The 72,089-nt window shown below is 32.3% G+C and overlaps 1 protein-coding gene across 1 annotated transcript; it reads right to left on the bottom strand.

The window, feature by feature from the left end:
- Nucleotides 1–24,533: 24,533 nt before the first annotated feature.
- LOC127731842 (NAD(+) hydrolase sarm1-like) lies at nt 24,534–62,925 on the bottom strand. Its single transcript, XM_052240691.1, has 10 exons — nt 62,814–62,925; nt 42,914–44,199; nt 42,040–42,216; nt 39,650–39,774; nt 39,088–39,323; nt 36,087–36,195; nt 34,897–35,086; nt 34,041–34,162; nt 32,774–32,834; nt 24,534–31,622 (listed from the first exon to the last, which is right to left on the bottom strand). Exons 2-10 carry the CDS (start codon nt 44,183–44,185, stop codon nt 31,557–31,559), a joined length of 2,358 nt encoding a protein of 785 aa, XP_052096651.1. The 5' UTR covers nt 44,186–44,199; nt 62,814–62,925; the 3' UTR covers nt 24,534–31,556.
- Nucleotides 62,926–72,089: the final 9,164 nt, after the last annotated feature.

Raw genomic sequence — 72,089 nt, 5'->3', positions numbered from 1 at the left:
TTAGGGCAGATAGATCTCAACCTGATGAACATTTTAACCCTGTGAGATTTGCTCTAAATGCTTTAGTTCCAGAGATATAAGTTAAAATCTACATTTTACCCCTATGTTCCATTTTTAGCCATAGCGGCCATCTTGGTTGGCAAGCCAGGTCATCGGACACATTTTTTAGATAAGATAGCCCAATGATGATTGTGGCCAAGTAGTTTCAGAGGAGAAGATTTTTGTAAATGTTAACAATGGACGACGGACGACGGACGCCAAGTGATGAAAAAAGCTCTCTTGCCCTTTGGGACAGGTGAGCTAAAAAGCAGAAATGAATCAAAGCATCACCAGCCCAGTAGTCAGCACTTCGGTGTTGACATGAATATCAATTATATGATCATTTTTATAAATTTTCTGTTTACAAAACTTTGAATTTTTCGAAAAACTAAGGATTTTCTTATCCCAGGAATAGATAACCTTAGCCGTATTTGGCACAACTTTTTGGAATTTTGGATCCTTAATGCTCTTCAACTTTGTACTTGTTTGGCTTTTTTTTGACTATTTTGATATGAGCGTCACTGATGAGTCTTATGTAGACGAAACGCGCGTCTGGCGTACCAAATTATAATCCTTGTACCTTTGATAACTTTCTATGTTGTGATCCAGCCATATTCATAGCTAGTCTGATATTCTTTCTGACCATACTTTTTTCAATATTTAGGTCTTTGCACTTCTTTGTGGAAAGACCTATTGATTTTGTTCTGATTATAAGGTATTTCCACTTTTCCGTGGAAAGACGTTTTGCTTTTGTTCTGATTATTTTTTTTTTCTTCCGCCTAATGTTTTTCTTCCGCCTAATGTTTTTCTTCCGCCGTATTGTTAATTAAAAATATGTCGCTTAGATTTTTGGTATATGATATCGAACAGTTTATACGTTTTTGAAACTGACACCGCTTAAACGAATATTTTATTTTGTAAGAGTTATCTCCCCGAACACTGTTATTCTTGTGTGTACTACTCCTTCGTTACCGTAAAAGATTAGGACACATTTATATTACCAAATTGCTCGTTATATCATCAGGATATTTTATTAATTTTGACTGAAGCGGTATAGAGATTCCATATGAGAGTTATTTCCCCTTATGCATTTGATATAAGTGATATGCATTTGTAATTGGTAAACCATGAGTAATAGAGACCTAGGGTATTTTGATTTGAGGTCCTTGGACCAACAAAAAAGAGTAAGGTCACGGTCAAAGGTCAAGGTCATATTCTAAATTTTGATTTTGGCTTATTTTCACTTTTTTTCAAAAACCGTATAAGATATCGGCAACATATTTTTACTAAATTGTTAGTTGCAACATGTCGTTACTAATAAATTTTGTTTAAAAGGACGCGTAGCGTCAAAAGGGAGTTTTTGACCCTCTTATTTTTAGAATTATGCGTAATGTGATAACTCATTTACCATACATATTAAAGACCTAGGGTCTTTTGAGTTGAGAACCTTAGTTTATGACCTTGAAAACGAGGTCAAGGTCATAGGTAAATTTGACGTTCTAGATTTTGACCTTTGCTTTAAATTCATATTGATACACAATTAAGCCATAGGACTTAGTGCACTAAGTTAAGACATTGAAAAAGCAAACCGGAATTAACCTTTTGTATACTGGAAGTGGCTATTTTTTATACTTATTTTATGTAAAAGTATATAGAACAATATATTTTTGGAAGCAGTGTCAAATAAACCATCAAATAATACGAGAATTGAAATTTTCAGACCGGAAGTGACAAATTACCTCCCTTATTTCAAACAAAATTGTATAGAAACCGTATATTTTTGGAATCAGCAAACAATCAGCTTTCATTTGGCACTGGAAATGATATTTTAAACCGAATTTTAATATTTTCATAACAAAATAAATCGTGAGAAGTGGAAAAACCTTCAAATGTTCTCTGAACAATTGGTTTTTAATTTTTATTTTTCTTCCGCCTAATTTTTTTTCTTCACTGTTTGGTTGTTTCGCAAGATGTCGATTTGATATTTGGTATATGATATCGAACAGTTTTTGCGCTTTCAAAACAGACACCGCTTAACCGAATACTTTTGTTTGTAAGAGTTAGCTCCCCGATCACTGTTTTTCTTGTGTTTGCTACTCCTTCGCAACAGTTAAAGCTAACGACAAAATTATTTCACCAATTTGCTTTTTATATCCTCAGGATGTTTAGATTGGTCTGGACCGAAGCGTTCCAGAGACTCCACACGAGAGTTATTTCCCCTTACGCTTTGGATATAAGTGATATTCATTTGTAACTGGTAAATCATAAGTGATAAAGACCTACGATCTATTGATTTGAGTTCCTTGGTAAAATAAAAAAAAATAGGTCAAGGTCAAAGGTCAAGGTCACATTCTAAATTTTGATTTTGACTTATTTTCTCTTCTTTTCAAAAACCGTATAAGATAACGACAACATATTTATACTAAATTATTAGTTCCGACATGTCGTAACACATCAATTTTAGTTGAAAGTGTACGTTGACATAAAATGGCAGCTTTCCTACATTTTATATGTATAATTATGTGTGTGGTGAGATAACTTGTTAACCATATCTAATCAAGATCTAATGTATTTTGATTTGAGGTCCTTGGTTTGTTGCCCTGAAATTGAGGTCAAGGTCAAAGTTGAATTTGATGTTTTAGATTTTGACCTTTGCCTTAAATTCATATTTATATATGCTAAAGCCATAGGACTTTTTGAATTAGGTTGCAAGCCATCTGACCTTGAAAAATCCAACCGGAAATGACCTTGTGTAATCCGGAAGTAGCAATTGTTTGTACTTATTTAATGTTAAAGTATATAGAACCATAAATTATCGGAATCAGTGTCAAGTAAACTATCAAAAAATACCGGAAGTGACATTTTTCAAACTGGAAGTAACAAATCATATCCCTTATTTCAAACAAAAATGTAAAGCAACCATATATTTTACAATAAGCTATCATTTGACACTGAAAATGGCATTTTAAACTGGATTTCAATATTTTCGTATCAAAATATATCGTTTCGGGTGGAAAGACCTATTTCTCTGAACAATTGTTTTTTAATCATTATTAGGTCTGTGGAAAGACCTATTGGTTTTCTTCTGATTATTATTATTATTTTTTTCTTCTTCTGCCACATACACATGTACCGTGCTTTGCGGTTTCGCAAGATGTCGCTTAGATGTTTTGCATATGATATCGAACAGTTATTGCAGTTTAGAAACTGACCGTGTCTAGCCGAACACTTTTTATTGTAAGAGTTATCTCCTCAAATACTGTTTTCTTGTGTACGCATCTCCTTCGCAATTGTTAAAGATTACGACAAAATTATTTCACCAATTTACTTGTTACTTGTTATTACCATAGGATCTTAAAAATAATTTTGACAGAGGCGGTCCGGAAACTCCATATCAGAGTTATTTCCCCTTCTGTTTTTTAAATAATTAAAATGTAATTGTAATAAGTGATAGAGACCTAGGGTCTTTTGATTTGAGGTCCTTGGTCCAAATAAAAAGAAAAAAGGATCAAAGTCAAAGGTCAAGCTCATTTCTTAATTTGGATTTAAGCTTATTTTCACCTCTTTTCAAACACCATATAAGATATCGACAATATATTTCTACTTAATTGATAGTTGCGACATGTCAGAACAAATACATATTGGTTTAAAGAGTATGCTAACATTAAATTAGAGTTTTCTCCCCTCTTGTATTTACAAAAACGCGTATGGTGATATAACTCATTTACCAAATATAATTATATAACGTAATGTCTTTTGATTTGAGATCCTTGGTTTATGACCTTGAAATTTAGCTCAAGGTCATAGGTTAATTTGTCGTTCTAGATTTTGACCTTTGCTTTTGCCTCATATGTATACATGATAAAGCCATGGGACTTTTTGCATTAGGTTTCAAGCAATTTAACCTTGGAAAAGCCAACCCGAAGTGACCTTGTGTAAACCGGAAGTAGCTACTTTTTATATATATTTTTGGAGTCAGTGTCAAGTAAATATTCAAGTAATACCGAAAGTAACATTTTTGAAATCTGAAGTAACAAATTGTCTCCCTTATTTAAATTTTTTTTTTATAGAAACCATATATATTTTGAATCAGCGTACAATAAGCTATCATTTGACGCTGGAATTGACATTTTAAACCGAATTTTGCTATTTTCATATCAAAATAGATCTTTACGAGTGGAAAGACCTTCAATTGTTCTCTAATCAATTGGTTTTTAATTATTATTATTTTTTTCTTCTTCCGCCACATTTTGTTCTTACTTGTTTTGTGGTTTCGCTTTTTGCGATTTTTTGCATATGATATCGAACAGTTATTGAGATTTTGAAACTGACCCTGTTTAGCCGAACACTTTTTATTTGTAAGAGTTATTTCCCCAAACACTGTTTTCTTGTGTGCGTATCTCCTTCACAACCGTTAAAGATTACGACAAAATTATTTCACCAATTCGCTCCTTATATCCTTAAGGATCTTAAGAATAATTTTGACTGAAGTGGTACGGACACTCTATATGAGAGTTATTTCCCCTTTTTGTATTTTAAATAAGAAAAATGTAATTGTAATAAGTGATAGAGACCTAGGGTCTTTTGAATTGAGGTCCTTGGTCCACCAAAAAGAAAATGGGGTCAAGGTCAGATTCTGAATTTATATTTTGGCTTAATATTGCTTCTTTTCAGAAGCCGTATAAGATTTCGACAATATTTTTACAAAACTAATATTTGCGACATGTCCTAACATACATATTTTAATTAAAAGGCTGCGTTGACATTTGATAGGAGTTTCTTCCCCTCTTCTACTCAAAATAAGCTGTATTGGTATAGAACTCATTTCCGTTACAGAGAAGAGACTAATGGTCATTTGATTTCAGATCCTTGCTTTATGACCTTGAAATTTAGTTCAAGGTCTAAGGTAAAATTAACGTTCTAGATTTTGACCTTTGCTGTAGATTCATATTTATACATGATAAAGCCTTGGGATCTTTTGCATTAGGTTAGAAGACATATAACCTTGAAAATGTCAACCAGAAGTGACCTTTTAAAACCGGGAGTAGCAATTTATCTCCCTTATTTTAAGCAAAAGTATATAGACACTATATATTTTTAGAACCAGAGTAAAGTAAGCTATCATTTGACCCCGGAAGTAACTTTGATTTAACCGGAAGTGGCTTATTATCTCCCTTAATTGATGAAAAAAATGTCCTCAAACATTGTATTTTCAAAATCAGTTTGTGATAAGCTATCATTAAAGCCTGGGCATATTGTTTTTATCAAAATTTTCTTATCTTAAGTTTATTTGAGTGGAAAGACCTCTTTTCATATCCAATATTACTGTACAATTTCTAGGTTATTGTCCAAATTTATGGAATTTCGCAATATTGATATTTCAATTTTAGACTGTGTCAGATTTTTTTTTTATAAACTTATAAATATTTGCAATTTAATGGTATTGACAAGAATGGAAAAGGAAATCGTCAAACAAGAAATATATTTTTGTATATGCCATTAATAATAACTGGCTTAATAATTTCCAGAAAGAGGCCTTAGAAATGTACTTTCTCAACAACAAAAATTAAAAAAAAATAATAACTATTTTTTATCTAAATTGGCGTTCATTCTTCATTAGGAAAATATACATTTCCTGTATTCAAATTTAAATGTACAAATGTCTTATCATGAGATATTTCCAATTACTGTTAAATAGCAATATAATTGGATATAAATGTAGAACAAACAAATTAACTTTATTGCAGAAAATGCTCAGGTGACAGTTATGCAAATTTATTTATTGTTTCAATCAAATTTCTGATAATTGTAACTTAATTAGAACTTGTTTATTGACTTGTGTCAGATGATAATGACACTGATTTTACAAGTGAAATAAAATTTGCTTGCATTTTTATACATATTTCTTTTCATTTTTTTGTCTTTTCTTTGAAAAAAAACCACATCTGATTAATCATTCAGCTAGCTAGCAAAATTAACAGAATATTTTAATGTAGTGTAGATCAAAATAAATAACACATTTGTAGGTTTACTATTGAGGTCAATAATGTGTGCATTCAGTTTGGTCAGGAACATATATATTAACCGTTAGATATACTGTTCCCAGGTTTGGTGTATAATAAATTTTGTCTATTTAATTATGTAACCAGGTCATGAGTGAATTAAGACTGATCCAATTAATACTTACACCTTTGAGTGTAATTATTTGAAAATCATGACAGTTGATAATCATACCGACTCTTACTTGCCTTTGGAAAGAATAGGAGTAATACCATTTCAAAAAAGTGTGGGAATCAACTTAAATATATCAAAACACATATTGACCCAAATTTCATTGAACAATAACTTACACAAGCATAAGATACTAATATAATACTTTCACAATTCTTACAAACTGATTCAATTGATGTACAAATACTTTTTCAAATTAATTCATTAATAGTAAATCATTATAAATTTTGATTTACAAAGGAACTATATGCAAGTGTATATCTAAAATGAAATGGTTGTTCGACCAATCTTTTCTTAATTTAAGGGGAAAAAACATGTAAAAAGTTTGCAGTTGATGATTCAAATGGTGTAGAAAGTTTCTGCAAGTCATAAAAACATAATTAGTTTCATGATATTTCTTCAATTTAGTATTCTTCACCATCTCCAAAACCAGCGTGATCACATAGATCCAGCATTGCTGAATCAAAAGTAAACAAGAGGCTCAAACGAACTTGTATCGCTCACGGATTGATTACTTAAATCAATGATTGATTGATTGTTGGTGTTTAACACTATTTCCAGTATTATTGGCCTTATTGTGGCAGTCAGTTTATATTGGTGGAGGAAACTTCAGTACCCTTTATAGAGAATCACGACCTTCAGCTGGTCAAATAAGATTGGAGTCGAATGCACCTCACAAGCTCAGTGTTGGGTGCTATGCAACAAGATTAATTGGTGCAAATCGGAGGTAGGTAGATCTTGACAATAAGAGCATTTTCGCTCCTGGCAGATTTTTTTCAATCTATTGTGGTTTTCAAGATACAAAACATTAATGCATTTTACCCTTATGATCTATTTTTAGCTATGGCAGCCATGTTTTGTCTTTAAAGGCTATAACTCCATTAGAAGTCATCCAGTTATTTAAGTTGTATCAGCAGTTTTAATGATCTTGCATTTCTGATTATTTTTACTGTTTACAGTTTATACTTCTCTATTATCATGATTATAGTTTTCAAGGTAATGGGCAAAAGCATTAAAATTAGTAAAAAAAATGTTATTCAAGGTTAACAACTACTATGGCCCAATATTGTTTTTGTCATACTGACATTTTGAAGATCATGTATTGTTGATCCTTTTTTGCTATAAACAATATATACATATCTCATAAAGTTCTCAAGTGCCTGGATCTCTCACCTGTAATTTGTTGCTTTAATATTTCATCAATGATTATTTTTGCTTTCAATATATATCAATGAGTGGCTTAAAAAATGCCATTTAAATGTTCTTTGTATATGTTATATTTTCTTCAAAAGCAAAAAAAGGCATTTTACCCCTATGCTCAATTTTAGCCATAATGGCTATGTTTCTTGACGTACAAGAAAATAAAATACAAAATTTATACTAGATACTCTAAAACTCATACAGTCCAAGTTTGGCTGAAATTGATTCAGCAGTTTCAAAGGAGAAGATTTTTTAAAGTAAGCAATCTAGATGAACAAATAGTGAAAAATTAAGGGGTCAATTGACAATTTGGTCATATAAACTTATTTGTAGATCTTACTTTGCTAAACATTTTTGCTGTTTCCAGTTTATCTTTATCTATAATAACATGAAAGATAATAACCGAAAACTGCAAAATTTCCTTAAAATCATCAATTCAGGGGCAATAACCTAAAAATCAGATACCTGATTTGACTGATAATTTCAGGGCAGTTAGAACTTGACCTAATGAATACTTTAACTTCTTGTCTAATTTGCTCTAAATGCTTTAGTTTTTAAGATAGACAAAAACTGCATTTTACCCTATGTTCTATTTTGAGCCATTGCGGTCATGTTTTCTGAGGAGACAGAAAATAAAACACAAACTTTATTCTAGACAACCTAAGAATCATTCAGTTTAAGTTTGGTTTAATTTGGTTCAGTAGTTTCAGAGGAGAAGATTTTTTCAAGTTAGAAAACATGATAAGCAAATTGTGTAAAATTGTCTTTAAAGGGTAATAACTCCTTAAAGGGTCAATTGACAATTTTGGTCAAATAAACTTATTTGTAGATCTAACTTTGCTGAATATTTTTGCAGTTTACAGTTTATCTTTATCTATAATAATATTCAAGATAATAACCGAAATCTGCAAAATTTCCTTAAAATTGCCAATTTAGTGGCAGCAACCCAACAATGGGTTGTTAAATTCATCTGAAAATTCAGGGCTGATAGAACTTGACCTAATAAACATTTTTACCCCATGTCAGATTTGCTCTAAATGCTTTATTTTTTGCAATATAAGCCAAAAACTGCATTTTACCCCTCTGTTCTATTTTTAGCCATGGTGGTCATGTTTTTTGACGAAACAGAAAATAAAACACAAACTTCACTAGATATCCTAAGGATCATTCAGCTTTTGTTTGGTTGGAATTGGTTCAGTAGTTTCAGAGAATAAGATCTTTGAAATAGTTTACACCGGACGTACGACGATGGACACCAAGTGATGGCAAAAGCTCACAGTTCCTTCGGAAATTTGAGAGAATTACATGGCAATACAGTCTCCTACCGGTTCAAAATTCATTGTACTGGTACAAAATGCTAACTTGAACTATAACTTGTCATGTTGTAAAATATCAAATCAATATCTTCAAATATGACAGAAAAAAGTGTGGAAAACTGATTATTACGTGAATTATTTTACGTCCAAGGACCATTACTCTGCAAACAAATCACCCGTAATAGACAAAATTCGATTTGATCTGTAACTTGTCATGGTAAAACTATATACCAAATATCAAATCAATATCTTCACAAGGAAGCTATTAAACCAAGAGTTCCAAATGGTGAAGTTGAAGTCATCCCTTCGTAAATTTTATGGACGCCATCACGAATTGGTTGACCGTTATGGAATAACCGTTTCACAGATGATATCGGATATGTTCCTTATGTCGTAACTACAATACCCTTCCCTTTTCACGAATGTGACTTACCGAATTAGACTATTTACCGGATTTGTAATAACATAAGCAATTCGACGGGTGCCACATGTGGAGCAGGATCTGCTTACCCTTCCGGAGCACCTGAGATCACCCCCAGTTTTTGGTGGGGTTCGTGTTGCTTAGTCTTTAGTTTTCTATGTTGTGTCATCTGTACTATTATTTGTCTGTTTGTCTTTTTATTTTTGGCCATGACGTTGTCAGTTTGTTTTCGATCTATGAGTTTGACTGTCCCTCTGGTGTCTTTCGTCCCTCTTTTTCAAGCATAATAAAAAAAAAGATTGGAAACACTGATTATTTGTGTGAATTTTGTAAGTCCAAGGACCAAAAGTAGAGCAAGGTTTAATATAGGCCAAGCTAACATTACAATACAGTTATCTACATTCTATACAAAATCAGCATTTTGAGAGTATTGCATAGCAATACATAGTCCCCTACCGGTTTAAAATCTATTGTACTTGAACAAAATGCTAACTTGACTATAACCTGTCATGGTGTAAACGTTATAACAAATATGAAATCAATATCTTCTACATGTTCAAGCATAACAAAAATAAACAGCTGCGCCAAGAGCGCTTGATACGCCCGTCGTCTTGTGTGTGAAGTTCTATGCAATAATCATAAATAGTTTCTGAGATACGGCGCGACATGTGAAAACCCCCCTTTTTTTACAAAAAACTCAATAACTCTAAAATAAAAGTTTGAATCATCACCAAAAAGTATACAGATCTTAACATTAATATAACTAAAAAGTGTGTAAAGTTTTAAGCAATAATTATAAATCGTTTTTGAGATACGGCGCGACATGTGAAAACATCCCCTTTTTTTTTTTTACAAAAAAACTCAATACCTCTTAAATAAAATTTTGAATCATCACCAAAAAAGTATACAGATCTTTACATTAATATAACTAAGAAGTGTGTAAAGTTTTAAGCAATAATTATAAATCGTTTTTGAGATACGGCGCGACATGTGAAAAAAACACACCCCTGTTTTAGTTATAAAGTCCCGTAACTCAAAACGTTTAAATCTTATTTTCACCAAAAAGTATACAGATCTTTTTACCATCATAAGAAACAACTATGTGAAGTTTCATGAAATTTGGATAAGCAGTTCTCAAGTTACGGTGCGACACGTGGACGCAGAACAGACAGACGGACATACGGACGAACAAACCGAAAAACGGACGCACAGACCGAAAAACATAGTGCCCTAAGTGGGGCATAAAATATGCCATTTTGATATTTTTATTGCAATCAGGTATCATGGTTATTTTTGACTATTTGTGGATCTTCTTATCAATCTTAAGTGGCATTTTGTAGGTCTTGTACTGATCATATTTTTTTCTCTCTATCTTCTAATTCATATAACACATCAATAACTCCCTTCATCATGTATGCTAAAAGCTCAGTGTCACACTGCACATCATTAATATCCTAGAATATTAATTTTGGATTCGTCAAAGTCAGTTATTAGGTCGGACAAGTTGATATTCTTAATAAACAAGTTAGAAAATATGATAATGGAGAGGCCTGTAATTTGATAAAAATGATCATTCATGGAAAATATTTCCTAAAAGTGGCCAGTTATCAATTTTGGCAAAATTATAAAATCTATATAAATTTATAATCATGATAATAGCTGTAAAAGGTTCCGAAATGAGAATTGTAAAACAATTCAAACGCGAAAACTAATGGCCTGATTTATGTACAAAACAATAAACGAAATACAAATATGATATACAGCAACAAACAACAACAACTGAATTACAAGCTCCTGACAAGGGACAGGCACATACAGAATGCGGCGGGGTTAAATATGTTTGTTGGCGCCTTTCAACTTGAGTTTCCTAAAAAAAAAAATGCAAAATTGGTAAAAACCATCATTTATAGAGTACAATTCCTGTAAGGGGTCATGTGACAATTCAGTCTAAGTTGATGATTTGTAGATCTTATTTTGGTCGTTTTTACTTATTAAAATTTCAAAAACTGCGAGATCAGCAAATTATTGGCATTCAGGGGCAATAACTCGAAAAAAGGATGAATGATTTTTCTAAAATTTCCACAGAAGATAAACCTAGACCTGCAAATTGTCAAATTTGCTTTAACTGCTTCAGTTTTTTTGAGATATAAACAAAAACACTTTTAAAAATTACTAAAACTTTTCATTTCAGGTGCAATAACTCCAAAATGTGTGTTGCAGGAGATCTATAGAAGATTTACTCTATCAGCTTTAGATTTTGAAATATAAGCCAAAAACTGCATATTATCCCCATGTTCTATTTTTAGCAACATCAGCCATGTTTGTTAATGAATCAAATCAACAGATACAATTTTTAAACCACAAATGTAGATGCCCTAATATCAGTCAGGGGTACTACTTGTACAAGTAATTTTTATTTAATCGAAGAAGTAAATATTGATATACTTATATAAGTAAATTTGTATGATACTTATATAAGTAAATTTGTATGATACTTATATAAGTAAATTTGTATGATACTTATACAAGTGTATTTTATTTACTTGTATAGGTAAATTATTTTTTGGCTTAGTTATATCCCTTAGACATTCAGATTTTTTTACTGAAACAAGTAAAAATCATCCTATCTTCTTTTCTTGAATTCTTAGGACTTCTTTGCTCTAATAGAATTTCTAATTGTCTGTCCTTTGCAGATGTATTTACTGATCATTTAAGTGTAATTTTATGGACAATGAAAATCTCATTTGTCTGTTATCTTCAGAACACTGCATTTACAAGCCCCCAATGGGCAATTTTTGAAGGCCTTGTGCAAATACTTAAGATCTTGGCGCAATCAGTTTCTTTGTTGAATTAATGAGGTGAAACATTGAACTTTAATAAAAAATTATGAGCTAACCTGAGAAAAATTGTTAAAGGAATGTTTTTACATCTCTGACAAAACTTTGAGGGATTGTAAAAAAAAAATATACTTATACCAATAAATTTTTGAGAAAATTAAGGGAAGATTATTCAAACATTATAATTAACTTATAAAAGTTAAATAAAGATTACTTGTACAAGTAGTATACCTGACTGAATATATAAATTAGAAATGTTAGAAACATTCAGGTAAATTTTGATAACAAATGGTCCAGTAGTTTTGGGGGAGAAGATTTTTTTTAAAGTTTTTTTACGACGGATGGACAGACAAGATGATGGCGGAGAACGACCCCAAATGAATGGCAAAATCGTTGGTGCAGTTCCTTTATCGGAAATCTTCGACAAACTTATGTTTGAAATATTGAATAAAATAGTTTCCCTTTTCGACACAAAATCAAAATATTACATAAAGGCAGATTTAGTGACAATTGATTCATAATTATCATGATTATGATTGGAACATCAAATGAAGTTAAATAATTTTTTTGTGTGGCAAGCAACTGTAACCCCTTATTGAATTTCACCTGAGTCCTCTAAAATCTCAAATAATAAAACATGTAAATGTACATTAATATACAACTTGAAAATTTTTATTTGTAAACTATTCAATGATACAATATTGCATACATATTATACAACATTCTGTGTTGAAGACATCACTGTGACAACAACAATAAAAGCACTGTTCCTTTGCTTTTCGTGTGTGATTTTTTGCTGTGCATGTACTGATTCTTGTCATAAATGATACCAAATACCCTTTGTTTTTCTTTTACATTATTCATTGTTTTTTCAATGGCAGCTTCGATTCAGCACATCCAGTATGTGCTTTCGGGTGAATGTTCATATGTTTTAGTCAGATAATTTTTTTGGTGGAACAATTAAAGACAGCCATCACAAACAAGTGATGCTGCAATGTGCAGTTAAATACATAGAAGTGAATACTTTTCTTCTAAACATCTAACCTTTGAACTACGTTCTTCGCCTTTGGTATTACGAAACTGTAGTATTATCTTGATATTATCATTTTATCGAGCATACATAAGAGAATTCAGCAACAAAACTAAAGTTGGTTTACATTTTAAAAATCTAACGTAACAGTAACGCAACTTAACCGTAGACACAAATATTATTGTTACATTTGTAACTAATCCTATACTTACCCAACCTAGCATTCTGAAAATTAATGTCCAACGTATCAATGTCAATAAATTTTTTTGTTATTGTTACGTTTCAACAAAGACATATTCAGTATTATACATGTACATGTATGTCGTTGGTTACAAGGTAATTGTAGCCAGTGACATTGATACTCTGTGCAATGTCTGGCGCATTTAATTATAATCCTGATACCTTTGATAACTATTGTGAACTGTCACGTTACATGTCTCTGTACCGACCGTCATGTGCGAGAGCCTATTGGGTAGTCAATGATATACTCATACCTGTCAACTGACCCGTATCCTCCGGGTCACACCCGAGAATTCACCTCTTACCCGGGTTTTTTTAAAATACCTGCCGGGTGGCTACAGCAACCTGGGATTTCAAAAATGACCCTTTTTCATCCGTATTTCTGATTGGTATTGTTTCCGGTATTAAGGAGGCAAATATACTTTCGATTTTCACGGCGTTTTTCCTTTGAAAAGGTAAACAATTGAAATTATAATTTGCTTATTTATCTAGGCTGGTCCTCTCATTTACCGTGCCAATGGCAGATGTCAAAACATTACATTTGACTGAAAAGTAACAATTCGAGGAATGATTGTTAATTGTACCACAGAAAGTTGAAGCCAGTCAAGATTGACATACAATTCTATGTCCTGATTAAAAGGTTCGTCGTTTGCAAATATCAAATTTCCTGTAGAAATCATTTTAAAACAATTTGAACCTTTTTAGGTGGCTCGGGTTATCATATTTACGGCTGTAATTTAAAAAAAAAAACACCATATTTGTTTTGATTCATTTTTTTTTTAACTTTGCTAAATAAGGGGAGACAACTCAAATAGTAGGGGAGATAACTCAGATATTGTAATTTTATAATAGAAAGTGTTGTGAATTTACCAATTTAATATGTAGCAAGAAAACAAGTTCGGTGACCCCATTTTTCTTTTTCTTATCTGAAAGCATGTTATTAGAGCTATCTTCTCACATTTTATCTTAAAATTCTATCAGTTAGTTTTCTTTTTATTACACAAAATTGGATTTTCCATGCATAATCTATATAAAATCTGACAATTTTGCACAACCTGTAGCGGGAAAATAAGTCCGGTGACCCAAACTTTTTATTATATTTTTGAAAAAAGCATGTAAAAACTTCATTTTGACAAATTATTAAAAAATTCTATGGATTTTAATTAAGACGCCCCAGCCACCTTATATTAAATACATTTCTGGTGGAGAGAATAATTTTGTAAAAGCTTTAAATCAAATCCATATGCTCTAGATATTACCCTGAAAGGAAAGACACAACCTTCTTTCTATTTATCTTCCTCCTGGGTACCATGATTATTTTAATGGGACAGCCCTAAAGATTTCTTCACAACAATCTAACCTTCCATATCCCCTATTAATTTCTGGAGCAGCAGTTATGCTTCTAGTAATAAGAACCAAAAATATTCTGTTTAAGGATGTTCGCTCCTATTGTTTTTGAATTTTTGCCAGATGTTCGGAATCCTCTGGTTTTATCCATGTAATGCCATTAAACATTTTTGCCCACTAACCCCTACTTTTCTTTTCATAATTTGATTAAATATAGTTTGAAATGCCATCTTTGAAAATCTTATTAAATCCTAGTCATTTTTATATTTGTGTCTACTGTTATACTTTTAGACAAAAAAAAAGTGCCAATGTTAAATGTATGAAAAAATCTAGAGAGAATCATTTCCCGCCAAATTTTCAATGGCTTATATCTCGAAAACAAGCAAACGGACCCTTCATTTTTATCTGCTTTTTTAGTTCCTTTATTTATATACTATCAATTTAGAACAGTCTTTTAAAAAGCTTATTATTTTGATACAGAGTAGCGAACATCCTTAAATAGATTGTATAGATGTAATAATCATATTAGAGTGCATACTATGTGTTTAGATGTTTATTTGGAACAGTCCTAAAATATAAACAGTGTATTTGATCTACAGTATGCATATATTCCAGATCAAAAAGACATGGTTGTCTAACTATAGTAGCAGACAACAGATCTCAAGAGGATGCAAGAAGTTTAATAATTGGAAAAGCGCCTTCTACTGGGTTAGACCTACGTAGTAAACTAAAGAGATGTAGGACACCATCTTGGGATATTTGATGAACAATTATTGTTTTAAATTAATAAATGCTATACTAATGAATTTTAAGAGTGATTTCAGTACTGAGTGATCAGTAATTTGACTACAAACTATTTAAGGGAACATATTAAGTGTTATAAAATACAATATATACAAGGGAGAAGGTCCGGTAAGGGCTAATTTCAGCCTAAAATTCGAAGTACATATGATAAAAGATTTGTGACATTTTTTAAACACTCAAGTGTCTTCTTCAGTTGATTCAATTAATTTATGTTCAAGATTTTAACTGATTTGGTCATTACAGACGCTCAAATTCCAGCTTAAATATGAAAAATCTTCAAATATGCCAAAGAACGTCACTTTTCATATGGCTTTTGTCCAAAATGGAAGTGGCCACATTTGTATTCAGTCTCAACATTTATATATGTTGTGTATTGTCACTAAATACAACATATATTTAAATATTAAGACTAAAGACAAGTGCTGCCACTTCCATTTAAGACAAAAACCGTCTTAAAATTAGCAGAAATGCTGAAATTGTGAAGATTTCAGTATTTTTGCATGAAAAAATGATGCAATAACCTGATGCATGTTCATTGAATTGTCACAAACGGCCTATATTCATGTAACAAAAGTATTCTACTTTCCTATAAATAGCTAAAAGTGACATTTTTAACTACTTTGTAAAAACGCTATATTATGGGGCCAAAAATGGGTCTTACCAGGCCTACTCCTTTAGTGTCGTCTTTAGACAAATTAGTATATCAGGTTCAGAAGTTACCATGTGACAACTATATCTAAGATGAATATTGCCTATCACAGTGTGACTTAAGATACTTTGGAGGGGGAACACAATTTTTTTGACAAGCTGGAAAATTTGAAAATTTATTCCTGCTGTTTGATTGAGATATGCCCCACATCTCTTTCTCTTCATACCGACTCTTCTGTTCAGCCAACAAAGGAAGAGATGGAGACAGGCCTTTCACACCAATCTTCACCACACACAATATGTTTGTTTTGAAATGATTGTACCTTCTTTGCCTGGCGTTCATACTCATTTCACATCAACTTGTATACATGTGCATGTAGGAAATCACGGTTGCATTTTTCTCATGAACTGTGTATAAATTCTTCCTGAAATTTGGTTTCAAGCTTCACATTAGCAATGTGATGCATTTTTACATTCATTGCTAATCAACTTCCTTTTTACCGAATAATTATAGATTATAATGGACTAACTATGATCACTATTTGAAAAAGGTAATGAGCATGTCCCAAGTCAAGAGCCTGTAATTCAGGGGTTGTCTTTAGATGTTGTCTATCATATTTGTTTTTCGTTTATTGTTTTTGTCTCGCCTTGACAGAGTCAAAAAGCAAGACATAGGTATGATGTTTCCGGCGGCGGCGACGGCGGCGTCAACAATGTATTAGTTTGTGATTAGGTCTAGTTCATGGTGAACCACTAGTGGTAGGTCAATGATATTTGGTATGCAGTTGTATTAGCATTTGCACATCTCATTTCCATGGAGATTATTTGGCTCCGCATCCTTTGTCATGGTCTATAGACTTTGAAAATTTTGCTAAGTTAATATGTATTAGTTTGTGATAAGGTCAGTTCAAGGGGAACCATTAGTGGTAGGCCAATGTTAATTGGTGTTCAGTTGTATAAGCATTAGCACATCTCATTTCCATGGAGAATATTTGGCCCTGCCTCCTCAGTCATGTCCTATTTACTTTGAAACTTTTGCTTAGTTTACATGTATTAGTTTGTGATTAGATCAGTTTAAGATGAACTGCTAATGTTAATTCAATGATATTTGGTATGCAAATGTATTGGCATTTGCAAGTATCGTTCCCATGGAGATTATATAGCCCCACCCCTGATCATGGTTCATTGACTTTGAAACTTTTACATCGTTTTCAAGGTAATGTTTGTGTTTAGGTTTGTTTAAAGGGAACGACTTTTAATAAGTCAATGGTATTTGGTATGCAGTTGTATTAGCATTGGCACATCTTATTCCATGGAGATTGTTTAGCAATGTACCTTCAGTCATGGTTCATTGACTTTGAATATTTGCATAACTTACATGTTAAAGTATTGATATTTTAATATCAACATTTGCATTATCGAAATTACAAAAAGGCGAGACATTTCTCTGTGATAACAGTTTATTTAACTAGAGCAGGACTTTGGTTTTTCTCCTGAATCTTGTCTTGCTTGGGCCTTTTATAGCTTTCTTTATAGATAATTGTCTAATTGATAACTATACCAAATCCCCTAACTTTCATATTGTCTGCATTTATAAGGAAAGGGTAAAAAATCCAGGCTAATTGTAGAGTTTAATTGGTTATTGATCAGGGATACGAGACAATATACCCTGTGAACAAAAACAGAGATCAATATGGCCATTTATGTAGAAATTAAAGTTCTTCAGTATAATAAAAATGGTTCTTGTTACATTTGTATTCTCATACCAAGAATATGTGTGTATAGCTGCCTAAACATTTGAAGAGCTATATGATCAAATGGAAATAGAAAAAATAACCAAATCCATTTAAAATCAAATTAGTCTAATTTCTCACTCATTATGAGCAACAAAAGAACTATATTTGGTATATATATGGATTCCTTGCAAGGTCTACATGTCCATCAGACGGTGTTTACCTGACCTTTACCTCATTTCAGGGATCAGTCTTCAAGGTTAAAGTTACATAATTAGGTCCATTTCTCAGATACTGTAAGCAGTATGTCAACTAAATTTGGTGTATAGTATGATGTATGGTGTACATATAAAAATAAGCAGATGTGGTATGATTGCCAAGAAAACAACTCTCCACAAGAGACCAAATGACACAGAAGTTAACAACTATAGGTCACAGTACGGCCTTCAACAATGAGCAAAGCCCATACCACATAGTCAGCTATAAAAGACCACGAAATGACAAATGTAAAACAATTCAAAGAAGAAAACTAGCTGCCTGATTTATGTACAAAATAATGAACTAAAAACAAATATGATAACGACAACCACTGAATTACAGGCTCCTGACTTGGGACAGGCACATACAGAATGTGGCGGGGTTAAACATGTTAGCGGGCCCAACCCTCCCCTTAACCTAGGACAGTGGTGTAACAGTACAACATATTTACAAACTAAAAAAATCAGTTGAAAAGGGCTTTACTCATCAGATAGATACAAAGCGCAAAAACAAGTAACAAAAACACAGAGTGGACATGGCAGGGTACTTATACATCCCCACAACAAAAAGACACTTAAGTAAAGATCTGCGAATACTCGCAGTTACTGACAGCTAGTTCAAAGCCAATAACAACTAATAAAAAAAATTATGCATCCAAGACAAAAATATCAATCAGTACATATCAAACATCCAATGGATTTAGTGTAAAGACGTCATAAACAGACAAGAGAAAAACATGACCTTGTGCAATGCCAAGGTACAGGTATCGACAGATTTGTAGAGCCATGAATATGCATATGTATGTAGGACTCTAAAGTGCGATGGTCACGCTAATGTGCGATGGTCTGTGCTAAAGTGCGATGCCTCCATACGCTAAAGTCCGATGGTCCGCGAAAGTATAGACGTAAGAAACGTAGTTGGATTATGGCGTAAATAGTTGTTTATACAATCCAAAAATGAATATGCCGGAAGATAAATTAAGAATATTTGATTGACAACTTTTAAATCAAATGTCCATAACTTAATTGCAGACCTAACCGTGCTTTGTCGGCTGAAGCAAATGTGTTTTTTTTCTGGTGATGGAAGAAGGACTTGTGTCCTGCAGTCGACCATTTTACTATAGGTATCCTGTATCCTGTTTTTTTTTGGAAGCCAACGGATACATTCAGAGGGATACATTTAAATCATTGTTTACGTTACAGTTTACATTGCGGTCCCCGTTAAAATATTGTGGATTTTATTGAAAAGTAACGTCGGTAAAATAAAGGTACATGTTTTTAAGCGTAAATTATATATTGTCGGCTAAAACATAATTTGTACAGTGTAGGAAAATATAACATATATTTGTACTCGTTACGAAAAAGGAGAATGCTCGGCGGGTAACGCATGTTTCTAGCATTTAAATTAAAGCTTCAAGCCTTGTACAAATAAATGTTACTTATTCCGACAATGAACGCATTGTGTGTTTGTAATTTACAATGACGACTGTAAATTAAAGAGGGGGGGGGGAGAGGGGTAAGATTATTGATAGACTGTTTGAGCGGCAAGCTACACCAATTATCCAAATATTTAATACGCCCGAATTGTTAAAAATTCGATTAAAAGGAAATACAGTATTCTGTGACACCTAAATTACCTTTTTAGCAATTATTACGTGGTCGGTCTTCTAGATTTAGAAACAATCACTTAAGTCTACCGGTAATTTATAAAGCCTACCACATATGTTATACCCTAGCATACTAGCTTTTGCAAAAAGACTATTTTTTAAAAATCCATGCCTTTTAACGTTTTAATCCCTCGAACCTTACCCTATTGGTTCATTGCACTTTAGCGTGATATACCGTCGTACTTTAGCGCGACCATCACACTTTAAAGTACCATCGCACTTTATATTTTACATTTATATAAAAATAATATTTTGTTTGATTTTAATTTACTGAAAACAAAACCAATATTAATACCAATAAAAACAATATTCAAAGATCTAATTACAGTGTTGAATTGGTAACCTTTTAGAATAAGTTTATTTAAAGGATCGACAAGTTTACCCGGATCGTTTCTAAATTTCGGGGCTTGATAAACAACATCTCTGAAAAAATTAGGATGTGCTATCTCGTTTGAAATAAGTTTTCTACAGGTACTTTAAAACCAAATCTTTATATCTATGGAACAATTTAGTAAAGGTTTTAAGTAATTTGTGGTAACGAGATCCCTGACTTAATAATTTAACAGTAATACATAGATTGCGTTCATTGAAATCCAAAACGTCATAACAGACACGGGCATAGCGAACGAGTTGTGATATATAAACACTGTAAGATGGTGCCAAAGGAACATCACCGTCCAAAAAAGGAAAATTAACAATAGGGAACAAAAAATCGTCCCTTTTATCGTAAATTTTAGTGTATAGAGTTTCCCGTGTGAAAATCTGGGAAAGGACAGCTTTTACCGTTTATATTTGATTTATTTAAAGTAAGCTCCTTTGGGTAAATTTTGGCACTATGTTTAGAAAATTTTTGATTATTTAACGAAAAAATATCATCAAGATAACGGTAAGTGTTGTTTAATTTATCAATTAAATGCACTTTAGACGGGTCTTAAATGAGTTTGGCCATAAACTGATTCATAACAGTACAATAACAAGTCTGCTATTTAAGTGGTGCAATTGGTGCCCATAGGAATACCTACAACCTTTCTATAAACTTGATTGCCGAAACGTACATAAATATTATCAAGGAGAAAATTAAAAGCTTCAATCATCTCATCACACCTCCAGAAAGTATAAATAGCATATTTACTTTTCTCATTAGAGAAGAAGGCTTTAAATGAGTTGCAACAAATATATTTGCATTCAGATTTACCAAACAACCATTTAATTAAATAGGAAAACTTTTGTTTGATAAGATTGTATGGAAGTGTCGTGCAAAGAGTTGAAAAGTCAAAACTGTCAACAGAATCAAAAGGACCATCGAAAGCACATGATTTATCTAAAACATCCAAAGAATTTTTACACTCCAAAAATGGGTAATTCCACAATTTTCATATATTTTATTACAAAAGTAAATGATAAGTTCTTTGATAGTAGTTAATGAACTAGTTAAAAGCATTGAAAGATTAGTTATAGAACACTTACCAGAGGCCGAGATGAAACGATATTTTACTGGGGTTTTTTTGGTGTAGTTTAGGTAACCAATACATAGTAGGGACCTTCAAATGTTCAGAAGAGGCCTTAAGCTGTGATATGGTTATGATATGTTTGTTTACTATATAACTCTCTGTTGTGCGCACGAACTTGAATGTAGAAGAATTTAAAATTTCATTCTTAAGAACGTCCGTGTAGTATGTATGGCATACCACCACAACATTGTTGGCTGGTTGTCGGCCGGTACAAACACAAACTGCTTTGAAAGTACTTGAAGTTTGTTTCTTATTCTAGAAACGGGCGTATAATGTACTGTTTTATTTATTTGTGTATTAATGCACTTTTCATGATTCATTGGTCAATGTTAAGTATATAATCATTGTAAGGTGTACATGTCTGTCTGGTTTTGTTTTTCGGACCTTGACCTTATTTTCATGGATCATTGATAATATTAACATTATGTAATACTTGTAGTAAAATTATATCTTTAGGACTATCAACATAAAATAAATCATGAAAGCAGGCAACACATTTCAGGGTGTGCACTCTTGTTAACCGGATTTTCGAAATAAAAATCGGTTATTGATTTGGGGATGTACGGCGGACGGGCGGACCGGCGGCTGCCAAACAGTGTCTCTTCAATAACATGAAAACCCCTTGACAAATATTTTTCAAATTTAGAAATGTTGTTTCCTACGACTAAATGAAGGTCAAGTTTAATTTTCACGATTTTAGCTTTTCTCGTTTGTGAGTTATCGCCCTTTTTAATATCCATAAGTGGTATTTTTTTTGTGATTGAGTTATTTTCCTTTGAACAGAACTTGTTAATTATATACATAAAGTTTGATTACACTAACATGTGACTAAGCCTTTATAGATAATTTTCACCTGTTTATATGTCCTGTTATCAGTATACTAAACATATGGTTAATGTCTTATCTTGATTGACAGATTTATTTGAAAATTTTCTGTTTTCTAAGTGTTGATGATTAAAAGCTATATAGGAGTAAATATAGTTAGAAATTTACAGTTCATTATTAGACATTTTGAAGATAATTACAGATAAGTTTTATCGATTTTTAAAAGACATTGTATTAATGATAAATAACAATTTTTCTTTTCTTTGGTAAATTGTAAATTGTTTGTTTTTCTGTAAAAACTAATTTTCTGAATGCTATATATATTTTTTTTATTAGGTGAACTCTTTTCAAAACTTAGCTTATATTGTCTATTAATAAACATATATTTAGATTTCTGATTTTGAGCCCAGTTTTCATTTGATTTCAACATAAATTGAATATATATAGGGTTCTTTAAAATGCTAAACTAAACCTGTATTTATTTTCATGATTAGTAAGATAATACCACATCGAGGTACAAAGGGTCCTAAATTAAACTTTTGTTTAATCAACAATTGAATCCTCGGTTCTTTGGTATGCTGATTTTAACAATGTTTGAGTGTTAAATCATATCTAATTTTAGAGAACTTAGTCATCACTGGTTGTTGTTATTATATTAATGATTATAATTTGAAAAATTACATCATATCTAATTTTACAGAACTTAGTCATCACTTCACTGGTTTATTGATTATAATCATATCTAGTTTGAGTTATTTCCCTTTGTAGAGAAAATATATGGATAAAATTAAATTGTGTTTTATTTCAACTTAAATTAAATATATATAGGGTTCTTTCAAATGCTGAATCTAAACCTGTATTTAAATATTAGATTTTTGGGCCCAGTTTTCAAGTTGGTCCAAATCAGGGCCTAAAATTCAACTTTGTTTGATTCACAAAAATTGAATTTATGTGGTTCCTTGTAAAGCTGAATCTTACCATGTATTGAGAGATTTTGGATTGTGAGCTCCTTTATCAAATTGGTCCACATTGTGGTCCAAAGGGTCCTAAATTAAACTTTTGTTTGATTTCATCAAAAATTGAATTTTTGGAGTTCTTTGATATGCTGATTCTGACAATGTAATTTGGATTTTGGATATTGGACCATAATAGGTAAATGTCCAATTTCAAATATTTCAGTTCTTTGACCACATTCATTTTGTGTCACAAACCTATGCTGTGGCAAATATTCAACCAAAACCCAAATTCAGAGCGGTTTTAAGCTTAACTGTAGTCTCCATACTTGCTCAACTGTTTAGGATTCGACATCTGCAGGAAAATCGGGTTTGCTGTCACTCCTTCAGCCTCTTGTTTTTAATAATTTCTTAATTTATCATTGATTATTTAAATTGCAAAAAAGTATGTTATAAATCATGTCAGTTCCAAAACCAGACTACTGAGCTGATGGTACCCTCTGGAACCAACAGTCCATTAGCAGTGGTATTGACCCAGTGCTAGAAAAAATATCTGCAATTTTCAGACCTGCCAGATAGTCACCCTCTGTTTAATGATACTTGGAAATTTACAAAAATATCCACAAAGTATGGAATTTTCGGTCAATGTCTAATAAAAGTTTGAGTTGCATGACAGGGTATGCAACTTATTTTGGGGGTACTATCACCAAAAGATTATTATCATCATTATTTTGTGTTTGTGTTTAATGTCGGGCTGTCTCTGTGTGTAGAAAGAAGACATAGGGAAAATGTTAAAGAGACAGCCACAAAACAAAACATTAAAACGAAAAAACAAAAAACTCTTTAGGTCAACATAGGTTCTTTAGCAATACAATTTGAATTTAATTAATGCAAGTACTGTGTAGCATCGGATATCAATCCCATTTTTAGCTCAAGTTTGGTATCCCGAGTTTTTAAAATGTTGTTCTTCTTTTCCTCTTTTTTTTCTCTTGTCCATATCAATGTATCTGCCTTACTTTTGTATTAACAAATTGCTTCTATTAATATTTTTTTTAATGCCTATAGTCTCTTCTGGTTTACAATACATTTCTTGCAATTAAATAACAACAGTAATTTAGGAGTAAACAATAAACAAACTTTAATTTGATGTAGTGATTGATTGATTTGTATTGAACATCACGTTCTGCACTATTGTGCTATTTTGTGGTGGTCAGTTTTTATTGGCAGAGGAGGACAGTTGGAAAACTGACAATCCTAGTCACTTAAGATTGGAGTCGTGCCATGTGTGATTCGAACTCACAACAGTGTTGACAACTTTAATTTGAAGTATAATACTGTAAACATAGTTTTACTTTAACAACATTCTATGATCTTCTGTGAAAGTAGAAATGTTTTCTTCTTATTAATTTTTTTTATCAGAGTACAAATTAAATTTTGATTTTCGCCAATCAGACAAAAAGACAGAAACTAAATGTTCTAGTATTGTACAACATTATTCATTTTAATTAAGTAGTTTCTATTGTTTTATTTGGCATAGTGGTATAAAATAAATTACATAGCTAAAGCCTGAAAGTGAGGCATAAGTATACTGTAAACTCAGAATTTAATGCTTGCCTTCAGTTTTTTGAACAACTGAGAGTAATATAAAAATACACATCCTATCGGTAAAGCAGATACAATAGGTTTAACAGATCAACATCTGCTGTACATGATAGCAATAACTATTGTTTAAAATTGCAATTGACAGCATAGGTCCTATTGTATCTTTCATAGTTATAGCTGGAAATATTGTGTGAAATTAGGAAATGAGCAATGTTAAAGAAAAGAGGCGAAAGATACCAAGAGGACATTTAAACTGATAAGTCGAAAGTAAACTGACAACGCCATATCAAGAAAAGAAAAAACCCTAAAGACAAACAACAGTACACAAAACAAAACATAGAAAACAAAGACTGAGCAACACGAACCCTACTAAAAATAAAACTGTTATCACAGAGTTATGTCTCGCCTTTTTGTAATTTTGATTATGCAAATGTTGAAATTAAAATAGCAATATTTTAACATGTAAGTTATGCAAATATTCAAAGTCAATGAACCATGACTGAGGTACATGGCTAAACAATCTCCATGGAAATGAGATTTGCCAATGCTAATACAACTACATACCAAATACCATTGACTTATTATAAGTCGTTCCCTTTAAACAAACCTAATCACAAACATTAACTTGTACACTATGTAAAAGTTTCAAAGTCAATAAACCATGAAGAGGGGATGGGGCTATATAATCTCCATAGAAACGATACTTGCAAATGCCAATAAATTTGCATACCAAATATCATTGACTTAACATCAGCTGTTCATCTTAAACTGATTTAATTAGAAACTTATACATGTAAACTAAACAAAAGTTTCAAAGTAAATAGGACATGGCTGAGGGGGCAGGGCCAAATATTCTCCATGGAAAAGAGATGTGCTAATGCTTATACAACTGAACACCAATTAACATTGGCCTACCACTAGTGGTTCCCCATAAACTGACCTAATCACAAACTAATAAATGTAAACTAAACAAAAGTTTCAAAGTAAATAGGACATAACTGAGGGGGCAGGGCCAAATATTCTCCATGGAAATGAGATTTGACTATGCTAATACAACTGCATACCAAATATGATTGACCTACCACTAGTGGTTCCCCATTAACTGACCTTATCACAAACTAATAAATGTAAACTAAGCAAAAGTTTCAAAAGTCAATAGACCATGACTGAAGGGGCAGGGCCAAATAATCTCCATGGAAATGAGATTTACCTATGCTAATACAACTGCATACCAAATATAAATAAAGGCAACAGTAGTATACCGCTGTTCGAAATTCATAAATCGATTGAGAAAAAAACAAATCCGGGTTACAAATTTAAACTGAGGGAAACACATCAAAAATAAGAGGAGAACTACAACACAACAGAAACAGAAACACAATATTAAAATGTAACACACAGAGAAACGAACTATAATATAACAATGGCCATTTTCCTGACTTGGTACAGGACATTTTAAGAAAAAAATGGTGGGTTGATCCTGGTTTTGTGGCTAGCCAAACCTCCCGCTTTTATGGCAATGTTAAATATAACATTAAAATGACAACATTACATGACAGGACTACAATACAAATAAATGGGAGAACATACAGGACAGAGAAACATACGAATAATAGCTAACAAAAATTTAATCCGAAAGACGCGCGCTTCGTCCACACAAGACTAACCAGTGACGCTCAGATCCAAAAAGTTCAAAATCCAAAACAAGTACAAAGTTGAAGAGCATTGAGGACCAAAAGTTCCAAAATGTTGTGCCAAATACGGCTAAGGTATATGTCTGGGATAAGAAAATCCTTAGTATTTAGAATAAATCATTCTTTTGCAAACAGTAAATTTATTAAATTGACCTTGCACTTGTGGTTCACCATAAACTAGACCTAATCACAAACTAATACATTGTTGACGCCGCCGACGCCGGAAACATCATATCTCTGTTTCACATTTTGACTCCGTCAAGGCGAGACAACCAGGGGTTATTCCAGGTGCTTTCCAAAATTCATTGCACACAAATTATTCAGTAATGTTGGGAAAAATGACTGCTAATCAAATTTCTGATTAGCATTAATATGTTCCTATTGACTGTAACAAAGGACTTTAAAAATACACATCTATCTGAAAAACAAATAATGCTGCAAAATTTAGATAACCCAAGCATCGCAAAAATAGTTTCCTGATTTAATAGGTGGTCTTTATTGAGTAGTAATAACACCAGATGTCATTTTGCTTTGCTAGTTGGGTGTTTAATTCTATTTTTAGCAACCTATGCTGTATCATGGCTATTCATTTTTATTAGTGGAGGAAGCCAGAGTAGTAACAAGAGAACAACTGACTTATTAATTGATTTTGGCCTGGATCTTGCCTGATAAAGGTTGTTTCAGAAGTGTGGGTGGTGCAGAATGAAGTTAGTGCATTTATTATAGAAATCCAATAGTCAACAAAACAAAAAGAAAATATTACCAGTATATAATATTAAATACATACTACAAACAATACAGAAGTGGCATTAGTTTATCATAATAAAGCAAGGGCTGCAACCTTTACAAGAACAATTTACCTATATATGAACCAAATAATACAATAGTGGCAACATTTTTTTTTAACTAAATGAGGGGTGCCACCTTTACAACAAAATAAACATGTGTACACCTGACTTCTATAATTAACATAATCTAGCCTGGAATCCTGGTTTACTGCTGGCCAATAGAGCAAGTAAGAAAAGAGCCACATGTTTAGGTTCATTAGTCGGCTTCAATTCCTGACGTATGTTCGGAGTACGTAGCCTGACACAAAAGAAAAAAAATCATTTTTAAAGTTTTAGTTTAATACCATTATATAAATAAGACATATCTGAGAGGGTGGTAGAGCAGATTGTTACCCCAAGAAAACATTATCAATCAGGGCGAAGCCAAGGTTGACAATATTTTTTCCAGTGGAACCAAATTGCTCTGTCACCCTCTCAGCTATGTGTTATTTAATCTATTATAGTAAATGCTCTCTCATTGATGTCTTTTACTGTTAAGTTTTAAATTAATGTCACATACATAACGTTACAGTTATTAGAAAAACAACAAAAGTGATGTAAGATATTTTTTTTTATTTTGACAGTCTATGAAAAAGTTCTGAGGCAAAAACGTAGAACTTTAACATTGTCTTTAATTTATTGATGTTAATTCAATTCATTGTCCTTTAATTTATCGATTTTTAATTGGTCTGCACGAGAGGGTGACATTTAAAATATTATCTCCCGCTGAACCATGGGATGGAGTAAATTATCTCCCTCGTATTAGCCAATGAAAATTTGGCATTTTAACTTGAAGTATAATATTTTTTTTAAGTGCATCTACATGTATCAAACATCTTTATTGATTTTTACAATAGGACGACATGGCTTTTCTCACATCTGGTTCTACCAGATACATGTAAAACATATTATGTCTCTAGTTCTAGTGACACAAAGCAGAGATCTGGACAGGATGCCAGGCTAGCATTTATCCATTCTAAACTTAATTTGTTTTTTATGTTTCATATAAATCAATTTAATGCCATCAATAATACAAAAATGTCTGTCTAAACTGAACCGAAGATTTTGTTTGAATAGTTTCAAACTTCCGACTTTGTTTCCAATTTTTAAAAAAATTGCAAAGGGAGATTACACCTTGATAAGACAAACTGTATCCCTGTTTAACCAAAGCAAGTGTAAGAGCATGGTAAATTGTACCAGATCTGACAATGATTTTTTTAAGTACATTAAACATTTACGGAAAGAATTGCAAAATAGTAAAGGGTGTTGATTATGGTGTTTTAAAAAAGTGTTTCAGTTTACACATGTCAGATTACTTAAGAATAAGAAATGATTGTCTTAATACAAAAGTTCACTTTAGTCAGATTTTAGATCGGCTTTAAACAGAGTCCATATTATACAGGTTACACTGTAGTTGTATATCTACTGCTGTATATAGATTTCTTTAGTTTGTTGAAAAATATGAATAAATCGTATTGTGTGACTAGTTTTTAATAAATTGAGTATATATCTTGTAATGAGTATCTAACATCAGTATCATAAAAATAAACCAAAAATAATTAACAAAATATATCTCTATGATAATAACAAATTTGAAATAATATATTAAATAAACTTTAAAAAAAAAATAGTTTTATGGCACATAAATTAAAGAAATCTAAAAAAGATATCTAATTCCTAAGTAGAAAAAAAATATATATGAACTACCTAAGAAGGTTAAGAAAAGTTCGCTAAAAGAATAAAAGTGTACCTGAATATTTTTAGCAACATTTATTGATGATTATATTGTTGTGGATATATTACAAATAATTTGAAAGTAAAGTTCCTTAAATCAATTCTAACATTTTAACTATGATGTCAATATATCTGTTTTTAAAGAGCCTTCATTAAAATCTTTGTCATGTTGAAATGAAAGAAAAGTTCCTTCATAATCTAAGTTCCAAGTGGAAAAAAAAATCTGTATTATTATTTCTACTATAGCAAATATAACAGTATTTGTTCCAAACGGAATAAAGGGTATAGAATATTTGTTCCAACAGGAACAGATATTATGGCATTGTTTATAACAAAGTTTCCAGGGGAACTTCTGCTAGGCAGAACAAATATACATTGACAATGTGATCCTATATAAAATCCATCTCTGTGGGGTCTTTGTTTTTTAGCACTAAACATTTAGTTTATTCAGACTCGCACACAAGATAAAATTGAGACAAATATTTGTTTTACTAAAGCAAGCTTCATTTCTTAACATCTGCGATTAAATCCAATTTTAAAATAACAGTATGGATCTGTGGTATCTGTAGATGCCACTAGCGACTGTGATTACAATGACACAACACAATAGCAAACATTTTGTGCATGTTTTAAGAGTTTTTATTTCTGTCAATTAACTTATTAACAGCTTCATTAATGCATTTAACTAATGAATAAATAGTTTGAAGAGATAATAAGAAATAACTAATTATACAAAATTAAGTCAACCAAGGAGAATGAATGTCTGAAAAAGGGAAATAACTCATCGAATGAAAATCTACTACACTGAAATGTGAATTATGGTCACTATTACAAAATTGCAAAATAAGAAAAAATATACTAGCATTGATTTATGTTGGAAATGTAAATTTCAGATGATTAAATGGCAAGATATAGACTTTATGTGGTTTATACTAGATATTTTATGAATTAACTGTCCATCTGTAATTTTTTTCAATGAATTATCTGATTTGAGTATAAATATTTTTGAAAGGAAAAACCAAGTTAAAATCATTGTTAAAATAGTTTAACAAATCATGCCTACCTATGTACATAAACACCAATAACTACATGTATATATTTTACATTCTATCATATATTTAGAAATAATATCTAACAATTGTTCAATAACATTGCAAAATTTGATTACAAATCTAAGAATACAGCCAAAAGGGCTGAAAACTTACAAAATCAATTCCAAAATAACAGCCAAAAGGGATATTGGGTTAAAAATATCATTCTAACAAATATATCACACACTGTACAATAAAACATATCACAAACTGCTATAACATTATGTATAATTTAGCTAGGGTGACCAACAAAAACATTTTAACATGCAACTAATGCTGGGATAGACAAAAGCCTCCTTTTAACTAAGCAACTTGTAACTCTATTCTACTATTGCACTATTTTCTGTTTATCTTTTCCTATAGATAGTTTTCCATTGTTGTAAATTGAATTAAGAGTTATTTCTTTTTGTTGATATGCTAGAGGGCAAAATTCCGCATAGATCAACTCTAAAAAAAAAGGGGGGGCATACTTTTGCTGACCTTAAGATCCAACACTATGAAAATCAATGGAAACTATCTGTTTCAAGCATTTTTCCCCACATGCCACTTCATCTTCTATATTTCCTCATTTCATGTTGGACAATATCATAGTTAGTCTATTTGTCTGTGGAACATGAATAACTATGGATTAATCTATTTACATCAATTTTCAGGGTTTTAGAAAAATTCGCTATTTCAATGTTAGCTAATTTCAGGGTTTCATCATTTGTAACATTCAAAAGTCATTAAAACATTTGATATTATTGAGAATTAAATTGGTAATTTCACTGTGCCAAAGAAATTTATGAAAATGGGCATCCAACCAATAATAATGAATATAATGAAAAACATAAATGTATTTCTGATTAATTTTAGTAATACAAATTTCTGTTTTTTTTGAACATTTGAACTTCACCCTGTCTATATTACTTTTTGAAAGAGGATGGTGTAGTCCACATAACCTTCAGTTTCAAAAATCATTCCCTGCAAATTCAGAAACTAATGCAAAAATGGTACAGTTTCAGGTTGCAATAATAAAATCTTGCATTCATAATTTCATGAGTGATTTTCCTTCATAAAACTTGTGTATTCTCATTAATTAGATTTTGAAAGTGGTCAAGGATTCACAATAATAAATGGACACAGTAATTTCTGAATTAACAGTATTCATTATCAGAGTTGTGTCCTTTATTTTTAAATGAGAAAATATTTCAACACCATTTCAATGCATTAGAAAAATATACATAATATTTGTTACTATAAACGCCCTTTGTTAAAACCAGACATGGAGAAATAACTCTATAGAATAATGGAATGTGGGAATAATCATGCACTGTTTAAGTATCACCACTTCACTTTTCTTCTCAGATTAAAAACATGTTTACAAATAAATATCTATTGTACACAATATTTGCGTTTTTATATACCCTGTTTGATAATTACCTATATAAGGCCATTATCCTACTTTTCTCAGGACTATTCTTCAAATTCGGACGAGACAGGCGACCCTCTTTATTATAAATTCCTGACAAAAACTAAATCTGATATTAATGGAAGAAATAACTTATTCTCAGGCTTCAGTAATTTTCTGCAATAGGAAATCTGGTTCCCTGCCCTGCATACTATTATTCAGCTTCTATAAATAAATGTAATCTTTTAATAGTAGAACCTTTTTTATAGTTTTGCTATTCATTTCAGAATTCAAAATTGTTTGCATCTTTTGTGGAATTCGGAAAAAGTTAAGTAAAATTCTAACAACAAGAAAACAAGTTCTTTATGTCTTCTTTGTGTTGATAGATTGCTGTCTCCTTGACATATATCCTGTTTCTCATTTTGCTGTCTCACATGGAAACACCCTACATCTCGTTTTGTCCATATATTCACAGTACATGTGTATACTACTCTCAAATTAATGAATGAATGAAAAGAGTTGTATGATATACATCAATGAGACAGCAATCCATCAACACAAACTCAAATAAAAACATGTAGACATGGACAGTCTTAAACAACAGGCAAGTGTCTAAATGTATGTAAAGTTCTAAACAATCTAAAAAGTTGTACTCATTGTAATGTGTTTTCAAATTATCTGCATATATCAACCTATAGTTTTTTTTAACTTAACAATAAAAGTATTGACCAAAATGATTTTTTTTCTTATTTTTAGTGAAAAAAAATACAAAAAGCATGTGTTTCAGTCAACATTACACATGTTATTCGAACTGCAAAAAATCACATAAAATTCATAACCGAAAACCTATGTCTAAATTGACAGTAAACCAATTTTCTGATAATGAGATTCACATGATTTATTTTCCATGCATTCAAAACTAATTGCTTATTAAAATGCATCTTAAATTCATGCAAGTTATTTGTGGAGCTAACTTCTTCCTAAATAGGTAAAAATATTTAATGTACGTTTTTTGTCACAGGTTAATTGATCTCGATCAACAATAATCTTATAATATCACTATGGGTAAAATTTTACATGAGACAGTTATAATAAGGCACATTTTAACTAGTGCTACTATTGGAGGTTGGGAAATTCATAAACATATTAAGTAGGGAGAATTTGGACAAACAAATCTCTGAGGTGTTAGAGCTAGGACAAGCTACAATTGGAGTTAAAAAGAAAATTTGGACAAATGAAATCTCTAAGGTGCGAGAACTGGAACTAGCTACAATCAGAGTTGGGAGAGTTATCACTAGAACAAGAGCTATATTTTGCTTTATGTTGTTGTAAAAATTCATCTGGAACAATCCTGTTTTTTTACTGCTTATGTTTACCTCTTCTCTCATGAATCGTTCTAACTTGTCCACACAGGCATCCTGATATTCATGTATCCATCTGAAAGAAGAAGATTTATCTCCAGCCGTTAAGTATGATAAATCAAGCTTTACCTGTTCCACAATATAAAATACTACCAGAAAGGAACAACAAACAAAAAGATAAATAGGTAGCTCTTTTTCTATTCTAAAGTTTTGCAGTTTTGTTAAAAGAAATGAATAAAAATGAGAAAGTCAATATAAACCCTTAGACTGCTACGCGCGACTATTGTCGTTCCGATAAAGCAGTCCGCTTCTTTCTTTTGATAATCACAATTGAACTAGTTGATAAAAGCGATTTTCAACAAGATTGGTCAACTATTCTGCAGTCACGGATACGTTCGTAAAATTTTTACATTGATCATGTTGATGGATTCGTTGATAAAAATAAAATTAAAAAAAAATACTTTTGTTTACCTCTATTAGCACCTGTACAGGTAAAAAATTACAAAAGACACAAAAAAAAATAAAAGAAATACATAATACAGATTTTGACAATACTTTTTTATATAACTTTTATTGATGAAAACTCAATATTTACAAAGATATAGCAATTATAAATCAACATGTTTATTTCAGCAGTGATTAATTATTTATTCAGCAATACACAAAAGTACAATATAAATGAATGCAGCAGTCTAAGGGCTAAGTTTGATTTTCAAATTTTTTCCATGACATTGCTGCTAATAACCTATGATATAAGTTTCATAAAAATCTGGCAAGAATTGTACACGAGAGAGGGTAAAAATGCAATTTCCCATACAATCAATATTTCCAAGGTGCATAACTTTTATAAAAATCGTTGATCAGCACTGATTTCAAACTTGTCCCAAACAATCCTATCGATATACACCTATGATATAAGTTTATAGAAAATCTGGCAAGAAATGTACACGTGAGAGCACTAACAAGAACGGATTGGTGGACAGACGAACGAGCGTCTAACGGGGGACAAAAATTTCTTTAAGGCAATATTAGAATTAAATATCTATAGATATGAAAAATATTTTTTATTGCCAAACAGGGTGAAGTGTTAATGATAGCTAAATAAGAGGCACATCTAAAACTTGTTTCACTCACCTAGAAAAAAAGTGCCAGTCTGCAAATTTAAATGAGGACTTTAATTGCACTAACAAGTTATCCAATAAATTGGTATTAAAGAAACCTTTGATGTTTAAAATTATCACACTTTATACTTTTATACTAAGATACTAGAAAATCTTCTTACTTTATACCATTAAAGAATGTGATCTGTTTCATATCTTCAGGTAGCTGGTCACCTAATGGCCACTTGAAGTTGTCCATAATGGGTATAATATTACACTGACTTTCTAATGCTGCTACTATTTCCTGGAAAATAGTTAACAATACATATAAACAATCTTCAGGATCTTCAGGATAAACAGTAAATAATTCTATCATTTACATTATTACATGATAAAAGACATCTATGTACAGGAGGAACTTACAGCATAACACTACATCCGGAACCAAAGCAAATACACTTATTTTATCATTTTTTTCTCCTGTCCAGCAATTCTTTTGATATTGAAACGGCTTTTCTTGTCAAATACTCACACAGTTACCAGTCATGCCAGTATTATGCATCTTATAAATTATAAAACCATTGGAGTTACATTTAAATAACTGTTATTCTACTATTTCTAGGACCTCTGCATTTCAATCCAGGTAAAAATCCATAAATGAATGTCACAGGTAAAATTATAAACAAAGTCTCACTTCAAATCGCTTGACCTACAAGATGACGGATAACCAGGGAATTATCATAATCATGTGACGTCAGTGAAAACTATGTACTCGTTCATTTTAAACCATAAGAGAATTAATTTATTTATTTTCAACACTTAATAAAAATAAAATTATAGTTCAACAATCAACATTATCTTGATTATAAGAATGAAATAGCAATGAAAAAACAAACTTGTTCATTCAGATTTACACATAAACTAGGTAATCTGTCGGTCGCAAGCATTAAAGACACAAAACAGATTAGGACTCTCAAAATATATTACTGTAATGCACTCAAAATGTTGCACGCGATTTAAAAACTAAAACTAAATTACCCTGTGAACCCAGTCATTTTTGTCTTTATCTCCTACACATCTATCAAGGGCATTTGGTGTCAGTACCAGTATAAAGTTACGTGAGGACCTCACACTGCTCAATAACCCCTCACCAAATTTACCAGCATTTAATTTCTCTATGTCTAAAAATACTGTAAATCCCCTCAACTGCAGAAATACTTTCAATAAACTGAAAATAAAAATATTCTTTAATAAATGGTAGGCATTCTGTATTTATAATAAATAACTTAGAATATAAAGTATAATTTAGCACTTTTAAACATTAGTTATCTCTGTATTTGAAGTCCAATAATATTTGTTAAGGATGGTTTATCTGTCAGCATTTTCTAATGTAAAATGTTATTCATTACTATTTCTGACTACTGTAATGCTTAATAAAGATACAAGAGTTATCTTTCTTTTTAAAATGATGCCACTTGAAAAAAAAAAACATGACTAACCATGAAATAACATATAATCAATCGCTAAACAAATTATAAACAGTTCTAAATATACAATATATGTACATTGTCGGAAAATATAAAATTCATTTGTACAAGCTTTAGAAACAGGACAAAAAGCGAGGCTTGCGGAGATTTTCTCCTGTTTTGTAACGAGCACAAATAAATTATACATTTCTGACAATGTACATATTTTGCTTTTATCCTAAAATTTACACTCGGCACTTGAAGCTTTCATTGTTCAAATTCAAATAGTTGTCTCTGATTTTTAAAAGAAATCGACATAGTTCAGACGCGGGCAACAGGGAGGACCCCAAAATGAACTGTTACGTAAAAAGAAATTTCACATTACCGCTTGCTCAACATAGAAGTGGGGTAACATGAGACTTTACTTGTACAAGTACAAATAAAGCAAAACATTATTTGTGTACCTGTTATTTGTACAATAGTTGGCTGGATGCAGGATAAAGAATTGTATGTCAATGTAATATAAATGCCTCTGACATGTCTGAGATTAAAAATAATGTGTTAAAAGAGAGCACAAATCCCTCCCCTGTATGTGACACAAAAATGATATATATTAGTCATCATTTTCTAACTACATGCCATGTTTGAAGACGTTATATTGTTTTTGCCAATAAAGATATAAATGACCTTCTGTTACTTATTAACTTTCTGTAATGTCCATCAGATTTCTGAATTCCTTTACTAACAACAAAATCACTTTACCTTGCCAACATTGATCCATTTACCCTTCTATAACTTATAAAAACATCTGTCACCTTACGTCCATCAATAATATCTCCAGCGTCACCTTCCGTCTTTTGTTCCTCTAAAACTGTATATAAAAACATCTTAATTAAATTGTTGACGCATATAATTTGCTATTCATCTAGATCTGTTAAGAAGATCTGGTACACCATCTTATAATGATATGCATAATTTAGCATACTTGTGTTCCCAACAATATAACTGTTTGTTTGCATAATACTCAATTTTTTTTTACCTGGGTCATCAATCCAGTGAATTAGTTGCATTGCATGATGGACTACTAAATGTTCACAATTTACCAAAAACACCTTTTTTTACTGATATACATCATAATTATTTTTAATGATAGATGTGATTATAAAATTTAATAAGGGCTGTTCCAGAATTAAACGCATGAGCGCATGGGCTGCAGTTGAAGACCCTGGCCACCAATGAAACAAGACCAACACCGGTCTGGACCTGCGTCGCTGCATGCAATTGATTGAGGTTACATGTCTACTGAAGCATAACGGATCACTGTCCCTTTCATTAAAGACAAAAAAAAAAATGTGACAAAAAAGTTTTTTCTACAATGAGTGTTGTAAAATTTCAAACATTCCGCAAACAGGAAATTGCTGCAAGCGGATTTAACTGAACATAATCGAGCTGCAAATAAAAAAATAAAATCATTCCCTTCAGTACGAGCCAAGAAAAGTTTGCGGAAAATTTTTCCTGTAAGTAATGAGTGCTGTAAATTTCAAACTATTGGCAAACAGGAAGAGGCTGGACAGTGGATGTAAAAGTTGCTTAATCGTTACAACTCAACATTATAAAGCTGCAGACTAAATATTAAATCATTCCCTTCAATAGGAGGCAAGAAACGTTTGACGAATATTTTTCTCATACAATGAGTGTTGTAAAATTACAAACTATCGGAAAACAGGAAGTGAATGGGTTACTGATGTAATAATTATTTCGATTCTAATAGGACAATTACGGTAATTTTGTAAACCGTGAAAGCCCAATACACATGATACTGTTTAGCTGTTCCGTATTACCCCTCGTATTTAAAAACAGAATTTTCATTATTTTGTGCTTGAATATTGTATTGAGTGTGCACATTCATCTGAAATAGAAAAGGAATAGTTATTTAGGCTTCATCAACACAACAATGTTTGAAAGAACACTCATTTAATACTAATAAGAAATAAACGCTTGTGACCTAATTCAAACATAAAATCAATTGTGTAGTCAAGAATCCGGGTCCGTTCGCCATAGTAGCTGTTCGCCCTAATACCTGTTTGCCCAGGGTCCATTCGCCCTGATTTTTATTTTATTCAATTGTTGACTAGTCTCATAATGTTTATTATTTGAACAGAGTACGTCAAACTTTGTTGAAAAATTCGCCGAATATTGGTCTTGCTGCAACCAAATAATTATTTTCCTTTGATTTGCATAGTAGAATACTGGAATATAATGTTTTTATCGTTATTGATATTTGTTAACAATTTTAATAATTCTAGTCAGTCAATTTATGCAGTATAATAATAAATGAACTTGTAAATCCTTTTTAATGTTACAATATTAGGTCAATGTCAGAAAAATATAGTTTTTTTTTGTATGAGGCTGAGAAACTGGGGAGGTTTTACCGAGCCCTTCACAGTTTTGTGCCGAATACAAAAAAATATATATTTTTATGACATTGACCTACTATTGTTCTTATACTTCAACTTAAATAAATCCTTTGATAGCTATTTAAATTGTAACACAAATTTCAAACTTATTTTCATCCCTTAATAAACCCCTGATTGTGGAAAAAGTGTTCCATGATGAAATTGACATTGCACAAACTATAGGTATTACTATATTTAGGAAATAAACACAACTAGTTGCAGTATAAATCATTGTTTTTACACATTCAAAGCTGACTATGTTGTTGCTTTCACGTTCTACAGACGTTTTGTACATCCATACCAAATATAACAAAATAATAATGAAGTCCCCATCAATTTATTGATTAACAATATTTTACAAATTAATTTCATTTTTGTTTGTAATCGAATAGAAAGTATGTCGTTTAAAGGGGGCGTAAAGCGGAACAGCCAATTTTGTGCATTAATGCGTTTGCGCTAAAGGTAGATATACTTTGATTATACTGGTTGGCGATAATAGGTCGTCATCTTAGAATTGCTTACTCACTACAATTAAACATTACGAAGCTGCAGACCAAATATTAAAACATTCCCCTTGATAGAAACCAAGAAAACTTTTCTACCCAAGGTCTTTTGGAAGGACTGATGAACGGACTGACGGAGGTTAGCCTTTACTAGATTTTCTTTCCCCTTTGGTGATGCAGGATAAAAATTTCATTTTACTAATTCTTTCATAATTCTTAGAAAAATGCATCCACCAACATTCAATTAATCTGAGTGCCCCCCATCCGTCACCCAATAAATTTTGGAACAGCCCTAAAAGGAAGATTGCCAAAAAGTATTCCAAAGTCTTTGCCCAGTAACTTACTGGCTGTGCAACCCTGTGAAATTGATATAACATAGAGTCCTTAATATTTGTGGATTACACATTTTCTTGGTCTTCATGGATAGAAACCACAAATTGAACTACTCAACGAAATAAAAAAAATGGTTACTTTTATTGCAGCAATAATGACACCAAAGAATTAAGTACCCTCGAAATAGCACATTCTTCTCCAACAATGACAACTGATATAAATGAGAAAAAAAAGTTATCCACAATATAGTAGAAAGGGAAAAGTGATCTTTGTTGTACATTTTGTAATAATAATTTGTTGAAAGAGTCATTAATGTGGGGAAAATTCATTAAATCTGTATTTCTTAATTTATTTACAAGACAGTTGTTCCATGCATGCATTAACCTGCATTCTTTGTAATAAAAGGTAAAAATTAAATAGTTCAACTTTGACCCTTGTATCATCAAGACGTATAAAGCCCTATTGCCATACCTCTTATTTTCTGTAATATTTTACTCCTATGTATACCACTAGAGATACCACAATCATTGGTGAGCTGCTCTTCGGTGAGGTACGGTAGATAAAGCATATCTACACCGGCCTGTAACATGGAGTATGTGTATTGACTGAACTCTGACCCTAACTCCATCAAAAAATCATCCAGTTTGGTCGGATCTGAAGACGCATAGTCTGCTGTTATTTTGAGTCTTTTTAATTCTCTCATGAATCTGTCAAAATATAGTACAGACTTTTTTCAAACAAAAATTGTTTATAAATAGCTAATGACACAAAATCCCTACACACACTTGACAAAATTCAAACCAATTGTATTTTTTTTTAACTTGTTCAGGACTGTGTTTTTTTTTATCCCAATAATATATAACAACGTAGTGTTCCTGGACTGATTTTTAATTTCCTCTTTATTTTTTGTAACCATTTTCTGTTAATGTGAATAATACCTTATTAATACGTGGCCATTATTTGTTAATACGAATAACACCTAATAAATAAGTGGGCATTTTCTGTCATGTCTGCTAATGAAACAATAATATACCTTTTGTGTGCTATTCTACATTTCATATGCAGACTGCCTGACAAGTCCCCTTCTGTTAATGTTAACAGCAGGTCACCATCTCCTTTACATCTCTCAAAATTAACAGCAAATTCCTCAAATCCATTCTGTAGATTAAAATTTAAGTGTTAATAAATTTGATATTAACAAAAAGAACAGGACAGACGGACGGGTCAAAAACATTATACCCTACGCAACTTTGTTGCGATGTGTATAATAAAAGTAGACATAGTGCCGGGGCGGATTCATTTATAAATCATGTAAATGAACATGAATCATACACCATGTCTGCCTACTGGGGAAAGCTTCTTTTCTTCTCTTTCGTTACACATTGTCTGCCCCCTTGCCGTCATTAACTCAAAAGCTCAAAAGCATTTACAATCGTTTATGTTGCGTCCTGAGCACATTTGTAAGAGTGTTTTATTACAACAAAAGCTGGATTGATTTTAGCAGTAAATTGAACTCATTTTTTTTCTAAAATTGTTTGTTAATTGACCGACAGATACAGTCTGTCCAACCTGAAAGAATTCTGACTTTTGGTCCAACTTCTTTGCACAGATACAAGACGAGGTTTTGTTAATATATGTATATATACTGAAAACACTATTCATTATATATACAAATATTTAAAAAATCTCGTCTTGTACCTGTGCAAAGAAGTTGAGCAGAATGCGTCAACTTAGTATTTTTTCGTCTATAAGGCCATCATGATGTTCTTCAAAAAGATTCATCATATCGTAATTATCCGGAATCGATGTCATTATATTTGCTCCAGCAAAAAAGAAAATATGCTATTTTGCTGGCACCAGCAATATAGTGAATTTGTTATTTTGCCAGTTCTTTGTGAAGAGTGAAATTTAATATTTACTTTTGAAAAGTACTACGAAAATGTACACTGTCAACATAAAAGAATCAAATAATTACTGATATACTGGTAGTTAAATAAGAAAATGGCTAACAATATTTGAAATACATATAATTGTTTAAAAACATTTATCAGTCAAAGTGAAAATAAGAATTTATAAAACGAAGTAAAACTAAATATTGAGCATATATTTGTTGCAATGAAATCATATGAAAACATGTAGTTAAAATTATTTCTAAATTCAGTCACAGTTTAAATTATAATGTTACATGTATGCATAAGAATAAAATCTCAGATTTTTTAACTGTATGTCATAAATAAATGGGGAATGTGTCCATGGGACACAGATTATGCCCCCGCTTGCATATCATATAAAGTTATAGAGGGACAAAACTGAAGAACGGTAAAAGTGGCACTACCCAAATTCGACCTTGATCTGGGTTTTGTGGTAACAAGTATTGTGTATAAGTTTCATAACATTTGGTTGAGGTAAACTTAAGTTAGAGAACGGAAACAAAAAATTCAGCAATTTTTCCATTAGTAAAGGGGCATAACTCTAGAACGGTTAAAAGGACACCACCAAAATTCCAACTTGATCTGTATTTTGTGGTAATAAGCATTGTGTATAAGTTTCATAACATTTGGTTGAAGCTAACTTAAGTTAGAGAACAGAAACGAAAAATTCAGCAATATTTCAATTTGTAAAGGGGCATAACTCTAGAACGGTTAAAGTGACGCCACCAAAATTCAAATTTGATCTGTGTTTTGTGGTTATAAGCATCGTGTATAAGTTTCATAACATTTGGTTGCAGGCAAACTAAAGTTAGAGAACGGAAACGAAAAATTCAGCAATTGTTAATTTGTAAAGCGGAATAACTCTAAAATGGTTAAAGTGATGCCACCAAAATTCAAACTTGATCTGTGTGTTTTAGTTATAAGCATTGTGATAAAGTTTCATAACATTTGGTTGAGGCAAACTAAAGTTAGAGAACGGAAACCAACTTTGGGACGTACGGATGTATGGACGGACAAGGGTAAAACTTAATGCCCCCTCCGCTACAACTTTTGGTTCAATCAGCATGTACATGATTAACATTAAAGGAAGATAACCAACAAATAAACTAAAAGTGTTTGATGTTTTAAATAAAAATTCATCACCTTATTCGAAAGACTGACAGTTTGTTCTACAAAACAAGTTCCTTCACAATTTTTCTTCCATCCCATTTAGTATAGTTCATGTAGTTATAATCATGAAAGTGTTATTATGATTTCATAATTATGTTCTCTGATACTAACACTGTAAATTCAGAAATTAAAGTGTGCGTTTAATTATTATTGCAAATCATTGATTAATGAAGGAAAATCACTACTGACAATAGGAATGGGAGTTTTGATTATTGCGAACCTGATATTATCACATTTTTGCATTAATAAAAACAACCCCATAATTTCTGTCGTTGAATACATTAACCTCTATGTCATATATGTGCTGGAGTTATAAACCAACCTGTGATACCCAGAATTTCACATCTTCAACTGTCCACACCGGAACTTGTGCTGTCAGTTTGTGCGGAAGATTCTCTCCAATAATTCTTAGAGCTTCACAAGCTAATTTTGATGTTGTAGCATTTTGACTACTAGCTAACCTTTTTAATGGACTTATAGCTCCTATTTCATAAAATATCTGAAAAAATTATTTAAAATCAATGGTTCATAATAATTAAAATTCAAAATTGGAACAATGAATTACTTATGTTACTGTGGATTAAGTATTCATGTTCTTATTGGTGGGGTAGCAAATTCTGTGGATTTCGTGATTTTAAATGTTCCACAATGTACAAATTTTCTAAGACTTTTTTCTTAAGATGAAATGATGAAATGTTTGCTTTTTATAACAGACTGATATAAAAGAAGATCCAAGTTTGACATATTCGTGACTATTTATGTTCGCCTTGTTTTTCTACTAGCTCAAGTCACTTAAATAAATAGCTCTGGAATAAAACATGTTTAAGTTGATTTACAGTACATTGTACTTAAAATGTCAAAACACCAACAATATGTTGCCCAATTTATTCCTTAAAATAACATATGAGCTGCGTCAGATAGAAATCAACCTTATGCAAATGAATAACAATACATCTGTTAACCTATTTCAAGTTGACAAAATCTCTATGCAAAGTCTGTAACTGTTTGAAAATTTAGTTGATGTAAGAACCCTACAAAACAGACCAAAATTCATCTTTTATTTCGTATTTGAATGTTCCTAAATCAATAAAAGTCTAACAATGTATACATGTACATAATATATATGTGCACTTGCATAAGGTGGATTTCTATCCGACACAGCTCATATATACATGATGTACCAACGTATAACTTACTTTTGTATTTTTCTGAAGAGATTTGATTCCTGCCTCCATTGCAAAATGAAATGCTGCTAATGCTTCAGATTCCTCCCTTTTACTGGATAATAAGGGAACCAGACGTTTCGACCATTCCTTGGATCTACCGTGACGATGAGACAGGTCCATCCTCCCAAATTCACTTGGAGAGTGACTAGCAATAAATGGAAGAACAAGATCTAGGGTACCAGATTGTAAAACAGCAGATTCAATTTCTTTATTTGCAACCAGTACAGAAATTGCTAAGCAGGCATAGTATCTTACACTATCATCATCATTAAATGCTAGAGGAAAGAGCCATTCTGGGACTTTGTGTTTTGCCATCTCTTCTTGGTTTTCAGGGCCACAATACAAAGCCATATTTGACAAACCAATTGCACAATGACGTAATGTCAGACGATCATTACTTCTACACCAATAAAGTAAAACATCTAGTCCCCCCAGGACAGTCAACTTTCTACAAATTTCTTCTGAAATTTTGAAGAGACTCTCCAATATTCCAGTACAAAACCGAGCCATATCAAACTCCCCCTTTGTATCAACAGCCATTTTAACCAGTATTTCTAGTCCATAGTGTACTACTCTCTGTCTATTTCTTGTTATTAAAATGTTTTCAAGTAATCTTCCTGAAGCTATCATCAGTTCTTTGTTTTGAGAGGCACAGTTTCCTATCAGAATGTCTAGAGCTTGTTCCTCACGAAGAGTGTCACATAAACTATGTGCTACATCCTTGGTTGGCATGACCCAAGCTTGTTCCACTAATAAACTTATGTCATGTAATGCTTGAATATGAGAATCACCAGTACATTGTTTGATGACCTCAATTTTGACCTTAAGTTGACTAGTAAGATGTTGTAGACTGGAGGACCAATCAGTATTTTCTGTTGTATGCGGATCTTCAGATTCTGAGTTTTTCAATGTGTAATTGTTTAAATCTTCATTTCCTGATAAAAATATACATTTTTCATTTCCGTTCTTAAAAAGATGATCCTGATCCATGTTGTTGACAAGACGTTGATCTGAATGTTCTGCTTGCGCCAGATCCAAGTAAACTTTAGAACATTCGGATACATTATGATGTGGTGACTCATGATCTTTCTCCGTCATTTCCTCATCATCCTCTATATCATGGAGAAGTGTTCTGGCCGATTGTGATATTTCTAGAGCTTTATATGGATCAGTTGGAAGCCCAGAGAACTTAGCCTCTGATTGAACCATTCTTACAGTCCCTTTGCCTTCGACCTTCTCCATAATGAAGATTTAATCTAAAAAATAACATACTATAAATTGAGAAATTTTTGCTTCCATTCATTATTGCGATTGTTTAATAAAGGACACAAATACAAAATTAACTATGGCCATTTAGGAAATGCTGCATCCTATTAGGAGAGTTCCAGGATAGTCGTTGGTTCAATGTGGAGATTGAAAAAGTTGTATCACGTGACAATTGTCTATGCACATGCCTATTTTCCTACACAGGGAAATCAAGTAAATGTAAATATTCCATTAGATTTCCACTTAGAGAAGTCAACTATGCTGATATAGTTTGACCCTTCACCCTGATGAAAACCTTAGCCGTGAGGCGACATCGCCCATATGTTGACATTTTCATACAGACACTTTAGTATCGATCCAAACATTGCAAATATTTTTGACGTTTTCAAATGACTTATGTGTGTAAAATAAAATTAGAAACTGTATAACAGACAATCTTGGAACTTAAGTATGCTATCAAAATTTAAAATGCAAGCTTTTATGTTTGTGAACAAAACTGTTCTGATGTAATTTTCTCAATAATAAAAAACATTGCAAAACTTTCTGAATTTACAGTAAACAAACTAGAAAACTGACAATATCAGGAAGGGCCACGTTTGCATATTTTTGTGTGAGGCACAACAAAAAATAATTATAAGTGACATAAACAAAGTAATACATTTAAAAGGGTTTCAATTTTCAAAATTTTGACACCATGAAAAAATTTGGGATATATATATGATATATGCATTTAGTAAATATCAAGTTTTGTTAAAATCCGAGCTATGATTTTTTTTATGTGTTTATAGGGCATGTAGGGCAGCCATAAATAAATGGGGAATGTGTCCATGGGACACAGATGATTCCCCCGCTTGCATATCATATCAAGTTATAAAGGGATATAACTGAAGAAAATTATATGTGACGCTACCCAAATTTGTACTTGATCTGAGTTTTGTGGTAATAAGTATTGTGTATAAGTTTCATAACATTTGGTTGAGGCAACTTAACTTAGAGAACGGAAACGAAAAAGTTCAGCGATTTTTCCATTTGTAAAGGGGCGTAACTCTTAGAACAGTTAAAGTGACACCACCAAAATTCAAAATTGATCTGTGTTTTGTAGTAATAAGCATTGTGTATAAGTTTCATTACATTTGGAAGAGGCAAAATTAAGTTAGAGAACGGAAACTGAAAATTCAGCAATTTTTCCATTTGTAAAGTGGCATAACTCTAGAACGGTTAAAGTGACGCTACCAAAATTCAAACTTGATCTATTAGGTGATACCAGTGAGCAATCTGATGATAAAAAGAAGGATGAAATACCCAAACCACCGGCACTTAAATCATCTAAACAGAAATCACAAGTCAAAAAAAAAGACAAAGAAAAAGTCACAATCTTCTAGTTCATCATCTTCATCACTGCAGCGAGAAAATCCCACACCCGAAGGTGGTCCTCAGCTGGCCCCTAACTTAAATTGTGTTCTAGTTCAGTGAAAATGGACGTCACACTAAACTCCAAAACATATAAATGAACTAAAATTAAAAAACACACTAGACTAACAAAGGCCAGAGGCTCCTGACTTGGGACAGGCGCAAAAATGCGGCGGGGTTAAACATGTTTTGTGAGATCTCAACCCTCCCCTATACCTCTAGACAATGTAGAATAAAGAAACAAATAGCAATACGCACAGTAAAACTCAGTTTAAAAGAGAAGTCCGAGTCCGATGTCAAAATAGGTAACAAAAGAAATTAAGCAAAATGACAATGATACATAAATGAACAAAGGACTACTAGCAGTTACTGACATGCCAGCTCCAGACCTCAATTAAACTGATTAAAAGATTATGTCTTCTTCATATGAAAATCAAGTACAATCCCTTCCGTTAGGGGTTTAGTATCATACCATCATAAAATATATGAGAAGAACATAACCCGTATCATGCAAACAACTGGTTTTAGAATAAATGTGTTTATTTCCGATGCAAAGACCCTATGAGTGAATCAATATAAATACCAAAATATACACTCCTTAATGACTTGACAACAGTATCGTTTGGTTAGCTTTTGAGGTGAATGCCGACATTTTTGTGCTTTGTAAAGAATATTACCATAAAATATTGGATGTGAAATACCTGAACGTATAAGATGTCTGCATGTTGATTTATATTTACGAATGATGTCCTTGTACCGATGATAAAATTTAGTAAATGTTTAGACTAGTTTGTGATATCAAAAACCCTGGTTTAATATTTTTTTTGAACCTCAGATTTACCTCAGATCTATAGGTGAACCTCAGATTTACCTCAGATCTATAGGTAAACCTCAGATTTACCTCAGATCTATAGGTAAACCTAAGCTCTATAGGTAAACCTCAGATTTACCTCAGATCTATAGGTGAACCTCAAATTTACCTCAGATCTAAAGGTAAACCTCAGATTTACCTCAGATCTATAGGTGAACCTCAGATTTACCTCAGATCTATAGGTGAACCTCAGATATACTTCAGGCAGTTTATGTCTTGAGCATCAGATCTATAGATGAACCTAAGATTTACTACAGGCAGTTTATGTCTTGAGCATCAGATCTATAGGTGAACCTCAGATTTACCTCAGGCAGTTTATGTCTTGAGCATCAGATCTATAGGTGAACCTCAGATATATACCTCAGATCTATAGGTGAACCTCAGATTTACCTCAGGCAGTTTATGTCTTGAGCATCAGATCTATAGATGAACCTTAGATTTACTTCAGGCAGTTTATGTCTTGAGCATCAGATCTGTAGGTGAACCTCAGATTTACCTCAGGCAGTTTATGTCTTGAGCATCAGATCTATAGGTGAATCTCAGATTTACCTCAGGCAGTTTATGTCTTGAGCATCAGATCTATAGATGAACCTCATATTTACCTCAGGCAGTTTATGTCTTGAGCATCAGATCTATAGGCATGATAGCTATAGGTGAACCTCAGATTTACCTCAGGCAGTTTATGTCTTGAGCATCAGATCTATAGATTAACCTCAAATTTACCTCAGGCAGTTTATGTCTTGAGCATCAGATCTATAGGTGAACCTCATATTTACCTCAGACAGTTTATGTCTTAAGCATCAGATCTATAGGTGAACTTCAGATTTACCTCAGGCAGTTTATGTCTTGAGCATCAGATCTATAGATGAACCTCAGATTTACCTCAGGCAGTTTATGTCTTGAGCATCAGATCTATAGGCATGATAGGTGAACCTCAGATCTACCTCAGGCAGTTTATGTCTTGAGCATCAGATCTATAGATAAACCTCAGATTTACCTCAGGCAGTTTATGTCTTTAGCATCAGATCTATAGGTGAACCTCAGATTTACCTCAGGCAGTGTATGTCTAGAGCATCAAATCTATAGATGAACCTCAGATTTACCTCAGGCAGTTTATGTCTTGAGCATCAAATCTATAGATGAACCTCAGATTTACCTCAGGCAGTATATGTCTTGAGCATCAGATCTATAGATGAACCTCAGAGTTTATGTCTTGAGCATAAGTGATGAAGGTTTTTCAGCGCATCCTCATTTGATAAATCGTCACACATAATGAGAGGAAGATCCCTTTTAATTTTAAGGTCAATTCTGCAAAGATCAAGGTCAAAGTTACTAAAAACTAAAACACTATTTGTGCAGGAAAGTGGTTTCTGGATGCTTAAAGACTTGTATGGGAATGGAAACTTAGATATATGGTCTCATTTAATGAATAGATCTTATTGACTTAAAGGTTAAGGCCATAGTTACAAAAAATGAAGCCAAAAAGAGGTTTATAGAAAACATGCTAAATCAAATACAATGTATGGGATTGAAAGCTTACTACGAAGTATAGTTAAAAAAATTGTGAGCCTTCACACTATAGGTTCTTCATTTATCCAAGTAGAAAATACACCTTTGAAATAGACTTGTACACATGAATGTAACCATTTTGATTTGAACAGGAAATGGATACATCATCTAAAGACAAAACAGAAAGCAAAAAAGGGACAACAAAGTCTGAATTTACTGTATCAAGGCATTAAAAAGATTTATAAAATGTTGAACTAATGTTATAGAATGAGAACACTGACAATAATGGGAAGTAACTCTTATTAAACCGAATGAATGGTTCTAGGGAATAAAAGTAGGAAAAGATGTATACAGTTGTTAAAATTTTCTTTTCGCAGCTGATAAAAAACTTCCTGGTGCAGAGAAGAGGAGTGAAAAATTATGTGAAATATGGGAATCCTAATTTTAATGGTAAGTGGTACATTACAAGGTTTAACATACTGATTTTATTTTTATGTCTTGTCTCCTCACCCTGGAGTTTGTAATTATCTGTTTGAAAAAAAAAATTATGAGTGGACTTTGTTGCGTAATGCTTAAATATAAAATCATTGATTGACTTTTATCCACAGATTAATCCATTTCACTTTTAAAATGAAAACAACAAGTTAAATAATTTCATGCGTCCTTTGCGCTTTTTCAGGATTTACCTTCATCAGGAACGCTCAAAGCCAAACATTTGAAAGCCAAGGATGTATAAGTACACATGTACTGAAACAGTTGAAGAGTTTTATGACAAAAAATACCCCAATAAATAGCCAAATCCATCTTAGGTCATTTTTGCCTTTAAATTGGTTAAGTTTTTATCAACTTAGTAATGATGTGTTTGTACTTTGATGTTTTATCATCAACACTTACAATATAAAAAAAAATCTTGTGTCCCTTTTTCTTTAAACATTGAAATATCTGTCCTGATGATAACACAGTGTCTTATTTCCTTTTAACATAATGAATCATTTTCCACTACAGACCAGTAGGAAAAATTTAAAACTGCATTTGGTACCTTCAATTCCCCAACTGATGATCCCAATTGTGTAAACACAATACTGGTATTTCTTTTCTATTGTAACACTTGAAAAAGTGCTCAAAATAAACATTTTATTATGCCCCCGCTGCAGCAGAGGATGCATTAAGTTTTACCCTTGTCCGTCTGTACGTACGTACTTCCGTACGTTTCAAAAATTGGTTTCCGTTCTCTAACTTGAGTTTGCCTCAACCAAATGTTATGAAACTTATGCACAATGCTTATTAGCACAAAGTACAGATCGAGATTGAATTTTGGTAACGTCACTCTAACCATTCTAGAGTTATGCCCCTTTATATTTAAAATGGAAAAATTACAAAATTTTAAGTTTCTTTTCTCGAACTTAAGTTTGCCTCAATCAAATGTTATGACTTATACACAATGCTTATTACCATAAAACGCAGATCACGTTTGAATTTTAGTGGCGTCACTTTAACCGTTCTAAAGTTATGCCCCTTTATCAATGGAAAAATTACAAAATTTTAAGTTTGCCTCAACCAAATGTTATGACATTTATACACAATGCTTATTACCACAAAACACAGATTAATTTGAATTTTGGTGGCGTCACTTAAACCGTTCTAGAGTTATGCCCCTTTATAAATTGAAAAATTGCAAAATATTAAGTTTCCGTTCTTTTACTTAAGTTTGCCTCAACCAAATGTTATGAAACTTATACACAATGCTTATTATCACAAAATAAAGATCAAGTTTGAATTTTGGTGGGGTCACTTAAACCATTCTCGAGTTATGCCCTTTTATAAAAGGAAAAAAATGCAAAATTTTTAGTTTCCGTTCTCTAACATAAGTTACCTCATCCAAATGTTATGAATCTTATACACAATGCTTTTTACCACAAAACACAGATCAAGTTGAATTTTGGTGGCGTCACTTTAATCATTATCGAGTTATGCCCCTTTATAAACCGAAAAATTGCAAAATTTTAAGTTTCCGTTCTGTAACTTTAGTTTGACCCAACCAAACATTACGAAACCTATACACAATACTTATTACCACAAAACACAGATCAAGTTTGAATTTTAGTGGCGTCACTTTAACCGTTCTACAGTTATGCCCCTTTATCAATGGAAAAATTACAAAATTTTTAGTTTCCGTTCTCTAACTTTAGTTTGCCTCAACTAAATGTTATGAAACTTATACACAATGCTTATTACCACAAAACACAGATTAAGTTTGAATTTGGTGGCGTCACTTAAACCATTATAGAGTTATGCCCCTTTATAAATGGAAAAATTGCTAAATATTTAGTTTCCGTTCTCTAACTTAAGTTTGCCTCAACCAAATGTTATGAAACTTATACACAATGCTTATTAACACAAAATAAAGATGAAGTTTGAATTTTTTGTGGGGTCACTTTAACCATTCTCGAGTTATGCCCTTTTATAAATGGAAAAAAATGCAAAATTTTTAGTTTCCGTTCCCTAACTTTAGTTGCCTCATCCAAATGTTATGAAACTTATACACAATGCTTGTTACCACAAAACATAGATCAAGTTGAATTTTGGTGGCGTCACTTTAATCATTATCGAGTTATGCCCCTTTATAAATGGAAAAATTGCAAAATATTTAGTTTCCGTTCTGTAACTTAAGTTTGACCCAACCAAACATTATGAAACCTATACACAATACGTATTACCACAAAACTCAGATCAAGTACAAGTTTGGGTAGCGTCACTTTTATTGTTCTTGAGTTATGTCCCTTTATAATGTTGTATGCAAGCGGGGGCATCATCTGTGTCCATGGGGACACATTCTCCATTTATTATAAACCTAGAAACTATGACTGACTTTCAACTCTGGGATTAAAATTTATTTCAAACTCTTATTGTTTACCTTAACATTAATGGAAATGACTGTAAATAATGGTGTTCATATAAATAAGGAGATGTGGTATGATTGACAATGAGACAACTATCCACCAAAGTTCAAATACGGTGGATGTAAGCAATTATAGGTAACTGTATAAAACGTTTTGTGAAGCTTTTTTCAATCATTATATTTTTGTATCACTTATATATATTGCTCAGTCTTTAATGATCATCTCAGTTAAAAACAGGTATTTGAGTTTCAAATCAATTTATACATGTTAAATAGACGAACAAAATGTAATGAATTAAGGTAAAACTGACAAATTGATAATAATCTGTATACATTATATTCTTACAGGTATGAAAGGAATCATTAGTAGTTCAAAGTAAATTACTATTTTCTTACCATTGATATTTACAAGATGGTTTATAGATCTGCAGGGCTTTCGTTTGACTTTTTCCAAATTATACACACTGAGCATTAAATTTTTCTTCAATTTCAAATACTATAAATTCTGAAATTTTTGCAATATTTCTATTAATGCGAAATGCAGAATCTGATTGTATTATTTGTTGATTTGATGGTCGCAAATACCTGTTTACTGTCTCCGCTAATGCGTCGCCAGTAAACTTAATTTGCGACCATCAACTCACCAATTGATGCCGTCGGAGCTTAAAATACAATACAGTTATCTCCTAAATAACAGCAGTTTTAAATGTATGCAAACATTTCTGAATTTACATTTACCAGTGGAGGTATACTTTGAATGACATTGTGTACAACTTGTTGTTCTAATTGAGCAACACAAGCCCCATCAAATCCTAATGTGATCATGAGCCTCCACTAGAGACACCCTTCATGTTTTTGTGTCTAGTAAAGATCTTTGATAATTCATGAACATTTAAGTCAAGATGACAAAACAGAATACAAACTAAACATGAAGACAACTACAACCACTGGACAACAGGCATCCTTCTTTGTGAACGGCCTTGGTGATATCAAAGCTTGCTCCCCTCCGTGAAAGTCATGGGTCTATACTCTCTCTCTATGTCAACCCAAAGACTGGAAAATTGTATTAGCCACTTCTCTGCTCAGCATGAAGTATTTATGGAGCATTTAGGAGTGCAATTTCTTGTCGGCTTGGAGTCAAAATATTGTGTCAGGTTGGTTTATATGTTTTCCTGTGGACTGTTACCTTGTGAACTACCACATTATAAATTTAGCACAGCTTGTCGGTCTAGTATAAAGCATATCAAATAAACACCTTCCGGAACCGACAACATGAAATATTCGCCACTGGATTTTAAACAACAATCCATTCATCCTTTGTGTATTATTATATATGGCAGCTGTTATCTAATAATGATTATACATGTATATTATATTTACAGAAAACGTAGGTTAAAGGCCACACAGTATAAAGATGAAATCAAAGAGGCCAGAGAAGCTGTGAGGGCCAAGAAAGATGCAAACACTTATGATGATGTTGATATATTTGGAGATTATCTGAAACTAGACACTGCAGAAACTGATTTTGGTAATTATGGGAAACTTTTTAGAAAACTAGATTTTAAGATATTTGGTCTAAAATACACACGGGTTGATATCTGATATGTAAATTTGCAAATCCTATAAATTTGATTTGAATTTTCGGGATATTAGTCAACATGTGGTTAAATAATTTAAAGTTCTCTTGCTGTGATAAAACCTTTTTGCACTGATGCTGTGTAAATCAAACACTATTCAATCAAAGTTCTCCTCTGACTAAAATGATATGAATTTAACTTGTCTTCCACTAGTTAAGCAACCATCATTGCATCTGACAGAAAAGTTACCTTGCCAAATTATGTCTTAAAGAAAGAACACAAGTGGTCGAAGTAGTTCCTTTACAGTATTACTAGCCTGTCAACACTGAGGTTGTGGATTAGGCAGTTCCACCCTCATCTTAGTTGACTAGGATTGCTAGTTTTCCTGCCTAAGTTCACTAGTTATCTCCTCCAGCAGTAAAAAATTGCTGCCACGATATAGCCAAGTGTGCTAAAAGTAGTGTTAAACAATATCAATCCATCTGTAAACAGTGGGAGTTAGAACAAAGGAGCAAAACTTGCTGCTACAATATAGCAAAGTGTGCTAAAAGTAGTGTTAAACAATATCAATCCATCTGGAAACAGTGGGAGTTAGAACAAAGGAGCAAAACTTGCTGCTACAATATAGCCAAGTGTGCTAAAAGTAGTGTTAAACAATATCAATCCATCTGTAAACAGTGGGAGTTAGAACAAAGGAGCAAAACTTGCTGCTACAATATAGCCAAGTGTGCTAAAAGTAGTGTTAAACAATATCAATCCATATGTAAACAGTGGGAGTTAGATCAAAGAAGCAAAACTTGCTGCTACAATATAGCCAAGTGTGCTAAAAGTAGTGTTAAACAATATCAATCTATCTGTAAACAGTGGGAGTAAGAACAAAGGAGCAAAACTTGCTGCCACGATATAGCCAAGAGTGCTAAAAGTAGTGTTAAACAATATCAATCCACCTGGAAACAGTGGGAGTTAGAACAAATGAGCAAAACTTGCTATCACGATATAGCCAAATGTGCTAAAAGTAGTGTTAAACAATATCAATCCATCTGGAAACAGTGAGAGTTAGAACAAAGGAGCAAAACTTGCTATCACGATATAGTCAAATGTGCTAAAAGTAGTGTTAAGCAATATCAATCCATCTGGAAACAGTGGGAGTTAGAACAAAGGAACAAAACTTGCTGCCACGATATAGCCAAAAGTGCTAAAAGTAGTGTTAAACAATATCAATCCATCTGGAAACAGTGGGAGTTAGAACAAAGGAGCAAAACTTGCTATCAAAATATAGCCAAGAGTGCTAAAAGTAGTGTTAAACAATATCAATCCATCTGGAAACAGTGGGAGTTAGAACAAAGGAGCAAAACTTGCTATCACGATATAGCCAAGTGTGCTAAAAGTAGTGTTAAACAATATCAATCCATCTGGAAACAGTGAGAGTTAGAACAAAGGAGCAAAACTTGCTGCCACGATATAGCCAAGTGTGCTAAAAGTAGTGTTAAAAAATATCAATCCATCTGGAAACAGTGGGAGTTAGAACAAATGAGCAAAACTTGCTATCACGATATAGCCAAATGTGCTAAAAGTAGTGTTAAACAATATCAATCCATCTGGAAACAGTGGGAGTAAGAACAAAGGAGCAAAACTTGCTGCCACGATATAGCCAAGTGTGCTAAAGGTAGTGTTAAACAATATCAATTCATCTGTAAACAATGGGAGTTAGAACAAATGAGCAAAACTTGCTATCACGATATAGCCAAATGTGCTCAAAGTAGTGTTAAACAATATCAATCCATCTGGAAACAGTGAGAGTTAGAACAAAGGAGCAAAACTTGCTATCACGATATAGCCAAATGTGCTAAAAGTAGTGTTAAACAATATCAATTTATCTGGAAACAGTGGGAGTTAGAACAAAGGAGCAAAACTTGGTGCCACGATATAGCCAAGTGTGCTAAAAGTAGTGTTAAACAATATCAATCCATCTGTAAACAGTGGGAGTTAGAACAAAGGAGCAAAACTGGCTATCACGATATAGCCAAATGTGCTAAAAGTAGTGTTAAACAATATCAATTCATCTGGAAACAGTGGGAGTTTGAACAAAGGAGCAAAACTTGCTGCCACGATATAGCCAAGTGTGCTAAAAGTAGTATTAAACAATATCAATCCATCTGTAAACAGTGGGGAGTTAGAACAAATAAGCAAAACTTGCTGCCACGATATAGCCAAGAGTGCTACAAGTAGTGTTAAACAATATCAATCCATCTGTAAACAGTGGGAGTTAGAACAAAGCAAAACTTGAATAGAATCCACTATGGCAACCTTTAAAAGTACAAAAATCATTTCTCTTCTTTAATGATTGACATGGTTAAATTGGTTGTACCAGTAATTGAAATTTCTTTTAAATTGGATGTACTGTACACCCCCACTCCTGTTGCATCTGGATGTTTGGCCTACCACACTTTTATCAACACAGTCAAACAGACTAAGTATTATTACATCATACACATCAAAACAAATGCAATATAAAAGGCAAATAACATCCTTGGACAGGCCTTACAAGAATCTTTCATATAATTCTTCTTTTCCTTCCTTGGACCTTCATTAATAATTTTTTAACTCCCATTTTAGAATTTTAAGTTAAAAATGAGGCATGGTGGCAACCTTATTTAATACCAACACAATTGTATTTTATGATGCATATCGAGAAAAGGAATAAGTAGTTGACATTCTTGTGGAAAACATATATATTTCTCTAATTCTTCGTCAATTTATCCCTTTCTGTACCCATTGTATAAAAAAATTTAATCAACGTGTGGTTCGTTTGATCTCAGTGCTTCATTGGTTAAAATCCGATTATGACGTCGAATTTACTTGCTTTCCTCTGAATTTCCTATTGCGACGGCATGAAAAAAGGCGACCATGCCTGATGACGTCACATAGAAAGAACACATCTTTTTACAGATCATTCGAAAAGACGGAATAAGTTTGCCTGCATATTGTTTGACAATCATTAGAGAAACAGATTCCACCACCAAATCTCGTGTAATACGATATTTATCCACTCTCGACAGTTAAATTTTAAATATTTAAAACGCTCGGCGAGCCTCGCGTTTTAAATTTGAAAATTTAACTGTCTCGAGTGGATAAATATCGTATCACACTCGATGCAGTGGTAGAATCTATATATATATATATATCATGTATTATAAATGTTATTTTTGCATTTTATAAATATTCCTGACTAACAACAGGTATATCTGTGACTGATCAGAAGACAGTAGAGGAAAGGCTAGGGAATATCAAACCACTGCAGGATATGGATGAAAGAGAATTAGGGGCAAGTTCTGAGGAGGATGTTGATGATAATGATTATCATGATTCCATGAGATCTGATAAACGATTATTTGAGGACAAACACGTTAATCAGGAAGCAATATCAATAGAGAAAGAATTAGAAGTTTTATTGAAATCTCCTCCTAAAAAGAGACCAGCGATGAAAATGTATGCTGATGAATTAGAGGAAGAAATTCAAGCTAAAAAGTAAGTTTGTAAAGGTTACCTTAGCTGTATTTGGAAAACTTTTAGGAATTTTTGGTCCTATATGCTCCTCAACTTCGTACTTTATTTGGCCTTTTTAACATTTTTTTATTCGAGCGTCACTGATGTAGACGAAATGTGCGTCTAGCGTAAATATAAAATTTCAATCCTGGTATCTATGATGAGTTTATTTAGACTATATTGATGGTTTAGGCTACATGCATATGTTATCGTATATAAAAAAAACTCTCAATACTAAAATTGGACCGAAAAAGTTCATACTCGTTATGACCTGAGATTTTCTTCTTCAATGCAGATCATGACCTGCATTTTCAGTTTCAGAGGTTGACAGGTATGTATACTAGTTAATTATGATTATTACATTGGTAGCATTGAATTACATTGATTTCCCAGTCAAATAAAAACCGATAATTTCACATGTGAAATAAACGTGGTTATTTCACTCTCTGACGTCATACAACAATAGGCGTTGTCAAGACGTCGATAACGTCGGATCAAAACAAATTGTGAATGCGTAGAAAAAAGACATAGTTCCTTACATTTTCTACATTAATTTCAGTAAAAAAAGCCATTTGCCAATGTAATAAAAAGAATAACTAATCAAAGAATTCAAATATCGAAAAATATTCAACTCGTGACCGAACAACACTGATAATTAACTCATGCGCTACGCGCATTCGTGAATTAATGTGTTGTTCGGTCACTCGTTGAATATTTTTCTCTATTTGAATTCTTCGATTAGTTATTCTATAACTATCAAATGTGAATATTTCACTCACAGGGGCTTGTTTAGTGGGTCAGGTGATGACAATGGCGGTCGCTATCTAGGCCTATATATAGACGATTAAAGTGGTAGTCGCTATCCTATATTAAGTGGTATCTTATATAGGATACATGTAGCGACCGCCATTTACAGTAAAACCTCGTCTGACCCACTATTAAAACAAGCCCCTGTGTTTCACTGTTGTTTGGAACTAGGAACAACTGGGACCAACATTTCAACATGCACGTCTTATTTTAACATACTTCTTTGTGTATTGACTACATATTGGATATATCTTTGAGTATGTTTGACAAAAACCGTCTATTCTTACCATTTCTTTCACAATCGTAACAGGAAACATACTTTGACAGGCGGCGGGAACAAATATCTATTACGCATAATATACAACTCGTTTCAGGACTTGTTTCAGGAATTTTTTCTTTATGATAAGATTATAAGTCAGACAGGTCACAAGTTACAGTCATACCGTTTCATCCAAGGGTACGTGGAGGGCGTACGCTGCACTTTGATCGTCAAAACAGTTTCTCATCGTTTTTCACGATTTATATGATTTTTTAACAAATAATCGTTAAAAAAATTCCGCTCTTAATAAATACACCTTTACTGTTATCGCTTTTTGTCGTCATTACTCGACATCACATAGTCTTAGGTTCCGGTAAAATTTTACGTCACAATAGAAAATGTCTGACGCCACAAAGGAAAAGTGATTGTTGTTTGACGTCAATAGTTCAAGTGTCGCAGATTCTCGGGTCAAGTGTCGTTGATCCCTAAATAGAAAATTAATAGTACACAAAACACAACATAGAAAACTAAAGACTGAGCAACACGAACCCCACCAAAAACTGGGGGTGATCTCAGGTGCTCCATAAGGGTAATCCTGCTTGACATGTGTCACCCGTCGTGTTGCTCATGTAAGTACAAACCCGGTAATAAGTCTAATTCGGTAGGTCACATTCAGGAAAATAATTTACGTCTAGGCCACCTGACTGGATCATTCAAATGGTATAATCAATGGTACATTTGCGTGTACAATGAATAAGGAAGTATACGCAAAGAAATTCGTAATGGTGTGAATTTTTTGAATAATGGGACCTCAAAATACCAATGGCTAAAATTGAAGAGAGAATTTTTCAATTTAAACAAAGATATATATCTGTGCTTGATATACTATGCCCCCAAAAGCCAAACAGACCTATTGGAGAATGAAGAAAAGGATATAACTGATAGTTTTGGGTCTATGGGGGACATCCTGCTAGTAGGGGATCTTAATGCCAGAACTGGCTCAGAAAAAGACTATATTGATGGTGACAGCACCTCCCATGTTCCTATATTTGATGAAAATTATGATATAGACTGTTTTGCAGATGAAAGGGTCAGTAAAGATTTAATAACAGATTCCAAAGGGAAAAACTTGCTAGAATTTTGTATAGGTAATCAATTACGTATCTTGAATGGGCGTATGTGTGGTAATAGCAACGGTAAATTTACATGTTTTGAACATATAAAGTCAAGGATAAAAGAGATAAAGAGTAAACTTGAACTATTAGAAAATAAAAACTTTGGATTCAGTGAAATTGACTTTAAAATTACCCCTGGTGAACTTCAAAAAGCCCTGAGGCAATTAAAATCTGGGAAAAGTCCAGGTTTAGACACTATTACAAATTAAATGTTAAAAGTTTCACAGAGTTATATGCAAGATTGCTTACTTAAACTTTTTAATGCCATACTTCTATCTGGCATTTATCCCAGCAAATGGTCTGAGAGTTACATTACTCCTATATTCAAATCTGATAACCAACAGAACCCTGAAAATTACAGAGGTATTGCCATCAATAATGGTCTTGGCAAACTTTTCAATACCATTCTGTATAACAGACTTGATAAATTTCTATCTGATAATAATATCATAAATAAAACTCAAATTGGTTTTTCTAAGAAAGCACGCACTTCGGATCACACTTTTGTACTAAAGAGTCTCATAGAAAAATATGTTAAAAGAGGCAAAGGTAAATTATATGTATGCTTTGTAGATTTTCGCAAGGCCTTTGATATGGTTATTTATATTGGTATATAATACAAATTATTACAACATACAAATAATGGTATTTTTTATAACATATTGAAATCTATGTATAGTAATGACAAAGTGTGTGTCAAAGTAGAAGACAAAATAACTGATTTTTTTAGATATAATGTTGGTGTACGACAAGGTGACGTTTTGAGTCCCACATTTTTAAAACTATTTATTAATGATTTGCCAGATATATTGTCAAACAATTATGATACTGTCAATTTAGATAATGAAAAGATACCATGTCTACTATATGCTGATGATCTTGTATTAATATCTGACTCAAAAGAAGGGCTTCAGAAGAGACTTGATACTTTGTGCACATTCTGCAAAGATTGGTGTATGGAAATAAATGTGAAGAAAACAAAGATTATTATATTCAATAGGAGTGGTAGACTCCTTAATGACGATTTCAATGTAGGAAATAATTCTATCGAATGTGTTAAACAATACAAATATCTTGGCATAGTCATCCAAAATACTGGAAACTTTAATGAAGCCAGGGAAACAATTATTCCAAAAAGGTCAAAAGGGCAGTTTTAAACTTTATAAAGATTTGAAATCATCAAATCCTCCAATTAAAACTCTTTTGCATTTATTTGATCATTGTATACAGCCAATTGTTACGTATGGTTGTGAAAATTGGTGTGTTATTAACATTACTCCGAAAAGGAAAAAATTATCCCTTTATGACATATTTAAAGATTGGGAGTTTGAGAGGCTAAATTTAAAATTTTGCAAGTATATTATTGGTATTACAAAGATGTGCACAAATGTAGCAGTCCTGTCTGAACTGGGTAGATATCTTCTTTATATAAATTTGCTAACATATATGTTTATGTATTGGCATAGACTAGAGAATTCCCCAAATGATTTATTGAAAAGTGCTTATGCTGAGTTAAAAATGATTGAGAGTAAAGCTCCAACTAGCTCCAATAAGTCATGGCTCTCTTATATTATTTTCTACAGCGAAAAATTGGGTATTGACCTAAATATATGTAAAAATTTATGCAAAAATAAATTTAAAAATTTCCTAAAAAAACAGCTCAAATTAAATTTTCAAAATGATTGGGAGAAAATGCGAGATTTTTATTTACAGAATCAAGGCAAACTGGACACTTATTTTTCATTCAAGAGGTCATTTGACTATGAAAATTATTAAGATTTAAAGCACCCCCAAAAACATTTGTTAACAGAATACAAACTCAGCAATCACTGTTTAAAAATAGAAACTGGCAGACATGAACGATTTATCAATGTATGTGGTAAATATGAAATATTTCCTCGACATGAGAGGATATGTTTATATTGTAATTCAAATTCTATTGAAAATGAAATGCACTTTCTTCTGGAATGCCCTCTTTACAATAACCTCAGAAGAGATATGACTGATTATATCAAAAAATACCCCAGTTTAGTTAATTTAAACAGAAATGATCTTTTTACATGAATCATGAGTAATGAAGATAGCAGTTTTTTATCTATTTTATGTGCATACCTTGACAAAGGCCTGCAACTTAGAAAATCAGAAAATTAGTTAAAACTCTAATAGATAGCAAAATTATCTCCCCTTGACCACTGACCCTTTCCTCATGCATTTGAACTATTATTTTATGTTTCTTTAATCACTCTGTAATGTTTATGTCATGTTGTTATTAATGTTATGCTCTTAGTGGGCCCTTTAATTTAGAAAAATAAAAATATTGTATTGTATTGTATTCTATTGTAGTCTTTGTTAGATGGGCCTTTAAATAGATTTATCTTTGTTAGCTACCCATTGAAAGAGCACTGCTAGTTACGGAGCGATAAACAAAGGCGATTGAAAAACCTGTAAGACTTGTTTATAATATAAAAAATTCGTAAGGGTTCCGCGGAACCCAGTGTCTCGCCTACTTTTTCTGTTAATCGCAGGCTCAACAAAAATGAGGAAATAAATCAATAAAAATATTCCTCTTGATACTATCTTTTGATTGTAAGAAGCTTTTGTCCAAGTTTGGTAAAAATCCAGGATAGTTTATGAATCTAATAAATGTTTAAAAACTTTAACTGCAGACTGAATGTAATGTTAACTGGAAGAAAACAAAATTCCCTTCTAGATACTAGCATTTGATCATAAACAAGCTTCTGTCCAAGTTTGGTACAAATCCAAAATAGTATAAGAAAGTTATTAAAATTTTAAAAAGTTTAACCACAGAGTGAATGTGTTGTTTCTTGGCAGAAAATTTAAGTCCATTTAAAAGTAAAATACGGAAAAAAAGGATTTATTTTTTTTTTAAATTTCCTTCTAGATACTAGCTTTTGATCATATAGAAGCTTCTGTCCAAGTTTGGCACAAATCCAAAATAGTATAAGAAAGTTATTAAATTTTTAAAAACTTTAACCACAGAGCGAATGTGTTGTTTCCTGGCAAAAAATCTAAGTCCATTTAAAAGTAAAAAAAAGGAAAAAATGGATTTATTTTTTTACAAAATTTACTACTGGATACTATCTTATGATCATAAAGAAGCTTCTGTCCAAGTTTGGTACAAACCCAGGATAGTTAAAGAAAGTTATTAAAATTTTAAAAACTTTAACCACAGAGTGAAACTAAGTCCATTTATGAGTAAAATACGGAAAAATGGAATTTTATTTTTACAAAATTTACTTCTGGATGCTATCGTATGATCATAAACAAGCTTCTGTCCAAGTTTGGTAGAAATACAGGATAGTTTAAGAAAGTTATTCAAATTTCAAAAACTTTAACCACAGAGTGAATATTTTTGGACGCCGCCGCCGCCGACGACGACGACGACGGAATGTAGGATCGCTATGTCTCGCTTTTTCGACTAAAGTAGAAGGCTCGACAAAAAGAAGATGTGGTATTATTGCCAATGAGACAACTCTCCACAAGAGACAAAATGACACAGAAATTAACAGCTATAGGTCACCGTACGGTCTTCAACAATGAGCAAAGCCAATACCGCATAGTCAGCTATAAAAGGCCCCGAAATCACAAATGTAAAACAATTCAATCGAGAAAACTAACGGTCTGATTAATCTACAAAAAAATGAACGAAAAACAAATATGTAACACAACAACAAGTTTATTTTAAACTAATAAATGAGTGCATCTTACAAGGCTTAGAAAATTTGTATTATGAAGTCAAGCTTTTCTATTTGGTTTACTATGAATTGAATTTAATAACTTGGTAAAATAGTTATAATTGAAAAGTTGTCTTCTTATATTTCAGAATGAGGTCATCAAAGGGGGCATATATACGTGTAACATGTGATATTTTTCACCAGTGGCAGATCCAGGACATATAGACGTGTAACATATGATATATTTCACCAGTGGTAGATCCAGGACTTTATATACGTGTAACATGTGATATCTTTCACCAGTGGCAGATCCAGGACTTTATATACTTGTAACATATGATATCTTTCACAAGTGGTAGATCCAGGACTTTATATACGTGTAACATATGATATCTTTCACCAGTGGTAGATCCAGGACTTTATATACGTGTAACATATGATATCATTCACCAATGGTAGATCCAGGACTGTATATACGTGCAACATATGATATCTTTCACCAGTGGCAGATCCAGGACTTTATATACGTGTAACATATGATATCTTTCACCAGTGGCAGATCCAGGACTTTCATAACGGGAGGAGGATACAAAGGAGTAGATTAAAAAAAAACAGGCGGTCAAAAATTTTAAAAAAGAAATGAACTAAAAACACATATTTTTTTACATAAGATCAGTGCATCCCTGATACGCCCATGTTCACGAAAATCTACAATAATATTTTTTTCTCATAAAGGTCATTTAATGTAACACACAAATATAGATTTTACGATACTTAAATTACTGTTTGAATAATGAAAAGTAAGAGAAAAAAATACCGAACTATATATGTATTTAACAGAACTAACTAAAATTACCTTTAAAAATAGTCCTATTGGTTAAAAATAATTTCCATTTTCGTTTCCTTTATAAACATTACCGATTGTCGACAAGTCATTTCAACATACGGGTATCTAGTATGTAATACAATACCAATCAATGCAATGCAATATATGTTTATTGAACCAATAACAAAAGATCAACTTTAATACTGTTTTGTACGAAAACGTATTAGCGCCATGCAAACTTGTTTTATGTTTCTGCCTATGTCAGCGTTTACTTACAACGCGAACCTTTACGATATAACGCAAACATTTGAGTGATCTAATTTTTTTATTTAAATTTCAAGGGTAGCAGTTGTTAAAAATGGAGGAAGTAATGTGAGGAAGCTGCATGCATTAATTTTTATCACTCCTTGCACTTATTGCAAAATGAAATGCTAGAGTGTTAAGCACATAATCATGGCATAATAATGAGAGACCAAAGAAAATTGGGTGAATTGAAGTTGTATCGAAAAAAAAATTAAAAACCTAACTGTTAATGAGGATCTGGATGGGGATCCTTTATTTCTGTATTCTTTATTGTTTAGGTCATTTTCTTTATTCAGTTTGCTAATTATTCTCTATTCTGTATATTTTAGCAATCTATTATTCTCTATTCTGTATATTTTAGCAATCTATTATTCTCTATTCTGTATATTTTAGCAATCTGTTATTCTCTGTTTTGTGTATTTTAGCTATCTATTATTCTCTATTCTGTATATTTTAGCAACTCATTATTCTCTATTCTGTATATTTTAGCAATCTACTATTCTCTATTCTATATATTTGAGCAACTCTATTATTCTCTATTCTGTATATTTTAGCAATCTATTATTCTCTATTCTGTATATTTTAGCAATCTATTATTCTCTATTCTGTATTTTAGCAATCTATTATTCTCTATTCTGTATAGCTAAGCAACTCTATTATTCTCTATTCTGTATATTTTAGCAATAATTATGGGTAATTAAGAAGTATGGGTACGTTGATCTAAGAAGTATGGGTACGTTAATATAAGACGTATGAGTACGTTGATCTAAGAAGTACGAATCCGTTGATCTAAGAAGTATGAGTACGTTAATCTAAGAAGTATGAGTAGGTTGATCTGAGAAGTATGGGTCCATTAATCTAAGAAGTATGAGTACGTTGATCTAAGAAGTATGAGTACGTTAATCTGAGAAGTATGGGTCCGTTAATCTAAGAAGTATGAGTACGTTGATCTGAGAAGTATGGGTACGTTAATTTAAAAAGTATGAGTACGTTGATCTAAGAAGTATGAGTAGGTTAATCTGAGAGGTATGGGTCCGTTAATCTAAGAAGTATGAGTACGTTGATCTAAGAAGTATGAGTAGGTTGATCTCAGAAGTATGGGTCTGTTAATCTAAGAAGTATGAGTACGTTAATCTAAGAAGTATGGGTACGTTGATCTGAGAAGTATGGGTCCGTTAATCTAAGAAGTATGAGTACGTTGATCTGAGAAGTATGGGTCCGTAAATATAAGAAGTATGGGTCCGTTAATCTAAGAAGTATGAGCACGTTAATCTAAGAAGTATGAGTACGTTGATCTGAGAAGTATGAGTACGTTAATCTAAGAAGTATGAGTATGTTGATCTAAGAGGTATGAGTACGTTAATCTAAGAAGTATGAGTACGTTGATCTGAGAAGTATGAGTACGTTAATCTAAGAAGTATTGGTACATTAATCTAAGAAGTACGAGTACGTTGATCTGAGAAGTATGAGTACGTTGATCTGAGAAGTATGGGTATGTTAATCTAAGAAGTATGTGTACGTTGATCTAAGAAGTATGAGTACGTTAATCTAAGAAGTATGGGTCTGTATGATCTGAGAAGTATGGGTGCGTTAATCTAAGAAGTATAAGTACGTTGATCTGAGAAGTATGAGTACGTTAATCTGAGAAGTATGGGTACGTTAATCTAAGAAGTACGAGTACGTTGATCTGAAAAGTATGAGTACGTTGATCTAAGAAGTATGAGTACGTTGATCTAAGAAGTATGCGTACGTTGATCTAAGAAGTATGAGTACGTTGATCTGAGAAGTATGGGTCCGTTTATCTCAGAAGTATAAATACGTTGATCTAAGAAGTATGAGTACGTTAATCTGAGAAGTATGGGTCCGTTAATCTAAGAAGTATGAGTACGTTGATCTAAGAAGTATGAGTACGTTCATCTGAGAAGTATGGGTCCGTTAATCTTAGAAGTATGAATAGGTTGATCTAAGAAGCATGGGTCCGTTAATCTAAAAAGTATGAGTACGTTGATCTAAGAAGTATGAGTACGTTAATCTGAGAAGTATGGGTCTGTAAATCTAAGAAGTATGAGTACGTTGATCTAAGAAGTATGAGTACGTTGATCTGAGAAGTATGGGTCCGTTAATTCAAGAAGTATGCGTACGTTGATCTAAGAAGTATGAGTGCGTTGATCTAATAAGTAGGAGTACGTTGATCTGAGAAGTATTGGTCCGTTAATCTAAGAAGTATGAGTAGGTTGATCTAAAACGTAAGGGTCCGTTAATCTAAGAAGTATGAGTACGTTGATCTAAGAAGTATGAGTACGTTGATCTGAGAAGTATGGGTACGTTAATCTGAGAAGTATGGGTCCGTTAATCTAAGAAGTATGAGTACATTGATCTAAGAAGTGTGAGTACGTTAATCTGAGAAGTATGAGTACGTTGATCTAAGAAGTATGAGTACGTTGATCTGAGAAGTATGGGTACGTTAATCTAAGAAGTATGAGTACGTTGATCTCAGAAGTATGAGAACGTTAATCTGAGAATTATGGTTCCGTTAATCTAAGAAGTATGAGTACGTTGATATAAGAAGTTTGAGTACGTTGATCTGAGAGGTATGGGTCTGTTAATCTAAGAAGTATGAGTGCGTTAATATTAGAAGTATTGGTACGTTGATCTGAGAAGTATGGGTCCGTTAATCTAAGAAGTATGAGTACTTTAATCTAAGAAGTATAAGGACGTTAATCTAAGAAGTATGAGTACGTTGATCTGAGAAGTATGAGTACGTTAATCTAAGAAGTATGAGTACGTTGATCAGAAAAGTATGGGTCCGTAAATCTAAGAAGTATGGGTCCGTTAATCTAAGAAGTATGAGTACGTTAATCTAAGAAGTATGAGTACGTTGATCTGAGAAATATGAGTACGTTAATCTAAGAAGTATGAGTACGTTGATCTGAGAAGTATGAGTACGTTAATCTAAGAAGTATGGGTACGTTAATCAAAGAAGTACGAGTATGTTGATCTGAGAAGTATGAGTACGTTCATCTGAGAAGTATGGGTATCTTAATCTAAGAAGTATGAGTACGTTGATCTAAGAAGTATGAGTTCGTTGATTTAAGAATTATGAGTACTTTGATCTAAGAAGTATGAGTACGTAAAATCTAAGAATTATGGGTCTGTTGATCTGAGAAGTATGGGTCCGTTAATTTAAGAAGTATGAGTACGTTGATCTGAGAAGTATGAGTACGTTAATCTAAGAAGTATGGGTACGTTAATCTAAGAAGTACGAGTACGTTGATCTGAAAAGTATGAGTACGTTGATCTAAGAAGTATGGGTACGTCGATTAGAAGTATGGGTACGTTAATCTAAGAAGTATGCGTACGTTGATCTAAGAAGTATGAGTACGTTGATCTTAGAAGTATGAGTACGTTGATCTGAGAAGTATGGGTCCGTTAATCTAAGAAGTATGAGTACTTTGATCTAAGAAGTATTGGTACGTTGATCTGAGAAGTATGAGTACGTTAATTTAAGACGTATGAGTACGTTGATCTGAGAAGTATGGGTCCGCTTATCTAAGAAGTATGAGTATGTTGATCTAAGAAGTATGGGTAGGTTAATCTAAGAAGTATCAGTACGTTAATCTAAGAAGTATGGGTCTGTTGATCTGAGAAGTATGGGCCTGTTGATAAATATAAGTTTTATAATATTGACTTTTAGAAATGTTGATTACATGTGCCAATTTAAGAATCAAATCGATGGTCTCGTGTAAGTGTGCTCTCTTCGAGAGCGGGGATCATTTGTTTGATCGCTGTCTGGGTAAAATATAAACTTGAACATTTGTATTTGCTGCTTCTCCGCTAAGAAGGAGGATTTAGTAAAGAAGGTTAGTCGGGTCGGAGTCAAACAAATGTGTCAGTATAGGGGAATGTGTTTTCTTGCGGTTTGTTGCCTTTGAAATATATGAAAATAAGAAGATGTGGTATGATTGCCTATTAGACAACTCTCCACCAAGAACCAAATGATATAACATGCTATTAATAAGGCTCAGCATGTCGATCATATACACAGCAGGGTTTAGATGCATATATCAATGACATTTATGTTTAACTGGTAATATTGTTGTAACATTGAAATTATTTGAACAATTACCAAATATGTTCTTACAGACTATCTGAGTTGTATATAAACAAAAACTTCGTCGCAGGTACCGGTATGACAAGCAGTATTTATCATTTAAATGTTTTCAACGCCCCAACAGTGATTCTGAACTGAATATAAAACTTGTCGAAACAAAAGAAGATGATTTAAAGATTATTCTTTTTAACACGGGCTACTTTAGTCTTAATTGCGGGAATTTGATATAAAACTCTGACAGGCACGATTTAATTATAAAGATACAAGGTTGAATATCATAGTTGCTTGATTCATAATTTATTTAAGATATATTATCAGTAAGCCGTAGGGTACACACTTTACTTTATCTTAATCTTTTGTTATCTATCAATATACTAAGCTAATAAGTGATTGTTTTGGTATGTGAGAAAAATAACATATAACATGAGGCAAGAAAGAGGAAAATACCGCTGCGATTTTCAAATTTCTTAACAAGGACGATGTATCTATATAGGGAGTTAATTTTGTCGTTTTCATTTTCTTCAAATTAAAATTAAAAGACAAACAATATTTAAAAAGAAAAAAAAACAAAATTGAACACTACAAATAAAGTAATACGCACTCAACCGAAATCCTTTATACCTCCAGAAAAATGAAGGACAACATGGTGGCTTTGACAAACGGAACAAACGTGTGTCCATCTACGACACAGATGGTCTATAACGGTCCAATCATTTCAAAAAATCGATATTGATTACATACATACATAGAAACTCATACAACATCTTCTTATGTCTATATATAGAAAATTGTCATTTGTTAAAGGGGAATAAAACAATGAAAGCCAAGCAAACATCCAACTTAAGAAAATAGGAATTTCCAGCATTTGTATTTCCCGATGTTTGTAGTCAATGAACGATTTTCAAATCAAAGACTTGTTGTTTTATTTAGCATATAGTTGAATCCCTGTACAATTCAAATCACGCAGATATTCCCACAGTTGCCCATACTTCTAGTTAATTCGAGAAAAATTAGTTAATAAGTACATATTATTCCGCTTCGATTTTTCATTTAATTATCAACAATCTCCAAACATATTAGAGAGTACTGTATATTGCATGGTTACATGTTTGAAAATATTTTTCAAACCTTCATGCAGATATTTTAGGAGGGGACGAATTTCGTAAGTTAACACTCTATGGAGACTTTGTACTTACAAATAATGTCTTTAAAAAATAAACTTTTAATTTCCAATCAAAAGTCCCTCCATGAAAACTAATATATGACTCAAACACCATATTTCAAATCTGTATCCTCCAGGAAGTTACCACTAGGCATGCAGCTCAGTCATTTTATGTAGTTCTTGCAATGCTCTTGCAAACATATAGAATTGTCAAAGATTTCTGAAATCTAGCTGCGAACATCCCTCATATTCTAGTTTTTCCTGCAATCTAACTGCTACCATAATTGTTTCTGCAAACTTGCCACAAGCTTGCAGCAAAGAGCTGCAATGTTTGCAGGAGGTGTGCAGCTAGCTGCACACCTCAGCAAACATTATTTCAAGGGTTCCAGCAAGCTTTTTGTTTGCAGCAAACATGCAGCAAGTCTGCTGCAGATCTGCAGCAAACAATTCAGTTCTGTAATATATTCAATTTGTAGACGTGTGTTATATTATTGTACTTCATTGAAGGTTGAAACTTCAAAAGTACAAAAATCTAAATATACAATGGTAGTTATATTCAACTAATAGTTAATATTAAGGAAGTCACTTTGATTATTCGTGTGGATTTTTGTCTATAACGGTGTACACAAATCTATTATACGATGAAATAATAAACTATAAATACATCAAATAGTCGGCTTATTTATTCATTTGAATAATATTTTCTCTTATTGCTCAAGAGTTGAATATGAAAAAATAAGAACTATTATTTTTTAATTTATTTCATCATTAGTAGAACCAAGTTGACCCGTCCCCTTTAACTTATCTCTTTCAATGAAGTTTTCTAACTGTTGGTGCTATATAGAGTACGGCTCAAAATTCAAATACGTTGTTATACGTAACATGGTAAATATTGTTTACAATTATATTCTTTCAGACAATCTATCTAATGTTTTAAGAGAATCCCATTACCGCATGACAAACCGTATTTATCGTTTGAATATTCTTAACGCCTCACCAGCCTTTCTTAATATACAAATTGCCGAAACAAAAGAACATGATTTAAATAATCTTCTTCTGATAAAAAATCATTCATTTGAATATTCAAAGATGTGTTTTGATATTAAGACGTTGACAAGTACGATTTAATTAATTAGACACGCTGGGTAAATCTCTGTAGTAGTTTAATTATAAAATCATTTGAAAATACATATCAAGAAATCTTTGGGTGCATACTTTGCTTACATTCAAAATATTTTTATTTCAATCAATATACTAAGGTGACCGTTAATTGTTTTTATAAAAAAATATAAAACGTGACGAGAATGATAGGTGCCACAGTGAACAGGAAAAATATGTTTTTGTCATTGATCATAACATTTAATTTGATTTAAAGAAGTCTATAGATCTATTGTTGCCTTGAGTCGTTGGACTGCTATCTCATTTATGTTGCATATCATTTATTTATATCTATTTGACTAGATTCCATTAAATGTACTGCAAATTTAGAAATTAGTGTTAAGTCTTTGTAATTACATGTGAAATATCTTTGAATTAGTTTTCAATATTCAAACTTTGCCCGTTTTATTCCTTTGACGTATTGTTTCAGCATGGAACGTGGATTTATTATCTCAAACATAAGGCACTAACAAGTAATGTGTAGTGCATCAGACACCACTCCTTGTTTCACAATTACACATTAATAGAACGATGAAATTTGGGTTAAAACTCTTATTCTGCATGCATTTAAAAAAGATAACATCATCTTTGAATTTTCAAATAGTTTGGCCTCGAGCATTACTGAAGAGACATTGATTGTCGAAATACGCATCTGGTGCAGAAAAATTGGTACCGTTTATGTTATTGAACATATGCGTACTAGTCCATTTTTCACTACTGAAAACTTTTCATACGGGAAGGACAGGCAGAGTAACCAATGAACAAGTTCATAGGAAAATAAAATGCCCCCCTTATTGTTGATTATCATACACATTCAATCTAACAGTAAGACCCAATTAATAACAACCAGTTAAAAGGTACCGCAATCAAGTGATAAATAATTATAATTACACGCATAAATAGCATGTTCCAATATAATAGAAATGATCCTCATGGGCTGCTTCAAACTGTTGTTCTTAACGGTTCTGATTGCAAGTTTTAAAAGAGCGTTTACTGACTTGGCATCTTTTCCGACGTTGAAGTTGATCATGATGTATTTCATTATGCACATAGAGCATTTCAATAAATATTAATCACATATTGGGGAAAATAAAAACAATTTCAACCATTATCATGAGTCATAACTAATTAAGACTCATTTTAATTACATAAATACAGGCAGCAGTAGTATACCGCTGTTCAATTAGTCATAATATTCGATAGAGCAAAAAATTATCCGGGGGAAACTCATCAACTATAAGAGGGAAAACAGCGGAACACAAGAAGCACTAAACTACAACAAAAGCAAACGCAAACATACATAGAAATGAACTGTGTGATAACAACTGCCCTATTCCTGAACTGGTACAGGACATTTTAAGAATAAAATGGTGGGTTGAACCTGGTTTTATGTCTTACATAACCTCTAGTTTATACGACAATGACTTACAGCTAAATTAACAACACTACGTGAAAGTACATAAAACACATCAAATCCAAAATCAACAGGAGGTATAGACAGCAAGTTGTATGAAGGGGAATAACTCTTGTTTTATGTTTCTTCACAAAAATCACTGTTTATCTACATGTAACATATACATGCTAACTATAGTCATGAATATTAAGTGAGAGGTAACATTTATATTTAATAATAAGGTTTTTTAAAAAAATACTAGCAGACACAAATATAAAGATCTTCATTAGTCATCATCCAAATGAATAAAGTATAAAGGTTTAGATTTTGTACAGATCGGAAAATCTTTGGAAAATTTTGTCCAAGACTGTTACCAATTCAACACTGTAATTTAATCGTTGAATATTGTTTTTTATTGATAAAAAAGATATGTGTTGTTATCAGTATATTTAAACCATACTTAATATTATTGTTATACACATTTGCACATTATGTTTTAGCACCTAATTCTTCTTTATTCTTTATTTTATTTTTCCATTTTTCCCTATTCTTTATTTTTATTGTCCATTATTCTTTATTCTGTATACCCCATCCATACCCTCCTATATAGCCTAGGCATGTTAGACAAGATCCGGAACTGGGAGATTCAGAAGCAGCAACATACACAGGGACGATTCAAAAGAGACAGAATCAAAAACAATTTATTGACTTGGGGCAATAGTATTTTCCCCCGCATTCAACAGCTACCCCTCCTGAAAAGGGGAATGTAGACATTTAATGAATGGGCAGAAATGTTTGTAAACTATTGCAACGTTATCAGTCAGATTTAGTGTAGGTAGAAATCAAAACCCAGATTGAAAGGAATGAAAAAATGATTTTCCGTTCAAAAGAAAATACACATGGTTCTCTATTTTAAGGTTGATTTCTGTGAATGCCAATTAAGGTGTTTTAATTGCTGGATATGAAATTTTATTCTTTATGAATAGAATTACACATTCAAATGAAATTCAAAGTACCAAGCCACGAAAAATACTTCATAACAGTCATTCGTTATCATTTGCTATAAAAGAAACCTGTGTACATATGAACTCATGAGTAAAACTTAAGTCATCTTTTATTTCAAGAATAGAACCATGAAAAATATACTGCATGTTAACTTACGTTTTGGTGTCATGAAAT

Source organism: Mytilus californianus, unplaced genomic scaffold (genome assembly GCF_021869535.1).
Source record: "Mytilus californianus isolate M0D057914Y unplaced genomic scaffold, xbMytCali1.0.p SCAF_21, whole genome shotgun sequence".
NCBI classification, from domain to species: Eukaryota; Metazoa; Mollusca; class Bivalvia; order Mytilida; family Mytilidae; genus Mytilus; species Mytilus californianus.
Note: the sequence above shows the minus strand (reverse complement) of the source record. Positions and strands in the feature narration are given on the sequence as shown.

Bases quoted from the DNA above. Each gene is read 5' to 3' on its own strand.
- LOC127731842 (XM_052240691.1), bottom strand. From the start codon at position 44,185: ATGGAGAAGGTCGAAGGCAAAGGGACTGTAAGAATGGTTCAATCAGAG. The intron at 39,324-39,649 runs GTATATTATTGT...ATATTTTGACAG, and splicing joins TGTAGAATAGCACACAAAAG to ATTCATGAGAGAATTAAAAA. The intron at 32,835-34,040 runs GTAAGAAGATTT...TTCTTCTTTCAG, and splicing joins ACATTCTTTAATGGTATAAA to ATGGATACATGAATATCAGG.